The sequence below is a fragment of the Anolis carolinensis genome, chromosome 5 (genome assembly GCF_035594765.1).
Source record: "Anolis carolinensis isolate JA03-04 chromosome 5, rAnoCar3.1.pri, whole genome shotgun sequence".
NCBI classification, from domain to species: domain Eukaryota; kingdom Metazoa; phylum Chordata; class Lepidosauria; order Squamata; family Dactyloidae; genus Anolis; species Anolis carolinensis.
Window position 1 is genome coordinate 24,326,622 of NC_085845.1, and position 51,952 is coordinate 24,378,573.

The following is a 51,952-nucleotide window of genomic DNA, read 5'->3' on the forward strand; positions in this document are numbered from 1 at the left end:
ACTTCTGGGCTTGATTATTCAAGTTGAGAAAACTGCCTCTGAGTTCTACCCCTGGGGAGAGACATAATATACATTAAAATAAATATAATTCTTTGAACAATAAAAGCAGATTTTTTATTTTTTTATTTTTTTGCTGCTTACATGCGACACCAATCCTATCCATCTGGTCTCTTGCATCAGAGAGAATTAAAAATTATCCAAAACTTGGATGGTAAAATCAATATTTGCCTAGTTAGTGCTAAGTTCTGTTGTTTATGTGACTGCAACCTTTTTTCAACTAGGAGTCTCTACTTTGTTCTCTTTGATCTGCTGCTGGAACTATCTGTACTATTTAACATTTTATTCAACATTGTGTACCCAGAAGTGTCAGTTCCTGCCTGCGATGAGGTCTTATAATCTTATTTAAACAGGGCAGTAATTAAGAGGAGTGACGTGGATTGGTAGCTGAAAGCCACAGAGACAATAAGGTTGTGCTGAATCAGGAAAAATTTACTGGAACCTGGGAAGATTTGAAGATAACTGTTAGTTAATATGAGCCATTAACATTCAGTAACATTTTTGTTCAGCACACTATTCTGTCAGTCAAGAGGATGACTACAGGCCCTTGTAGACTGCCATATAATCAAGATTATCAAAGCAGATAATCCACATTATCTGCTTTGAACTGGATTATCTGAATCTACACTGCCATATAATCCAGTTCAAAGCAGATAATCTGGATTTTATATGGCAGTATAGAAGGGGCCTACATCAGACTAAAGACCGGTCTCAGGCTGGATCTAGAATGCCATATAATCCAGATTATAAAAGCAAACAATCCAGATCTGCTTTGGACTGGATTATTTGAGTCTACAGTGCCATATAATCCAGTTCAAAGCAGATACTCTGGATTTTATATGGCAGTGCAGATGGGGTCTCAATGATGGGGATTATGTGGCCTCCATGCATTGTTAGACTTCACCTACCAACAGCCACTGGAGAAAAGATATGATATAAATGATCCAATAGTATCTCTTGGCCTTTTTTGCATCCCAAAAGTCTGCCCGCTATTAATCAAAATTATTTAACTGTACAAGGAGGTAGTGACTTCTGATAATGGACTTGTGTCCAACTGTGACAAACTGCAGTCTGAACTTCAATTTTTATGTACATCAGAAAAGATGTCAGACTCAGTATCCACTTACTGGGCATTTGTGCGGTCCAAACGTTACACAGGGCTAATCTGGATTGACACTTTGCAACTGCCATTTAGGACTTCTGTTACTTCTGTTCATTCTTGCAGTTCTGTAGCGGTACCTTTGACCTTTCCCACACTTTTAGTAACCCAATAGCAATACCACTATAGTGAGTTGGAAACCAAATTGGCATTTCACTATATTTTATAATGAGATCCACCAAGCCAAGCTTCAGATTTTGGGGGAAGGGGGAGCTGGAAAGTGTGACTTTTGTAGGAGTTTTGCAATGCCAGTCAAATTCTTCTTCCAGGGCTCTTTCCTACTTCATATCTGGCCACAGTCAGATAAGGAGCATCCCATTCTTGAGATTTCAAGTCCAAAACTTGAGAGCTAGAGATGCCCCTACTGATGTCATTAATCACAAGTCAGTTAAGCATGGACCACAGTTGCTCACAGCACGCAATTCAAGTCACAAGGTCTAGCAAACTGGAAAATATTTAACTGGTTGAAAATTAAATATTCCAACCCTTGAACTGAACTGGAAAACACACGCTTTTCCCAGCTCTGTTTTTAACACCTTTGCAAGTGTGGCTTTTACGAACACTTGGATGTTATCCCCTATTTATTTATTTATTTATTTACAGTATTTATATTCCGCCCTTCTCACCCCGAAGGGGACTCAGGGCGGATCACATTATAACACACAAAGGGAAAACATTCAATGCCCATAAACACATCAAACAGAGACTGAGAGACACATACAGAGGCAAGTTAACGTTCTTCTGAGGGGATGTTCGATTCTGGCCACAGGGGGGAGCAGCTGCTTCATCATCCACACTGACGGCACTTCCTCATTCCAGGTCGTAAATTAGTTAATCTTGCCTCCCCACTTTAGTGGTACCTTATCTCCTACTTGATAGATGCAACTATCTTTCGGGTTGCTAGGTCAGCAACGAGCAGGGGCTATTTTTTATTTTTAATTGACGGGTGCTCACCCCGCCACGGGCTGGCCTCGAACTCATGACCTCATGGTCAGAGTGATTTAAGGCAGCTGCTCAACAGCTGCGCCACAGCCCGGCCCCAACCAAATAAAGTTTTCCAGGATCTAGTGAACAATTTACAGGAGATGCTGTAAAGTAGCCTGTAACCACAAAGAGGAAAAACATACAGAAGCATGCCGTTTTCAAGGCAATTTTCTCACATTGAGATGCCCACACACACTCTGAAGACCAGGAAAAGTGATCTGGGCTCTCAGGTTTGGAGCAATGCTGTTGGGATACAGTAACAAAGGAAAATGTGCTGGCATTAACACTGACCTAATTCTCTTATGGTTCAAACCACACAAAAAGTGCAAGGTGTCTATGTAGAATGATTTGTGCTCCTTCTGTTTCAAAAGGATCTCCTTTCTTGAGCCCCAGGTCGCCTCTTTTCTCTACATGAGAGAGCATGAGCAAATCCCATAACATTTTTTTCCACTATAAAACAGCTGTAAGCTACAGCATGGAAACATCTGGTGGTAGTTTCCATGAACAGACAGTTGAAATTGCCCTTGAAGACTTCTGCAAAATGCTGGAAACGAACAACATGATGGCTGTGTTATGGTATGTATGTATGTGCTCCCAAGATTAGTCTTCCTAACAGATCTAACTGGGGTAAACAAAGGCTGCAATGTATAAACGACTAATTCAAGATTAGTTCTACTTGAAGTTCTGCATGTCTACAGAGTGACCAGATGTAAGAAGGACATGGTTCTATTAGCTCTCACAATTATGTGATAATACTGTATAAAACATTAATACTTATTACGATCTCACTCACCAGATCATGGAATGATAAGAGATCCAGCACTGTAAATGATACTTCTCTGGAGAGTTTATTCTGAAAAATCCAGTTTTTCTTTGGAATAATTGAAGGCTTATGGTATTTTTGCTATCTATTTACATGTGTGTAAGTGATGGCCGTTCACAGTAATAACACTCCAGTAAGTACTCTTTCCCTGTTAAATTCCTAAAGAAGGTTTCTGGGCTCCAGCTCAACTTTCTGACTAACACATCTGATTATTTTTCTAAATGTAAAGATTGAAAAACTACTTGAATTTTACACAGGCATGTGTTAAGATGAGAGAAAAGGGGAGAGGGAAGCATTCCTTCAAATGTTTACCAACCATTTGCCTAATGTTATGGAGAACTATATTTGTTCAGTCAGTTTTTGACCTCTTACTAAGGAGTCCCCAGTGGTGCAATGGGTTAAATTCTTGTGCCGGCAGGACTGCTGACCAAGAGGTTAGCGGTTCAAATCCAGGGAGCGGGGTGAGCTTCTGTCTGTCAGCTCCAGCTTCCCGTGCGGGGACATGAGAGAAGCCTCCCACAGGATGGTAAAACATCTGAGCATCCCCTGGGTAAAGTCCTTGCAGATGGCCAATTCTTTCACACCAGAAGCAACTTGCTGTTTCTGAAGTCGCTCCTGACACACACAAAAATCCTCTCACTATTCTCGAATCTTCTACACCTCCTTGAAAATGATGGAAACTGTATGGCTCCACAAGATGTTGGACTACAAGTTCCAGTAGCCCTATGGTAAATCATTTTCTGGGTTCTATGGGCCAACTTTTTTTATTATTATTATTATTATTATTATTATTATTATTATTATTATTATTATTATTATTACAGATTAAGTCCCAGTATATTTTAGCAACAATACAAAACATTGAATATTAAATATGGCTCATATGAACTGTCACAAAAGTTTAATGCATCCAATAAGGTGCCAGTGTTGGGCTATCTTGAAAAAGTCTTCATAGTATTGCAATGTTTAGATGCAACCTTAAGTCCTAAATAATTTTTTTAAAGATGCAAATAGAATTTCCACTACAAAGAATTAAATCTGTTTTTGTTCATTCCTAAATACATAACTGGAATTACCACTGCTTCATTCAAAGTAAAAAGGGCCTATTCCTTACCTATAGAACTCCACCTCCTATTGTTCTATTATTTTTTGGAAGAAAATTAAAAAATGCCCAAAGATATTTCCCAACAGCTTGTAAACAATTTTGCCCCATTGTCTCCCTCGTTTTTGCCATTTTAGAAACAGCAGAAGCTGTTTTCCATTAGGAAGTAGTTGCCAAGAAGTCATTCTAATCAATGTACTCTGTTTAAAATCTGTTCATACTAACATGGGATCTTAATGCAGAAATTTCAGAAGCTGAAGCTGAGATTCCCATTACATTGCCTGGACAGAAAAGAGACACCTGAATTAAGTTCAAAACTTTTTATGCTAGCAAATTTGGGGGGGGGGGGCAGAAAGGAGGAGGAAACGGGAGTGAATATTCTTCAAAGACAAATGTAACTGTGCTAGAAAACGTTCTCAGTGTAAGTTTCTTAGTGGGAGAAAATCAAGCTCTTCATGTAGTTCTCCAGGAAACCATTTTAAAAGGATGGTTGCAGGATGATGGAGTTCTATCATCTTGCAAAAATGGCTCAGTAAAGGAATCACCTGCTTTATTGTTTCTTATATTGAAAATATTGTTTTTGAGATATGTTACTGTCTTTTCCGCTTAGATCATGAAACACTTGCATTGTATAACATAGATGGCAAAACTGCTATTGCAAGTGATAAAATGGACCAGAGTGTACCTCTGCTTGTTAATTCATTCATTTTGGAAATATACTTGTAATAGAGACAATTCTTGTGAGTCTGGTTGCACCTATCACAATGCTTGGAGATGTTGGTATCTGTTCCCTAAAACTGCAACTCACCAAAATCTATATGGGCCCCTGAAGAAGGCCATTGAAGTACGACCCTATTGTCGATGGATTTGATATCTGCAGTTTAATTTACTCCTGCTTGAAAAAAGAATCCCTTGAAAATGTTTGTGGGCCTTCATATGTCCTCTGGTTCGATTCTATGGTATGCTTCCAGCCTGGGCATAATTAAAATGTAGGGTTTATTATTCTCCACAGTTTCAGACATCCACAGGAGGTCTTGGAACATATCCCCTGCAGATATGGGGATACTATATGTACGGGCAAAACACAATTCCCCAAAACAAAACAGCCATCTTTTGAGCACTTGGAGCTGTGACTCTTCTTTCCTGTGGATTCTGTTGGGTACTCTCTAGTTTATGTCACTTCTCATTTGGATGACATGCCAACAGGCCCTTTGTGTTTTGGTCTCCAACAGCAAATGAGAGCCCATCTATGCTGTCCAATTGTCACTACTCTGGCCTTTTAGGGCAAAAAGGGCGGCCAGGCTCAGCTCCACTATGTCTGAATCCCTGCGGTTGGCAAGAGCCTCCCCCCTCCATTCCAATACCATTATTGCCACCTCTGAGTGGGAAGGACAACAACCAGGTACTGCAGAACTCAATTCCCACTTCCATCCTTTTTCATAATGTGATGTCGTGGTTTGAACATTGACTATGGCTCTGGAAAGAAGGGTTTGAATTCCCTTCTCAGCCATGGAAATCTACTGGGGAATCTTGTGGAAGTCATACAGTCTCTCATCCTCAGAGAAGGCAATGGCAAATGCCCCTCTGAACAAGTCGGCCAAGAAAACCCCATGATAGATCAACTTAGAGTTGCCATACAACCTGAAGACATACAATAACCTGAAGTTATACAACAATAGCAACCCATTTTCCTCATGTGTGATACCTCATTTAGACTGTAAGTCTATGGGCAGGGAACTGTCAAACCAACTACTGTGTTTCCCCGAATATAAGACAGTGTCTTATATTAATTTTTGCTCCCAAAGATGTGCTAGGTCTTATTTTCATGGGATGTCTTAAAGCCGACAAGAGCTTTAAGATTGACTGGGGAGGCCCTGCTCTCAGTCCCACCCTCTTCACAAGTGCGACTGGTGGAGACGAGAGACAGTGCCTTCTCAATGGTGGCCTCTTGGCTGTGGAACTCCCTCCTTAATGACATCAGGCAGGCCCCATCCCTCCTAGTCTTTAGAAAAAAGCTTAAGACCTAGTTTTGCACGCAGACATTTGATAAATAAGATATTACGGAATTAGACTTCTACAGCCTAAATAATGACTTTGGATTTTGGAAAATGACTATGGATAAGTATGAGACCAATGAGACCAAGACTCTGCACTTTATATGGTTTATATTGTTTTAATCTGTTTTATTGTTATGTGTTTTAATTGCTCATATGTTAATTGCTCATTGCTTTAAACATTTGATGGGGTGTTTTATTGTTATGTCCATGCGCCATTTAATTTTGCCAAAGTTTGTAAGCCATCTTGAATCCCCTGTGGGGTGAGAAAAGCGAGGAAAAAATGAAAAAATAAAAATTTCATAATAAAAAATGTGAAAAGCACTGAATAAATACTCTAAAGTCTAAACAAACCAATCACGGCTTGAAAATATTTTTTAAGATTCTAAAAAGCAAGCCTTGATTTCTCAATTTTCTATAAAGAATGTCATTTTGGCCTTTGGTATCTATGGGTTCCTGGACAAAACTCTGGCACAGGGAGTTCTCAAACTTTTTCAGCTGCAGAGCCCTTTTTGAAGCAAAGGTTTCTCGTGGATCCCCAAGAAATGTTTATGTATTATATTATATCATGCAGGAAAAGCATAATCAAAGCACCCCCAATAGATAGCCACCCAGCCTTTGTAATAATAATAGTAGTATTTATTTATTTATTTATTACATGCATTTATACCCCGCCCTTCTCCCCGAGGGGACTCAGAGCGGCTTACATTCTGCCACGAGGGCCAGCAACAAATATACTATAAAAACATGATAAAAACATGATAAAAAGTATACAAAAATTAAAATGCTGCAAAGCAGCGATATTGCACCATCCTCAGTCATTCACTACTGCTACAATTACAGATTTGCGACCCGATTATAACAGCCAATGAGCTTATTCGCTGAATGCCTGGGCGCAGAGCCAAGTTTTTAGTTTTCTTCTAAATCCCAGGAGGGATGGGGTTTGCCGGATATCGCTGGGGAGGGAGTTCCACAGCCGAGGAGCCACCACCGAGAAGGCCCTGTCCCTCGTCCCCACCAGCCGCGCCTGCGAGGCAGGTGGGATCGAGAGCAGGGCCTCCCTGGAAGATCTTAAGGTTCTAACGGGCTCATAGGAGGAGATACGTTCGGATAGATAGGTAGGACCAGAACCGTTTAGGGCTTTGTAGGTCAAAACCAGCACTTTGAATTGGGCTCGGTAGCATATCGGCAGCCAGTGGAGCTGGCTTAGCAGGGGGGTTGTACGCTCCCTGTAAGCCGCTCCCGTTATTAACCTGGCTGTCGCCCGCTGCACCAGCTGGAGCTTCCGGGCCGTCTTCACTAGTAGTAGTGGTGGTGGTGGTGGTGGTGGTAGTAGTAGTGGTAATAGCAGCAACCTTAAAGGCCATCCAGGTCAACCTCCCTTCTGCCATGCAGGAAAAGCACAATCAAAGCACACCCAACAGATAACCTTTGTGATGATGACAATAATAATAAGAACAGCAGAAATCCCAGGGGCCAGCCTGTTCAACCCCCTTCTATCATGCAGGAAATACACAATCAAAGCATCCCTTGAATGGAGGGAAGCAAATAGGGTTTTGGAAGCAAGGAAGGCAAGAGGAAAAGGCTTTTGGGGGCGGGTGGAGGGGGAGAAACAGGAAAGGGGAGGAAAAGCTTGGAGGAGGAGGAGGAGGAGGGAACCGTGGAGCCTCTCAGTATGTGTCACGGAGCCCCAAGGGCTCTACGGAGCATACTTTGCGAACCCCTGCCCTAGCAGATACTAAAGGACCGCTATATCAGTTTTAGTTTTATACTATGTATTCCCTTTATTCTTTCCTGTTCTTCTTTTTGTAGTTTCCTTCTCCAGTAACAGGCTTCTCCTTTTAAAAAAAACCCAAAAAACCGAAACTATCACCAAATTAGCCTTATCCACCATTTCTATAGAGAAGAATTCTGGGCAAAAGCTGTCTCTGAGAGGTATAACAAGACTCAACTTCTCTTTAGCAATAGATTGCCACAAAAGGCAAAAGGACAAAGCATATTAAACAATGTAAAGGCCATTGCCTCATGGTCAGAACCATGACCTGTCTCTCAACTTTGACCTCCAGAAATACAGGTTCAATAAGTTGGAACTTAATAGAACATTGATTTCCAAAGCCTGTTTTCAGAGACAAATCAGGGGTATTAAAAGAGAGCTACAGGAAAGATTAACTGAATTATCCCTGTAGACATAGTCTTTGTGAGTAGGAGAACTGTGATTCTTGTAATGAAAAGGTGGAGGGTATCATTGCACCATAAATGCAAATTGTTTTACAACTTTCAAAAACTTTTGGTTCTATTGTAATAGTTTCAAAAATTTCACTGAGTTAGGAATTCTGACAATTAAAGGCGAGATTGCTCTTTCCTCTTCCATCACAAAACTATATAGGTTGAGCATCCTTTATCTGGAGTTCCAAAATATTCCAAAATTGACCACCTGAAAGGCTGGGATAGTAATATAGCTGCTTTCTGGTGGTTCAATGTACATAAAGTAGAGCCCTGGTTGCGCAGTGGGTTAAATCCTGATGACTTGAAAGCTGGGTTGCTGACCTGAAGGTTGCTGGTTCGAATCCAACCAGGGGAGAGCGTGGATGAGCTCTCTCAATCAACTCCAGCTCCATGTGGGAACATAAGAGAAGCCTCTCACACGGATGGTAAAAACATCAAAACATCTGGACGTCCCCTGGGCAATGTTCTTGCAGACAACCAATTCTCTCACACCAGAAGCAACTTGCAGTTTCTCAAGCCGCTCATTACACACACACAAATTGTACAGAAACCTTATTTTGTGCACAAAATTAGTTAAAAATCTCTATATAAATGTAATGTAAGTTCCAAAGAACTGACATACTGCAATTGTGAATACATAGCATGGAGTAAACAACAAAACCACTGAACCAAATCACACCCAATTTGGCCACAAAAGACATAGTCATCCAGTCTATGTCTTTCAAACAAAAAAACTTAGAAAAATAAATACCAAATTAGAGGATGAGAAAGAGCTGTTTTCCCCCTTTAGAAATGGCTTAGAAAGGTAGGCCCCGCCCCCTTTAGGCCCCACCCACTTCGTATCCTAGCAATTCCCTCAGCCAATATAATCCAGTTCTAAGCAGATAATAGAAGATTATAAATATAATATATAATAATTACTGTGGTATAATAATACAGAACAATATAATCTCTAAAATCAGGACAGTAAATAAAGAACAACACTGAAAACAGGGAAATTCCAGACAGGAAAAAACCAGGACCAGCTTAACACCTCCCAACAAAGGATTCCCCTAGGCAGGAAGTATCCAGGCTTTGAAGCTACAAGGCCATTAAATGCTAATCAAGGTGACTAATTGCAGCATTCATACTTGCCGCACTGAGACTTTAATTGCCATTCAACCTGGGCAACCAAGAATTCCACAAGGTAGAAAGCAGCCAGGCTTGCAAGCAGCAAGACTATTCAGTGCAATTCTAGCTGGCCAAACAATGATTCCCCTACAAAGCAAGTAGCCAGGCTTCAAAACAGTTCTTTGATTGAGGGTGCTACTCCAGCTTGCAAAGCAAGAATTCCCCTAGCTATAACACAGCCAGGCATTGAAGCTGCAAGGCTATTCAGTGCAATTCAACCAGACCAACAAAGGATTAACCTTGGTAGAAAGTGGCCAGGCTTTGAAGCAGCGATACTATTCTGTACTATTGAAGTTGACCAACCAAATATTCCCTCAGGTAGCAAGCAGCCAGGCTTTGAAGCAGCAAGGCTATTCATTGCAATTTTAGCAGCCCAAAAAACCATTATCCTAGAACACAAGTACCCAGCCTCCCAAGCAGCCAGCCTATTCCATTGTATTCCAGCTCACCAAACAAAGATTCCCATAAGAATTTGAGGCTGCAAGGCTATTGAGGCTGCAGGCTTTGAGGCTGCAAGGCTATTCACTGCTATTCTACCTGGTCAACAAATGATTCCCATAAGCCACAGCAACACGTGCCCGGGCACAGCTAGTATTATATAAAACTACCTCAAGTTATGTATATAAGATCTTTATGAGATATAAATGAATGCCATATTTAGACTTGAGTCCCATCTCCAAGATATTTCATTATGTACATATAAATAAATATAGTTATTCAAATATCTGAAATCTAAACACTTCTCCTCCTGAGCATTTCATGTAAGTGATCTTCACCCTTACAGTACCAAAGATATCTGGAATTATTACTAACATTTTAATCTAATGTATGCATTGAGTTAAATGGGACTTCCTTTCAGATAAGGGGTATGTGTAACGTAATTGCTACCTGGACCCGTTTATATTGTGAGATATAGATGACCCAGAATATTACCTCATCGGAGCATAACATCTCACACCTTACACAGCAAAGGATTTTGCTAAACTTTGTGGTGATTAATTCCAGATGACAGAATAATGAAACTAACATATAATGGAAGCAAACATCTACACTCAAGGGGTTCATAGTATGAACATGTTGAAGTAAAATGAACCAGTTGCCTGTGAGCGTTGTGGTGATGACATGCTCTGTTGAAGAATTTCTGAGATAATCATCTTTAAAATATACATTTCTTATATCCCAGGAGGCACATTTCAACTTTTAGATGTCATACACATGCCCATTTTTTGGATCATTGCCCAATAATATCTGATTGATTTGTCAAAACAGTCAAGTATTCAGAACTTTAAAATTCAGTTTTCCTTAGCAAAGCTGCAATAGCTGGAACAGACTTGCATCTTGCCAGCCAAACAGGCAAAATTAGTGCGCTAACTCTACAATTATGTTATGTGATTACAGCTTCCGCAAGGATTCAGAGTCTGGCGTGTCTAGGTACCTAGAAGGTCGAATGAGACACAGACGGGTTGAAGGCAAAATCAAAGACTTTTATTCTCAGTGGCCAGAGAGACGTCAGCGGAGAAAAGATTCTAAAGAACGGATATACTGCAATTGTGAATACATAGCATATTTAGTGTGTTTTACAGCTATTCAAGAAAACTGTACTGGTTCTTGATTGGCTTAAAAAGTGTCCAACTAAGATCTACTCTCTGAGTGGGTTCAGGGCTCTGTCTGATGTCATTGCTGATTGGTTATCGCCACGGTGGGAAACATTAAAAAATGGTCCTTAGACTATTTTGAAGAGTATATCCCGTTATTGATTTGTGATAAAAAAAAGAATGTGGTGGAGCACCAATAATGGGTAAAAATGAGTCTTAATATTTCATCTCCGGTTGGTACAATGGTGTTAGTCCAGATAAACAAAGGGAGCTAAAGGTGATGGCCATACCAATGGGTGTCACAAGGATGGGTCTGGTTTGGAGGCATAGAAGAGAAAGCATTCCCAGAGATAATCCCAATCATATCAGATAAAACAGGAAAAGGACCAGGGACTCTTTTGCGCATTGTGTGCTCCCCTTAATCACCTGGTACATTATGAAAGAATTATGATAGTCTGGGGAATCATTTCCTGAAGTCCAAGATGTGGTAAGGCAACATTCCAAGGAAATTCATGAGAGGCTATTACAGAGCAAAATGGAAAAGGCAATATGGACATGGCGCCGTGTCTCATAATTAATAATTTTGGGGTCTAATTTTCAATAACAATTAGATACAGATTACTCTGTGTGTGTGTGTGTGTGTGTGTGTGTGTGTGTAGCCCATGAGCATAATTACAAATAAGAAGTGTTTCTTGATTAGGTGTCAGGTATGAAAGAAAACAGTTTGATTTGAAGTGAGGTGGGAAGGGGAGGGGGAAGGAAGCAATTCTGACCATGAAGGAGCAGCTGGACTCAGCTGGAAAAGGAGAAACAAGGGTGTGCTCATGAGTGTAGTGCAGGCTTTTTTCCTTCCTCCAGAAAACCGGAGCAGCTGTTTCTTCATGGTCTGCATGCCTTCTTACTTTCCTATGAGTAGGAAGGAAATGACAACCCTTCCCACGATTTGATAGCTGCCTGCGGGAGAAATTTGGGCACCCAGTGCAAATTCAACCTTCTGCACCCTATCCAAAAACAGGATGCCATCTATCAGCTTCTACCATGTCCCCATAGCCACATATCAGAAGAGCTTTGGATCCTTGCTGCAGCAGAAATCTTGTCCCTGGTAGGCTTTTTTTTTTCTGTCAGCCCTGATGTTGGTGTACTGACACTAAGTAGATCAGCACCATGCAAGTTTTTGACCATCATTACTGTGGCCCTTATCCAAGGTCTTTAAAAAAGAATCATGACAAGGACTTGCATGAGTATATATCCTCCACATCAAACTCAGATCTCTTTCTCTAAATGTAGATCTCTCTTTACATCCCTGGAGATGGAGATTAGAACAACCCCATGACCTCTGAGTGACTTTCATGGATCCATAAACTTGCATGGTAAGCATTTTAATAATGGCCTACAGTGGCTAGCATCATGTTAGTGCCTTGTGGACTAACCTGTTCTTTTTTGTATAGACTGTCCTTGCGCTCCAACCAAAAACTTCCCTCCACTCAGCAGCTATCAAGCCCTGGGAGGGGATGGTACTCTTCCTTCTTACTAGTGGGAAATTGAAAGAAAGGCAATGTGATTCCAGTCATGAATATCTGGGTTCCTGGGGGAAGAAAAGTGGGCACATTACATTTGGGGTGTACCCCAAGGTCTCTCCTGAGTGGCCAGCTAGTTTTCTTTGTTATGAATGACCTTCTGCTTCCTCCACGGGCAGGATTTAGCAGCAGAGGCTGCTCTTCGGACATGTGTGGACCTATGTGCAAAGGTAAGATCTCAGCCAATATGAGACCACAAAAAGCCCCATAATCATTTCAATTTGGCAGCTATCCTGTCACATGGTGTTTGTGACGATTTGCATCCCCACAGGTTCTTTGGCCCTTAAATTGCTTTTAAAAGAATTGCTTTCTATCCCACATTCTGCCCAAAGATCCAAATGAGTTCCAGAGTTTTTCATGTGGCTCTCCCCAGCGGGCAGCTTTGCATTGGAGCTGGAGAAGGAATTAGCAGGTCACATAATTATTCCCTTCAGGGAGTGGGCTTAGTCATGGCCCAATTTTAAATTCACCAATATTTTTCCAAAGGAATATGTATGCAGATAACTGCAAGTCAATATACATATATCAGCATTAGTGCACCTTTGTATAATCGGATAGCTAAGACAGAAATACGAATATTTGCATGCATGACAGGAAGGGAAAAAAGCAACAGGGCCAGTGCCATCTGGCCACCAATAATACAAATGAGAAGAGTTTTTCACAAACAAATGTATATAAGGGAGATAGCACCTAGGGAACATATGTGGCCTCTTAAGATGCTAACAGGGAAAATGTGAACTTCATATGGAAAATATGGGGCAAATAAGTTATTTTTCACGTGTAAATAGGCCTGGTGTGAGACATATTTTATGTTAAAATGGACCATGGGGGAAGTGAAATCCTCTAATGATTTTTCAGCTGGAACAAGTCATTTTCCTTAAAATAATATTAGCATATCTCCAAAGATATATAATGGGTAAAAAGAGGTTTGACTGTAGTGTGACTGGACAATGAAAAAGGAAATGAAGTGAAAAAAACAAAGAAACGGATACCTTTTAAAGCCAAAAGTGTTTTCCATTCACTCAGCAGTACTACGTAAGCTTTACTAATGAATAATTTCTTAGTGCCCAAAGTTATGATGGTTCATAATATTTAATATTTTATCTTTAATAAACAGGATGATTTGAATGACAGGCAACACTGTGAACCATGAATTACTGAAGCTGTCCAACTCCCTGCTGTTATGCCCCTCTGTCAGCCTGTATGCCTGGCATCAAAAAGCTTCCTGCCAGCCAGCAACACCAGGTCTGCCAATGCTCTTTGCAATGCGTGACAGTGGGACAATTGCTTCTGAAATCTTGATCTCCTAGGAATGTCCAGCTTGCTGGCCTTATTTGTATCACTTCTACACTGTGCACTTGAGCCTTTCACTCTTAATTTCCTGCCCTTATTGTATTAAATCACACAGGAACAGAGATGTGCCAACAGCATGTACAGCAGCCACATCCTTTGGAAACGGAAGCTTGAATTGATTTCTACGTAATCTTTAAATTGGATATTTGGCTAAACTAAATGAAATTACATACTCGAAGTAAACTACATACATGGAATTGTATAAAATACAGGGTGCAAATAACGGATAACTGAAATACATGACTACTTCTCACATAACTATGACATTTTGGCAATGGGAAAGGGAGGGGAGAAAGTAGCTTTTGAGGGGCAACAGTATGTAACCAAGAAGACCGTGGCACAGATTTGTGAAATGGAGCTGGTTCCATTCTTGGCTGCCTCCAGATAGAGTTTGTAAAAGCCCTGGATGTCATGGGTATTATATTTCCAGTTTTACTTTGGCGATCCACGTGGCATTTACTTAATCCCAAAGTTTTTCCTTGGAGCTCCCAGCACCCCTAAGGACTTTTCATTCCTACATATTAACCCAGGGTTGCCTTTTCCAAAACAATGAGTGTTATCACTCCAGATAAGAAGACATGTTGCAATATACATGGATTCAGATGTGAAAACCTATAGGCTGATTCAATTTGCTAATTCAATGGAAAAGGGACTTCACTTTCATCCTGCCCTGGGACAAAATTGAGAAGATTTTTTTTATAGGAACACAGAAATGAACAAAGTGTTTCGGAGGATGTTTTCCTTTTCTCTTATTGAAGTAGTTTGGATTAAAAGCATTCACTCTTGCACATGCATGAAGGACAAAGATACGGAAAGCTTTCCTGCCTGGGGAAATGGAGGAGGGCAAGCAACTTCCTTTCTCCACTGTATCTGTTTGTGCCTTCAAGTCACTTGTCAACTGAAACCCCATACATTTTATAGAGTTTTCATGGACAAGGAATGCTATGATGCGTTTTGCCACTACCTTCTTCTAAAAAAACCTACAGCACGTGGTATTGCTTGGTAGCCTCCATCTGAGTACTGATTGGATCTGGCTATATTTACATCCCACTTGAATTACTGTAAGGCCTTCTACATGGTGCTGCCTTTAAAAACTGCTCAGAAATTTCCATTGGTCCAAATAATGGCAGCCAGCTTATTAAATGGAGTTGGCTACAGAAGGTATAATAGTCTCCTGTTGCAACAGCTCTGTTGGCTAGCAACTTGTTTCAAGGCACAATTCAAGGTGCTGATTTTGATCTAAAATGTCCTATATGGCTTATTTGAAGGTATGTGTCTCTCTTACACACACCTGGAGATGGCTTTCTCTCTGTCCTGCTACCCTCTCAAACTTGATCATTGGGAACAAGAGTAGAGGACTTTCTCAATGGCTGATCCCAGGCTCTAGAACTCCTTCTCTCAAGAGACCAGGATGATCCCCATCCCTGTGTTTCTTTCAGAGGCAGGTGAAAGTATTCCTCAGCCATCCAGTATTGATGGACTGATGAGAGGTGGGCTTTGAGGGTGGTGTGATTGGGATTTTGGGGTGGGTGGGTGTAAAGTTTTATAATGTTTAATTGTTTTAATGATTAAAATGGGTTTTTTTGAATGTCTATATATGACAATGTATTTACGTTGTTTTAATTTGTCCTGTTTATATTTATCGTTAGCTATCTTGAGTCCCTACATTGAAAGAAAGGCAGAAAAAATAAAGTTAATAAATAAATAAAATAACTAGACCTGTTGGGATCTGTTGCCTTCAGAGTAAATACTCACTCGCTCACTCAGCCTTTCTTCCTCCTTTATCCTTTTAAAGATAAAGAGTGGGTTAATTTAAAACAAAGATAAATTGTGCACTCCCAGCAACTTTTCATCATCACTTCCCCACTTCCTAGCCCTTCTTTTTGGCATTGCCCCCCTCCTCCCAATGTGCAATGGGAAGTTGCTGCTAAGGTTGAACACTGTGAAAGTCATCCACTGCATGGCTATCAGCCTCCTCCCAGTAGACTTAAATCAAGGAAAAGCTTCATGAGAACCACCACTCCTCTTAATGTTCCCCCAGCAACAGCAAGAGTGTCTCTCTGGGCAGCTAAACCAGGAAATCCCAATTGGATGGCCCCCTCGAGGGTCTGTCTCCAGGTATAGAATCATAGAATCATAGAATAGTAGAGTTGGAAGAGACCTCTTGGGCCATCCAGTCCAACCCCCTGCTAAGAAGCAGGAAATCGCATTCAACCAAGAATGGGCAACTTGGAAGTCCCTGAACAGACTCAAATATGGAGTGGGCAGATCAAAAAACAACCTGGCAAAATGGCATAACCTAGAAGAATCCTCCACCTTGTGCGACTGTGGAGCAGAACAAACAACTCACCATCTGTATGCTTGTCCACAATGCCCTGCCACATTCACCGAGGAAGAATTGTTTAAAGCTACAGACAATGTGGTCGCTATTGCCCGTTTTGGTCTAAAATTATTTTGCTGCTTGTGCTCCCTCTATTTTATCAGTTTTATACTTATTTATGTAACGCTTTTGACACTGATTAAATAAAAAAGCCCTTCTTTTGCAGCCCCTACTGAGTCAACACCACATCAAGGAAAGAAGTAGAGAAACTCTATTCTGCTTTGATAAGACTTTGGATTCCAAGTATATTCCATGTTCAGTTCTCAGCACCACATTTCAGGGAAGCTACAAAATGTTCAGAAAGGGACCATGAAAGATCTGGAAACTGAGAGGGAGAAAGTGAGAGCAATCTTTCTGTAACATCTTGCATGCATGACTGTATCCTTTTCTTTGGCCTAATAAAGGCATCACTTTAATACAAATTTCATGACAAAATGGTTATTTTTCAAGGAATCTGGTATTTGTTGCTGCTTATACTCCAGAAGCAATTCTTTAGAATCATGGCTATTCTATGTGTTTTCAATCCTGAAAAATATTAAATAGACGTTCTTCCAGCATTCAGGGAAGAAGCAGAAATAGCTGCCTGGCTTTTGTGTTTAGTTTCAAAAACATTTGTTGGTGGTTGGTACAGGACAACAACTCTGCAGTTCACATGAACTTTGCAATAAAAGAATCCCGTTGTCCCACTTCCAAACTGAGGTTTGTGGGCATGTGTTGAATATAAAGCTATCTGAGAACTGGAATTCACCAAAAGATTCATTTGTGGACTTGTAAGAAGGGAAAACACTGGCAAGACTTGTACCTTTTCCTGTCCAGATTCTACCACTTCCTATCAACAATGCCAAAGTTTCCAATAATCTAAATTCTGTAAGAGCAATGGAATAAAAGCATACTTTAAATGACGAGAAAGAGATATGGTTCAAACTATAGTGGTAGAATTCTGAGACCGAATAATATGCACCTTATTCTACAAAGTTTAGTAGAATCTAATCAGTCAAAAACAGAAATACAGGCTATCCAGAACTCAGGAATCCAAAATATTCCAAAATCTACAAATATCTACATGGGTGGCTGAGATAGTGACAACTTTACTTCTTGATTGTTCAGTGTACATATGTTCTGCTTCATGCACAAACTTATTTAAAATGTTGTACATATTTACTGTGCAAAAAGTGCATATGAAACATACACACAAGTATATATACAAGTATTCCATAATTTAAAAAATCCAAAATTCAAAACACTCCTGGTCCTAAGCATTTTGGATAAAGGATATTCAACCTGTACTGTGGAAAAAAACAAGAAACATTTTAGCCACCTAGTGGCATAAAGTGCTAACTACTAAGCTATTCATTATTTTTCCTTCTGTAGAAGAAAATGAAGCAGATGGACAGATTATTTCTTGGGTTGTTGTGAGTTTTTCAGATTGTATGTTCCAGAAGCATTCTCTCCAGATATTTCACTCACATATATGGTAGGTATCCGCAAAGGTTGTGAGGTCTGTTGGAAACTAGGCAAGGGGGGTTTATATATCTGTGGAAAGTCCAAGTTGGGAGAAAGAACTCTTGTCTGTTTGAGGCAAGTGTGAATGTTGCAATTGGCCAGCTTGTTTAGCATTGAATTCAGCAATGCCATCAGCCAACAAAAAAACAACAAAGCCAGCGGACCTGATGGGATTCCTGCTGAAATCTTCAAAGAGGGTGGACCTGAGCTGATACAACAACTCCACCAGCTCATTGAAAAGGTGTGGATGACCGAGAAAATCCCAGCAGACTTCAAGGATGCCACCATCATCACCCTTTTCAAGAAAGGGGACAGAACAGACTGCGGGAACTATCGTGGTATCTCCCTTCTAACCTCCGCCGGGAAAATCCTCGCAAGAATCCTTGCAAACCGCCTTCTCCCTGTCTCAGAAGACACCCTCCCAGAATCCCAGAATGGCTTCCGTCCCTCCAGAGGAACAGTGGACATGATCTTCACTGCACGACAGCTCCAAGAAAAATGCAGGGAACAAAACCAACCTCTGTACATGGCATTCATTGACCTTGAAAAGGCATTTGACACAGTGAATCGCAGCGCTCTCTGGACCATCCTCCAAAAAATCGGGTGCCCTGACAAATTTGTGAACATCCTGCGGCTCCTCCATGATGACATGATGGCAACAGTCTTGGACAGCAACGGCTCCCAAAGTGACCCATTTAAGGTGGAATCAGGCGTCAAGCAGGGATGTGTTATTGCCCCCACCTTATTTTCCATCTTCATCGCTATGATACTTCACCTTGTTGATGGGAAGCTTCCCACCGGAGTGGAAATCATCTATCGAACAGATGGCAAGCTATTTAACCTCAGCAGACTGAGAGCCAAAACCAAGGTCACCACAACATCTGTTATAGAACTCCAATATGCTGATGACAACGTAGTCTGTGCGCATTCAGAAGAAGACCTACAAGCCACTCTAAACACCTTCGCAGAAGCATACGAGAAGCTCGGCCTCTCACTGAACATCGAGAAAACCAAAGTGCTCTTCCAACAGGCACCAGCTAATCCCTCTGCAAAGCCAGGAATACAGCTTAACGGTGTAACATTAGAAAATGTTGACCATTTCCGCTACCTTGGCAGCCACCTCTCCACAAAAGTCAACATCGACACTGAAATACAACACCGCCTGAGCTCTGCGAGTGCAGCATTTTTCCGTATGAAGCAAAGAGTGTTTGATGACCGGGACATCCGTAGAGATACCAAGGTGCTTGTTTATAAAGCCATTGTCCTCCCAACCCTGCTCTACGCCTGCGAAACGTGGACTGTCTACAGACGTCACACCAAACTCCTGGAGCGTTTCCATCAGCGTTGCCTCAGGAAAATCCTGCAAATCTCTTGGGAAGACAGGTGGACAAATGTCAACGTGCTTGAGGAAGCAAAGACCACCAGCATTGAAGCGATGCTCCTACGCCATCAACTCCGCTGGACTGGCCACGTTGTCCGAATGCGCGATCACCGTCTCCCAAAGCAGCTCCTCTACTCCGAACTCAAGAATGGGAAACGGAATGTTGGTGGGCAGGAAAAGAGATTTAAAGATGGGCTCAAAGCCAACCTTAAAAACTGTGGCATAGACACTGAGAACTGGGAAGCCCTGGCCCTTGAGCGCTCTAATTGGAGGTCAGCTGTAACCAGCAGTGCTGCGGAGTTTGAAGAGGCACGAACGGAGGGCTTAAGGGAGAAACGTGCCAAGAGGAAGGAGCGTCAAGCTAACCCCGACCGGGACCGCCTTCCACCTGGAAACCGATGTCCTCACTGCGGGAGAATATGCGGGTCAAGAATCGGTCTCTTCAGCCACCTAAGAACACACACCCAAGATACCAAGGTTGGAAGACTATCATCCTCGAACGACGAGGGATCGCCTAAGTAAGTAAGTAGTTAGCATTGAATTGCCTTGTAGCTTCAAAGCCTAGTGGTTTCCTGCCTGGGGGAATCCTTTGTTGGGAGGTGTTAGCTATTCCTGATTGTTTTCTGCTTGGAATTCCCCTGTTTTCTGAGTGTTGTTCTTTATTTGCTGTCCTGATTTTAGAGTTTTTAAATACTGGTAGCCACATTTTGTTCATTTTCATGGTTTCCTCCTTTCTGTTGAAATTGTCCACATGTTTGTAGATTTCAATGGCTTTTCTGTGTAGTCTGACAAGGATTCGCCCATGCAGTAAATTTGTGGAAGCTGAAAAAAGACAAAAGCTAACAGGAAGATAATCATCTGAAAAGTGGTTCTGGAGGAGATTTCTATGGGTTACCAAAAAGCTAAATCAATGGGTCTGAGACCAAATCAAGCCTGAACTTTTCCTAGAAGCCTTATCATGAGATGACGTGACTCAATAAAAGTGATAAGGTAAAGGTTTTCCCCTGACATTAAGGCTAATCGTATCCAACTCTGGGGGTTGGTGTTCACCTCAATTTCTAAGCTGAAGAGCTGGTGTTGTCCGTAGACACCTCCAAGGTCATATGGCTGACATGACTGCATGGAGTGCCGTTACCTTCCCGCCAGAGCGGTACCTATTGATCTACTCACATTGGCATGTTTTTGAAGCTGGGGCTAACAGCAGGAGATCACTCTGCTCCCCAGATTTGAACTGCCGACCTTTTGGTGATAAGTACTCAATAAAGTAGAAATCAGTAAGAAAAAGGAAGACTGTATTACAATTAGATAGATCCAATTAAGGTCTTGAGTCTGAAAGATCTCCATAAGACTTTCACTAATAGGGTGTATATTGCAGTCTTTCATTCATACGATTGCCATAAATTGAAGCCAACTTGATGGCACAATAGGACAGCAAGACTGTGAGATAAAGGATAACCTGCTCTAGACTAGAGCCACTATTTATGGCTATGAGTGCTTATAGCTATCAAATCCACTCCTCACATTTGTGTTATCCAGTTTGGGTTGTTCTGCATATAGGATTGGTTTATTTTTTTACCTTTGTCACCATATAGAAATTTCCCTCATACAGAAATTAATAGAGATAAAGGATAATCCACATGAGCTCTGCATGCAGGGCACAGATTGTACCCTTACTAGAATAAGAAATAAGTACAACTTCAGGGAATAAATAAAACTCAGTGGGAATAGTAGCACCATTCAGTTTTCTCTAACTTGTATTGGGTTCTTGTCTCCCTTGGACCTCAGAACTTAGAGTGCCTACTTCAGGACATGAAATGAGCAGGGTTTTAAGGAAAAAATGCACTAGAATGGACACTGCATGGGAAGAAATTTTGAAAACCAGCCTGGTGAGCAGCCTGCTGCAATAAATCACTCTGACCATGAGGTCATGAGTTCGAAGCCAGCCCGTGGTGCGGTGAGCACCCATCAATTAAAAAATAAAATAAAAAATAGCCCCTGTTCGTTGCTGACCTAGCAACCCGGAAGATAGTTGCATCTATCAAATAGGAAATAAGGTACCACTTATAAAGTGGGTAGGCAAATTAAACTGTTGGAATGAGGAAGTGCCGTCATAGTGGATGATGAAGCAGCTGCTCCCCCCTGTGGCCAGAATCGAACATCCCCTCAGAAGAAGGTTAAATTGCCTCTGCATCTGTCTCTGTCTCGGTTCTATTTGTATATGGGCATTGAATGTTTGCCCTATATGTATATAATGTGATCCGCCCTGAGTCCCCTTCAGGGTGAGAATGGCGGGATATAAATACTGTAAATAAATAAATAAATAAATAAAACTTGGAGAAGCCACGTGTACATAGAATTGTAGTTTGTCCATGCTGCCTGGGGAATTCGGCAAGTTGTCCAAAAAGACAATTCATCCAATTCTCACACATATAGTGAATCTAATAACACCGACACATTTTCAACATCTACTGAGAGCCTGAATCACAGGGAATTATCCATAACACTGTTATTTTGAAATAATATGGTGCCAAAGGTTTTGTGTGTGATAATTATAGCCATAGCAGTGTTTGGGAAAACAAGCTGCCACTCTCTTCCCCTTCTAATCATGTTTCTACTTGATCCACACCATGATCCTGCCTTATATTGTCATGTAGCTGAAACCTATTGGTAATGGAGAAGAAATATAGCTCTTTCTCGCTTGAGGTGACCCCAATTAACATGCCCAGTCAGAGTTTCAAAACAGAGATTATTCTATTGGACTCTGATGCAGTGGAACCTTTGACCTAAAGAAGTGTTGAACTTCTGGAGCACTCCACAAGCAAAGTTTTGTACATGAAAAAGCTTTGTAAAATGAATTGGCCACAGACACATTATGGTTCTTTTTACAGTTGCACCAGCAGGGTAGTAATCTCTTTATTATGATGAATTAAAGTGGACCCTTGAACCAATGAATCATACATTGGGTTTATATGGCTTGGGGATCCCTTATCCAAAATATTTGGAACTTGAAGTGTTCTGTATTTCACTTTTTTTAAACTTTGGAATACTTCCAGAAATATAATGGAGATTTTTTTTCATGTCAGAAGCTCATTGAGGCAAGTCGCATCTGGTGTGAGAGAATCAGCCATCTTCAAAGATGTTGCTCAGGGGACACCCAGATGTGTTACCATCTTGTGGGGGGGCTTCTCCCATGTCCCTGCATGGGAAGCTAGGGCTGGCAGACAGGAGCTCATCTCGTCTCGCAGATTTGAACCGCCAACCTTCAAGTCAGCAGTTCAGCCGGCACAAAGGTTTAACCCATTGCTCCACCGCGGTGATGGGACTCAAGTATAAACACAAATTTATTTAGGTTGCATATACACCTAATACACATAGCCTAAACTTTAAATTACACAACATTGTGCATTAAACAAAGTTTGTGTACATTGAACTATCACAAAATACAGATGTCCTTTTGGATTTTAGAGCATTTTGGACATCAGAATTTTGGGTAAGGGCTGCTCAATTTCTACAATAGATATTGCTGGACCCTATGTTACACATTACTTTTCTAGTAAGTATCATAGAACTGAATTATCAGATGCAAAAAAAAAAAAAGGCAACCAACATCATACAAAATTTGCACATAATGGTAAGCCATGGTTTCACATAGCCATGGTATGTTGTTAGACAAACAATTTCTTAGCAGATGACAAAACAATTCCCCCTATATCTCTTTTGTTTCTTCCTTACTGCTTTTGTTAATTTTTATTTCAGAATGGACAGTTGTGGAAGCAAGCTGGGCACAAGCCATTTTTGTGGTCTTTTAGAAGCCATAGTTGAAATACCCAGAAAATTAACAATAGTCCATAGCTTCTAGTTATGGTTTGCACTATGTTAACAAACCATGGTGTGATGTAGGGAAAATGTTTAACCACAACCAAATGCTAGGCTTCAACTAATCAAAATGTGACTTACATTTATTTTTAAAAACCTATTGTTTGGTTCTACATTCTAGGTGATGAAGTTCAGAATAATCAAGGGTGCACCGACACTGTAGAATTAATAGAGTTTGGCACCACCAAGGCTCAACATTATGGATTCATGGGAGATTTGTCTTACAAGGTCTTTAGCCTTCTCTGCCAAAGAGTGCTAGGATTCCGCAGCATTGAGCTATGGCAGATAAAGTGGTATCAAGCTGCATTAATTCTACAGTATAAAGGCACTCTTTGTCCTAGGGAATTCTGATTCGGTGTGGCTGGGAAATGGTTAGGTCAGTGTAGAAGGGACCTCAATCAGGATAAAAGTTTTTTCATTGAATACCACTCTTAAAACTAGGAAGTTTGTGTCAATTCTAATTCTTGTCCTTATGGAACCAGGGCCGGCCGGAGATATTTCTTAATGGGAAGCGGGGGTGCTGAAAAGCGCCCCCGCCACCGGCCCCGCCTCCCGCGCCCTGGCCCCGCCTCCCACGCTGCGTGGGAGGCGGGGCCAGGGCGATTAGTGAGGGGGGCGGGGCCACAGTTGGCCCCGCCCCCGCCCAGCGTGCCCTGGCCCCGCCTCCCACGCTGCATGGGAGGCGGGGCCAGGGCACGCTGGGCGGGGGGGCGGGGCCAGAGTTGGCCCCGCCTCCCACGCTACTCCCGCTTGCCCGTCTGGCCTTTTCTAGCAGGCCAGAAAGCATCGGAGGTCCCTCCAGGCCGCAATCGCGGCCTGGAGGGACCTCCGCTGCTTTCTGGCCTGCTAGGAAAGGCCAGACGGGCGAGCGGGAGTAGCGGAGGCGGAGCCAGCTCTGACGCCGCTCCCCCCCCTGCCCAGCGTGCCTTGGCCCCGCCTCCCACGCTGCGTGGGAGGCGGGGCCAGGGCGATTAGTGAGGGGGGCGGGGCCACAGTTGGCCCCGCCCCCCGCCCAGCGTGCCCTGGCCCCGCCTCCCACGCTGCATGGGAGGCGGGGCCAGGGCACGCTGGGCGGGGGGGCGGGGCCAGAGTTGGTCCCGCCTCCCACGCTACTCCCGCTTGCCCGTCTGGCCTTTTCTAGCAGGCCAGAAAGCGTGGGAGGCGGGGCCAGCTCTGGCGCCGCCCCCCCGCCCAGCGTGCCCTGGCCCCGCCTCCCACGCTGCGTGGGAGGCAGGGCCAAGGCACGCTGGGCGGGGGGGGGGAGCGGCGTCAGAGCTGGCTCCGCCTCCGCTACTCCCGCTCGCCCGTCTGGCCTTTCCTACCAGGCCAGAAAGCAGCGGAGGTCCCTCCAGGCCGCAATCGCGGCCTGGAGGGACCTCCGCTGCTTTCTGGCCTGCTAGGAAGGCCAGACGGGCGAGCGGGAGTAGCGTGGGAGGCGGAGCCAGCTCTGACGCCGCTCCCCCCCCCCGCCCAGCGTGCCTTGGCCCTGCCTCCCACGCAGCGTGGGAGGCGGGGCCAGGGCACGCTGGGCGGGGGGGGCGGCGCCAGAGCTGGCCCCGCCTCCCACGCTACTCCCGCTCGCCCGTCTGGCCTTTTCTAGCTGGCCAGACTGCAGCGGAGGTCCCTGTAGGCCGCGATTGCGGCCTGCAGGGACCTCCGCTGCATTCTGGCCAGCTAGAAAAGGCCAGACGGGCCAGGGCGCACTGGGCGGGAGGCGGGGCACCGTCAGGGCGGTGCCCCGCCTCCCGCCCAGCCTGACGGCGCCCCCCCGGGCCTGCGCCCGAGGCGGCGGCGTCAGGGGCCTCAATAGTGGGGCCGGCCCTGTATGGAACAATAGTCTCAGAATGTTGGTGAATAGATAGTATCTTCCAAACAGTGAGATGGAGGAAAGAGGAATCATACATTCCAGGGAAATCGATTAAGTTGTCATTTAGAGCTATCTTCCTTTTCCAGAACACTGTAGAAAACTGGTACACCAAGTAAAAGGTATTAAGGAAACAAAGACAGGAAGGCTACTAATTATGGACAATCTGCTAATTATAGACTATGACGCCAGGCATGAAGTAGAAACACACACAAACATAAATTCCTTATGAGCTCTACATAGGAAGCAAAGAGTGTACAATTATTTCTATTACATCAGAGGTGGCACATATTGCTAGCAGCCATCACTGCATTAAATGGAAGGAAACTGTACTGGATAGCCCTTACATGAATCACCTCTTTAATCGGTACATGCAGCTCGCATCTTTTTCATTCCTGAGTCCAGGCTCAGCGTTTTCAGATGAATGGGAAGAGCCTTGACTCAGCTGCTTTCGGCATAGGATTATTATTATGAATGCTAGGTGATGGTTTCCCTAATTTCCTCACAGGAAATTAATATTTGTGTTCTAGTGGCTGTTCAGATTCTTTGCTTTTACTGTAGATCTAATCTAAGCACATACTTCCACAGTGTCAGTTGGTGGCTTTGATGTGGCTGCAGCAACGAATCTACTTTAGTTTTAGTTTGACACTGAATGAAGCTGAGCCCTACCCTCCATATGCAACTCAGAATCTTGCATAGTCCCTGTAAAGTTCAGACTGAAACCCAAATCAGAATCATCACTTCATTGATATTGGAGCTTCCATCCATCATTACACTTTTCCTTCAATTGCCTTCTTATTTATGCATTTGTAGAATTCCTTCATAATTCCATTTAAAATTTTGGGCCATTACTCTCAAAAAATGGAGAAATTATGTTGATAGTCTACAACTCTCAGAATCCCCCAGACCTAGCTTTACCATTATCTTTAGGGAAGGTTGTCAAGTAAAGGTACATCCATTTGCTTCATTTTTTCTGATTGTATTTTTGTTGCCAGGGACTGTCTAGGGATGAGAATCTTTCCACAAAGGGAGGTGTTGAATTGCTCCTTCTGCAATAACCCAAAATAGATGTTCATGTTGTTCATGAACAGGATGTTAGCCTTTGTGTAAATGCTACAATTTTGGGCAACATTTTTTGCTCTATAAAGCTTTGGCTAAGGAGTGAGATGGAGGATGAATTAGTAATAGATATGGTGCAATTTAGCAGGGACTGATCTGTGGCAACTGAATCATTGCTTCGCCTTCCATCAGCAGGCTCTTACATGTCTCTGTTCTTTAAAAAAAACCTGTGGTTTTTCTTGCCATTAACCTTCCCACAGCTCCTTGAATGTGCATACTGCAAAATGTAGGTAAGGAGTTCTGTTACAGCTGCTAACCACCCCCACCATGTTTCCAAAAATAAATGCAGGATTTTGTAATTGCTATGCTACTCACGCACTAAACACCATCCCTCCATATATAATCAGCCCATTCCTTCTAAAATTAACATGTTGAATACAACGCTCTTGTGTATGTTTACTCAAGAATAGGCTCTATTAAGTTAAGTGAACTGATGTCCTTTTTGCAATGCAGTCCTTTGCATGACTACACAGAAATAACTCCCACTCCTATATGATTTATTCTTTAGTAAAGTACATTTACTTTACTCTTCATGGCGCATGGTTTGCCAAAGTTTGATTCCCTGCTCAGTAATGAAAACCCACTGGGCGACCTTGGATGAGTCACACACTTTCAGCTCCAGAAACCCTGTTGAAGAGTCACTTTAGGGTTGCCATGTCAGAAACAACTTGAGAGCACATCAGAACAAAAAGTACATTTAGAATAATATCTAAAGTATGATGAAGTTCATACTCATGCCATCCAAACCAATGTTTACGAAGAAATATGCTTAACTGAGTGCAATAGGGCTTATCCCAAATAACAGTTTAGGAATGATCAAATAGTGTTGTGTCAATGTTGAAATTGTCCATGAAATAATGAATGTGGTGATCCTCTCTCCTCCTATTGATCCCTATGAAATTCCACTGAGCAGATTTAATGTCTGTAGAGAAGACTACAAAAAGAAATGAGAAGGAAGTCTTCTCATATCAGCAACCGAGGTTCAGTTTGCTCTTGGATTGAAGACTGTTAGTTATTCTGTGGCATCATGTTAGTTTTAAGATATGGAAACTCTGTGAACAAGAGTTCCTTGAACTTGGGTCATCAACAACCTTGTTTAAGCCTTCAAAACAGGCACATATTTTGGTGCATAAAATTAATTTTGTATACATTGAACCACCAAAAAGCAAAGATGTCACCGTCTCAAGGACCCTTGTGGAGAACGTGGTTTTTGGAGTATTTCAGAATTCACATAAGGGACATTCAATGTATGTTCATAAAAAATATAAAGCTAAGGCATGTATTTAGATTTGTGTGAAAAATAGGAGGGTACACCTTAAAAATGAGAGACTACTATAGACACATAAGTTAAGCAGGAAACAAAGGCTTATTAATGTTCTGTTATGTAGAAGCTGAACAATGGCAATACAGTATATTCCAAATACTCACTGTCCTTCAATTGTAGTTAATGAAAATTTGCTGGTTAATGCAAATTGAATATTTGCTGGTTAATGCAAATTGAATAATTTATACAACTTCATGAAGATGCAAAAAGTCTCACATACCCTAAGCATAGCCCAGTTTTAGTACATACAGTTGAGTCTCACTTATCCAATATTCGCTTATCCAACATTCTGGATTATTCAACGCAGCCTGCCTTTTATTAGTCCATGTTTTTGTAGTCAATGTTTTCAATACATTGTGATGTTTTGGTGCTAAATTTGTAAATATAGTAATTACTACATAGCATTACCGCGCATTGAACTGGTTTTTCTGTCTAATTTGTTGTAAAACATGATGTTTTGGTGCTTAATTTGTAAAATCATAATGTAATTTGATGTTTAATAGGCTTTTCCTTAATCACTCCTTATTATCCAACATATTCACTTATCCAACGTTCTGTTGGCCCATTTATGTTGGATAAGTGAGACTCTACTGTAGTTGTTTTCCACAAAGATATCTCTAGATTGGGAGTCTGAGAACTCATGGCTGTTGGCCTAAGCATCCAAAAAGAGAAATGATTTACAACATGGACATTTTAAGGCTTTGCATTTCCCCAGATATTTTGGAATCTTCTGACAACAGGTGATTTTCCTGCTTTATATTCTAAAAGCAAATAGGTGAGTATAAAATATCCTTTGCATTGCTTGCTCATCAATCAGGTTTTGCTAAGTACTTTTCTGTTGATTCTCCTGGGAAGACACCAAGGTAGAGCAATCCAGACTATTCTCGCAAGGGGTGTATCTAGAGAATGAGGCATTTATCTCACAATAATAATTCTAACCTCACAATTAATTCTTTTCTTCAGTTTCTCCAAACTTCTACAATTGCAGTAGGTCCCAATCAGGGCCGTAGCCAGAAAAAAAATTCGGGAGGGGTTTTGAAAATTTCGGGGGGGGGGGGGGGTTGAACCCCTAGCACACACCTCTCCCCGCTACAAACCTGTCAATATCTGCTTGAACTAGTGCCTGGAGGGACTCTTAATGTTTTGCGTCTCATAGACTTAGCATGGAGATTTGGTTAACCAGTTAAAATTCATGAGTAAACCAGATATTTTTTATAACCTGAAAAATTTCGGGGGGGGGGGGGGTTGAACCCCTAAAACCGCCCCCTCGCTAGAGGCCTGGTCCCAATACCCCTCCCTCTTTTACTGAGGCAGTACTTAGATACAAGGCTCATGTTACAATCCAAAGGTACAATTGATTTAAAATAATTAGAAAAAGAAACAAGTAAAATAACGAACCATAACAAGAAGCAATGGATCTAAGAGTATGGTAGGTTCAATAGAAAAGGCAACTTGGTTTTATTTTGTTATTGGCTTTGGTGCCAGGGTGACAGTAATGCTGCTATCTTTTCTTTGCAGATTAAGAATACAGACCAAGTCAAAGCAATACACCTGTATGTAAATGATAGTTGTCCCAGTGCCTTAGAATGACCAGCCTAGTTCTGGCAAATGTTATCTGTGCTCTGCAGATGGACTCTGCCATTCACTTTGGCCTTTGTGTTGTCCAAGAAAATATTATCTCCACAAAACACTCGTTTTTATCCAGTCCATCGTCAGTGCAGTATATTAAAACTTCACCTGAGCATTTAGAAATAGTTTATTTATGCATCCAAAAAAAGGAGCAGGCAAAACTACTAATAAAATGCCAACACAGAAAATATTGAGTTTTAGGTGTGCTTTTCAGTGTCTTACTCTCTGGGGTGCCATAAATTTGGAGATTTGAGAGGGAAACTCATGGAGGCGAGGGTCAGATTATTGTGGGGCACTGACCTCATTTTGGTTTCACAAATGTTTATAGAATACACACATAACACCCACACAGTGTACAGTGGGCCATTTATACCGAGGTTTTTCTCCAGAATCACCCATAGACACCAATTTCCATGGATGCTCAAGACCCATTGTATACAATGGTGTAATAAAATAGTGTCTCTTATATGAAATAGCAAAAACAAGGTTTGCTTATGAGATTTAAAAAAATATTTTGAAGACTGGAAGGCTGATTCTGCTGATATGGAGGGCCAATTATATACACACAATGAGTGCATGCTCTCTCTCTCTCTCCAGATATATGATGGCCAATCTATTTATATGGCTTTTTCTTTTAACACACATACTCTGGCACGATCAAACATTTCTGTTCAAGAACCCCACCATAACTTAAACATCTGCTGGCCTGACTCACTCCCAGCAACAGCTGCAGAAGAAAGGAGGGGTCTCTTTGCCAGGAAAATGCCAGTTGCAAACTGCTGTGCAGCTGATGGCATTTTGACAAGTTCCCCTGGACTTTGTCCACATCCAGCTTCAGCTGCCAAAAGTTTTCCCAATCATCTTCACAACTCCATTACTTTCCCCCTTTTTTTTTGCAACACAAATTTGACTTGCTGATGGCAGCTTTACAAGTAGGTTGTTAGCCTGACTTTAAACACCAGCCATCAGGCCATATGTGTAGCATTATCTATCATAGTATTGTTTTAGTAAGATTTATTCAGAGGTGGTTTGCTATGGCCATTCCCAAATACTCATAGTGTTACTTATCCAAGGTTACTCAGTGGATAAACGGGAATTGAAATTCTGGCCTCCGAGTCCTACTGCAATATTAAAACCATTACAACACACTGATGACTCCAGGCAAAATCCAAAAGCACAAGTTAAAGTACGGGCTAAGTTAAGCTTTCCAGATATTGGACTGTAGTTCCCACCATTGACTGTGCTACACAGTAGTTAGAGGTTGCCATACTTTATCCATCTGTCTTATTTGAGTGTCTGCAAAGTCATCTCATTCTTTCTGGAAACTGATCTGAGGCAGAGATCACAACTTTGTCCAACTTTCCAGTTCTTCCTCTTCCCTCATCTCCTTTGTGACATCTTGCTCATATTTGCACCCTTTGGGTTACCCTAATGATAGTATATCATCAGAATTTTAAGGAATGAATTACTGGAGACTGCTCTTCAGTAGATCTTGTTCCCAAGAACAATTTTGCAGCTTTACTGGCAAAACGAAAGCTATGCATGAAGTCTGACGGAATCTGCCTCTTCCATCCCCATTTCAAAGTTTTGTAGGAGCTAAGAGGGGATATTAACCTCCCTCTAGTAATTTCCTTCAGCCAATATATCCTTCCAAGCTATTACTAGACCAAGAGCAGGAGAGAGAAAAAAGACCAGCTGCAAATACTTAGGCCTTTTGATTGCTGCATGGCTTACAGAAGCTTTAAAGGAGAAATTTAGAGCCTGTACATGACATAGCAGGGAAAATGTTAAATCAGCCATCTTCTACTGTTACTGCATCACTCAGAACAGTTCTTACAGCTAGACAAAATGAGACTGGATGATAGACCTGAAGTAGATTTGTTGCAGCCCTTGACATGACTTTCAAAATAATAACATGCTTTCAGCTTGAGTCACGTAGCTGAAAAATACAGTGGTATCTCCTTCTGTGCAAGCATTCTGATAAGAGAGATCTTGTATCACACATGGAAAACATGCATTCAGAGCCATAGTTTCCCGTTTGGCGGACAGGATGTTCACTATTGGTAATTCCTTGCTTGCCCCATTACACTCATCTGGCACCAGTATTCTTCCCCACCCCCAGGTTTAAGTATTTGCCACACATCTGAGAAACTCATTGGGTGCAAAGGAGAAAGATGATACCTCCAGGACAAAATAACGCCGAACTATGTAATTAAGAATCTTGGGATTTATAATGTTTCAGAAGTCTACTTACATGATCCCTGCAGTGGCCTTTATGCCTTGTTGTGACACTTCAGGAGGATATTCGGTTTCAATGAGGCTTTTTGCTTGTATGCAGTATTGAAAGTGCAACATTTCTGCTTTGTGTGCTTTATAAAAATCATTTTATTTAACTGTACACACCTAAAACACCTGATTTAAGTCAATGTTTCATTATAACGTAGCTTAGAAGAGCCATAATTAAAAATACAATTTTAAAAAATATTAGTATTCATGTTACACTAAGCTTTTCATGACAACCATTATGAATACTGTACAAGCAGTCCCCAAGTTACGAACTATGTCCTGTAGGTTTCTTCCTAAAATGAATTTATTTGTAAGTCAGAACAGGTACATTTTTAAGTGTAAGTCCAGCTAAAAATATGGATTTTAAAGCTTTGGATAGCACAGGGAAGGGTGTGGCGTTTGTTTTGTTGTCTGTGCCCGTTCAGCAGATTTCACCATACTTTCTGCCCCTGTGAGATTTAAATTTTGAAAAATTTGGCTTGTTGTGGAAACAAGGATTAGAGATAAAGCTTTAGTAATGACATCTTTTCCCCATAATAACCCTTTCAGGAGTGAGTTTCCCTTTCTACAGGTAGATTTCTCTCACTTGTTATCTCACCCCCGTCTGTAACTATGAATTGTTTGTAAGTTGGATGTTAGTAACTCAGGGACTGCCTGTAGTTCTAATTGTAAAAACACTCATCTTTCTATTTTATAGCACCATTAGATTATTGTAGACACAGCATTTATTTTAAAATGTGATTTTAATCAGCTACCTCTGAACCTTTTTCTCCTCAAACATGTCTTTCGAGGAACTGCTAAGAACAAAAAAACAAACAAACATAAAAATACGCTTTTCCATTTCTTCCCAACATTTCACTATATTGTCTGAACACTGTCTGATCATCCTTTTGATGCAGGAAAATAATTTTCTTGACGTTCTTAATCAACCTTGTTAGGATGATAAGGAGCTTATAGCCTGCTTTTCCTTCACAGGGGTGATACTGACAAGAGCAAATATTTTGTTGGAAAATATATGCTCTATTGCCAGCCTAGGCAATAGCAAGTGCAACAGCATGTAAACGCACTTATTTCCCAAAGATTTTCTAATTTTTCATCACAATAGCTGTTTCTATTTTTCTATGAGGCCTGCCTTTTTCAATAGAAATATACTAGGAAAGCACAAGAAATTAATGTATCAACATCCCAATGACAAGGCTACATTTGGCTATTATCTACTCCTCTCACTTTCATGTACAATGCTGCCCTACTCGTGAAACAGATTTGCCAGAATGATGGTGAATGTTTCACATAGGCACCTCAAGAGTTTCATAATTGTTAAAGATGTTAGCTTGAAATGGATATGGGTAGGAAGTGCATACAATAAGCAATCCTGACCAAGCAACTCAATGATGCAATTTTTAACCTTATCCCAATGGGAACTGTCTTGCAAGGTGATATAAAACACCTGTGCCAACTCTTGAGAGTTAAGAAAATCAAGCAGATTGGTACTATAATGGAAGGGGCCTGTAAGTGTGCCACCCTTGCAGTCCAATCCAAATTAGAAACAACTGCTAATCAACATTGCATACCTCTCTCTAATACTGTTTATAGATATTTCTACACTCTGTATCACGTTTACTAGCAATGACAGTAGTCAACTTACTAAGAAAGCTCTACAATGATTTATGAAGCATTCTGAAGTAACAAAATATGGAAGTAAAACATATTAATACAAACATTTACAGCAGTGAATACATCCATATTTCTACATTTGTACCAATACTTTGGAAGTCTAAGTGAAAGGTGAAACAATCTCCAACTAGGTTCTATAATATACAAAAACTGTGTCAAAAGACAGCATAAAGACAATAGCAAGCCATGGCTGTCACCTCTTTTTTATCACTCAACCAAAATCCGGTAGGCACAATATTTCAATGCTTAATTAAACATATTACACTGGTCATTTGCAAGACTATGAATTCAAAATGGTTTTGCATAAACCAGAATAAAGAAAAATATCAGTTTTGACAGAGCAATGTCAGATAAGATCTCATTGATCAGTTATTTTGATGTCTTCAACTGAATTAGAAGTACTACAGACTGCATTCACCTTAATACAAGGACTATTCCATTTATTGTTGAGGGAGGGGGGAATTTACTGTAAAAATATAGTTTCAGTGTTCATATAAAAAGCTATTTGGGTTCATGCTCTATAGCCTGCAGGAACCAAAGTATAAAGCTAACAATCTGGCCAAAACCTTTTACTGAGACATTTAATGTTGATGTAAAAGGGTGTGTGGAGGGTTCTACAAGTGAACAGAAGTACGCTCTTCTTGGTGGCAACTTTCAAAACCAAACTTTCAGATTCAGGCCATCTTAAAATCTCTTCTGGGATTAATTGGATTCTACCATTCAACTGAATTAGGGCCACTCTGTCCAGTTATATCATTGTAGTGTGCCTTCAAAGTTGTTTCTGACTTTTGGCGATCCTAATGCAAGCCTATCACGGGATTTTCTTGGCAAGATTTGCTCAAAGAGGGTTTGCTATTACCCTCCTCTAAGAAAATGTGACTTGCCCAAAGATGAGCAGGGATTTGAACCCTGCTTCTTGTAGTCCAGCGCTCAAAGCACTACACAACACTGGCTTTTAACCCACATACTTTGGCTTTGGACATGCTAATTTTCCAGGAGACTGCCTTTAAATGGCTACTTAAATTAACCTGCTAGAATCCGGGCAAAAATTTACAAGGACAGAAAGTCTGTGATTCTGCAAGCTAAATGCACAACCAACTCATTTTCTTCACATACAAATTTCAGTAGTTCTAAATTTGATAACGTAATGGTAGGCCAGTTTCTAATTATGCCATTCAATTTCTTAATAGTCTGACCAGGCAACAATAAGACACACTGAACATTTAAGTGAACATATTAATTTAAGATATAATCACAGTAATGAGATTCCATTTGAAGATAATGCTATCTAAGATTTATTAAAATTAGCACAGCCTGAATTCATCTGTAGATTAAGACTTAACTGCTTCTGGAAGATACACTACAACAGAAGCCACAACAGAGACTTTCTTGTCAGGAGTAGTACAAAACACATCAGTGTAATGAAATAAAAGGACAAAATCTACTTGTCTAAAAGACAATTCACTGTACACATTTTATTTACAGTTTTGTACACTGTCTTAATATGAATGGGACTGCTTTTCTATTTGAGCCGCTCTTAAACCAAAGCAAAATATAACCTAAGGAATACAAAGTGTTAAAATACAGCATAAGATACAAAAAACAGGAATACTATTTCTAGTAAGGAATGTAATTATGGTGTTACATTTTTTAAAAATCCACAATTATCTTCAGGAAATCACACAAACATATCACTGATTTGACTTGAAATGCATGAAACTTGTAGCAAAGCTTTGATGTTACAAAATAATTACCAAAGAATGCACAAAATTAATGTTTATTAAATCTTTTGTCATATTCCCAGATCCTTCACCAATGTTACATGAGCAAGAACTGAAATCAGAATATCACTAATGTTATCAGAAAGGGAAACAAATAAATTAAATCTAGCAGCCATCAGCATTCCGTTACAGCAATGACAATGCTGTATAAAGAAAGATTTGCTAGAAAAATGTATGCATCATACTTTTCTTCCAAACCAACAAAACATGTTATTGCATACAATGCAAAGATGAAAAAAAAAGTAGCAGTTTATTCCCCTGTAGAAATGGCACTGTTTTCAGGTATTCTTTCCATATAATAATTACTCTCCTAAGAAGCATCACAGAGTGGGCTGGGAGACCTTTCATAGATTCAGGGGGCAAATGTTGTACTGAAATTCTCTGATTGATGAATAAAAGTTACTTCAGCCAAAAAAATGGGAAGAGAGAAAAAAAAAACAGACGTACAAGACAAAAGCAAATAAGACTCACAAATTTAGCAACATTTAGATGGAAATCAGAATTAAATGCAGTCCACTCTGCTTTTATAGAGGCTTTGGTTCAGCTCCCAAATCTCGATTGCTTGACGCAGTCTCCTATGAAATACTCTGAAGGTGTCTTCTTAAACAACAAACCTATTTTTAGTGGTGGAACCGCTTTTAGTAGCTGTGTCAGCATGGGACTGATAACCAATCACTATCTTTGGAGGAAGTCCTAACCTTTCCTTGTATACTCTCCTGGGGGCGAAAAACACACAAAAAAACCCATTAATTTAAGCAGCATTTTTCTGAGGAAAACAGTAGCACACTATGTTCATAAACAGGCATTCATATACATTTTAAAAATATTATCGTTACTGATACAACCTAATCTAAATAACCAACATCACATGCTGAATTACATCATCTTATTTTTTAGCCTATTATCAATCCTTTCCTGTCATATATAATAGATACAGGCAAAAAAATCTTATTTGCTTGGATGCAATCCTAAAATTCTGTACTGCAAAAACCTACACTTCAAATTAGAGATTTCTGAACACAGGAACTTGTTTAATATATCACAAGTAAATAGAAATCCTAGTCATTCCACACAAAAGCCACAGTCCTGGATATCTAAGGACGAACTAGGAAGTTGTTCTCTTGCTAATAAACAGCCAAAAGTCAGAAATCCTTCCTGATCTCACAGAAATCAGTCAGTGCCCACCAGATCAGACCTAACTTTGGCTCTCCCTTGCTTTATAAAAATCATAACGATACATGGTCCATAAAATACTCATATCCAAACTAAAAACACAAACTCTTAATATAATTTTATATTTTGGCTAGGGTATTTAACAAGAAAGGCAGGAAGTATTTGTTGGCAAAAAGAGGATAGAATACCGCCCCTTGAACAGTTATGTAAAAGGGAAAATATTTAGTGAGCAGAGGTATTTAGACAGGTTTGGGAAAAAAAACCTCATTTTTTGCAGACCTATCAGCATATCATCTTCTCTGCTCTCGTCCTTCTTATATATTTTGTATATGTAGGTTTAATGTGAGTCCAAAAAATTAAAGACGGCTGCCTTTGGCAATGTATGCTTGTTCAATAGACAAACCACAGCTATAACACAGCACTGTACTAAATACTTAATTTTTAACAGGGTTTCGGGAAGTAGACACTGAAAAATGTGTTACAGTAAAAACATCAAGTTTCTGGTCAACTGTTTTCACAATAGGATTTTTAAAATACTGCTTTTACAATGGGATTTTAAAAGGAAAAGTTAGCAGTATGCTTAAAATAGCATGCAGCTCCAAGCCTAACAGTGCAATACTATATACAAAACTATCAGCAAGAGGTTCCACTGTGTTCAGCAAGAAATTCTACTTGCGTTTCAGATAAGCATTCTTGGACTTGTAGCCAAATAGTATCTGATTCCTGACAACTATGATATTTAGCTTAGAGTTTATTAGTGAATCAAACATTTCATTTCAGCATAATGAAGACAGTTTAATGGCTTGACAACTGTTTATCATACACTTTCCATGAAAATAATGACAGCTAATGTACAAGTCCAGAAGTGGACCATTACTGTATGCAAGGCAAATTAATTTCTTTATAGTTCTGAATAGCATCCCTAGAAAAAATATTATTCTAAAATCAATTGGAATGTAAGATTATGGTGTGGGAATTGAATGAAATAGCTTGTGGCTAATTTTTTAAAAAACTTTATGTCATGGCTGTTTTTGGGGGGGGGGATACAAACCCAAGACTTGCTGCAGTTTGTTCCCATCATGATTTATTATGACATCAGAACTAATTGTGTGAAGGTCGCACTAAAGGCCACAATATGGAATACCAGGTGCTATAAGCTATATTATGAAAAAGGCAATGGCAAACGACCTCTATATGTTCTATGCCTAAGAAAACTCTGTGAAACTAAAGAGCTGATAGATGGCCTGAAGAGACATACTTTTACTGTGTAACTAATTAATATGACTTACCCTATATGTGTAACAGCATCCCTGTTTTCACATTCAGTAGTCCATATTGCTATTTTATCGCCCTTAGCTCTAACATTAACAACAGCGCCACATACATCATCACTGTAGTCATCAAAGGACTCTCCAATAAGGCACAGCAGCTATAAAAGTGGGGAAAAAAGTAAACAAGTGAAATTAAGCAAGCAGAAGCAAGTTATTACTACGTAATGGAGAGGCTTAACTCTGCTTTTTCGGTTACTATTTCTTATCCACTACAAAAAGTTCCTGCTTCTAATAGCTGCTTCCTTAACTACTTAGAACGACCAATCTAAAGCAAGGATTCAGTACCAAATTACAAACCTCTCAGGGGCTTGTATGTGACAAAGCTTTCTTCCACAAAACGTTTGACCCCAGTAAGTACAGATCAAAATTAACACCATGAATTGGTCTCATGGAGGATTGTAAGTTTAGGAGGAAGGTGTGTCAATTCAGGTAGTACTTTACTCATGTATACTGTTTGGTTACTCATGTATACTGTCTACGGTGAGAGCTGTACATACATTACTTGGGCTGGGCTGGGAAATTGCATAATTAGAGTCTCTGCGTGATTGATCTTTGTATAGGGTTCACACAAATTGAAACCGTTTTATAGTTACCCCTTTAAAATTCCTTTATCTCAACCAAAGTCCCATAATTTGTAAATACATTCTCTAAACTGTGACAGAGGACAAATAATGTTTCTCCAACTGGAGGGGTAGAAGAGATTTTTGTCTGGAAGACCGAGTATCACCATTGCTCTTTCTGCCTCATTGTGAGAGGCGAAGGTAAAGCAAATACATCAAACACAAGGAAGGGGGTAATATTGTTTTAAATACGTATGTGTCTTCCTGTCAAAATATTTTAACAGAATCCTGCAGAATGAATTACAAATATTTAAAAATGGGTCATACAAAATTCCACAAACAAACATGTCAATTTGGATGGTACCGAGAAATCACTAAAAACCATTATGGCTTTGAACCGGATCAGAGGCTGTTCCATAAACTTGGGGCAATTGGTAGGTTCTTCCCCTTTTCCTTTCCTCTCCTAGTCTTGGAGACACCTAAACAGTGTCTGCCCCACATAACATAAAGAGCAGTGTTTATAAACCAATATCAAAGCTTTGCACAAGCCTTGCCCTTTCCTCTCGTATCTGAACATGCCCACTTTTTCCAGCACAGGTTGTGATGTTAATTGCTGTATTTTATGATGTTTTACTTTCTGGTTTTTTAACTGTTTTAATTATATTGTTTTATTTGTTATATGTTTTTAATTATGTAACTTTGAAATTCTTGTGTATTGCTGGGCTTGGTCCCCATGTAAGCTGCCCTGAGTCCCTTCTGGGAGATGGTGGCGGGTTTTAAGAATAAAGTTGTTGTTGTTGTTATTATCTTTTTTCATATACTCGGAAATGCACTCAGCGGTCATAAAAAACTTGAAAAGGAATGATCCATACAGTGGGACCTCAGCATCTGCTAAGGTTAGATGCAGAATAACAAAATCTGTGGATGCACAAATCCCATGATATATAATTGTGTAGCAAAATGGGTGTCCATTGTATAAAACGTGGAACAATTCAAATTATTGCTAGAGAGAGCCTCAGGCAAAATGGTTGGGAAGGCTACAGATGGGTATGCCTACATACAAGTGTAGTGCACAGTGCATGGCAAAATCAAGGTTTGCCTTTTGGGAATATCTTTACGTCATGGTTTATTGAATCTTTGTATGCTGAACTCATGGATACAGAAGACCTGAATTTGAATCTGGATGTCAATCGGAAGTCAGCATAATTGTCACAGGAAGAGGCTACTGGTATGTCCCTGGACAGTAGGATTCTGGACTAGCTGAAAATTTCAAGCCACCATTTAACAATCCCTGTAAGCCACATTGTATATGCATATATCTGATACATGGGCCAGGTTTAAATCCGTTTGCTCCAGCAAGAACGATAAACTGCATAAGAAATTGTTAAATCGGTTTCCAGGTCACAGCTGGCACCACGAAAAGAACCAAATGGAAACCAGAAGCATCTCTTATCTCCTAACCTGATCAGAATGGGAGATTCCCACTCTCATCAATCACCTGAACACATTCTACTCTAGAGGACCTGCATTATTTCCTTCTTGCCTTGGAGCAAATTCTGTTTCACCACAGCGTCCAACCACTGTATTAGAAATGAGACAGCTCTGGAATTTTTAAGGAACCAATGTCATTCAAATCCAAACTTCCAATGTTCAGATATTCAAAAGCAAATGTTACAAACCTAGTTGAATGGAGTATTATATTGTCAATATGGAAAGGGCTGAGCCAGCACAGTGATCCATTGCCCCATGGCCTAAAATGTCAGCTGAAATGCTCAAGGCTTCTGGAGTACAAGTAGCCATTTTCAAGGTTAAAAACCATCCCTTATTTAGGCCATTCACACACTCCAATGCCATCCAGCTAAAGACAGCAAGTACTCTATATAATTAGTTATTAAGATATAGGATTTTTTTTCCTAACAAAGTAAACAGAAAAAAATGTGAGCATATAACTTTCTTTACAGCCATTGTCTCTTACAACAGTCCTCAGATCCTTGGCTGTGCTCTAAAATATTGATGTATTTTGAGAAACAGATGAGACCACCTGATAACCATATAAGGTTTCCAAATCTTCACAACGCTTGAATGTTGCTGAGAAGAGGCTCCTCCCACATCCCTTTGTTGGGAATACCATTAGAAAGAAACCCTACTCAGCTGGATCCCAAATCAACAAAGGATCCATATATGGGCAAGCCAAGCAAAGGACAGTATTAACCGCAAGTGATAAAATTTACTATGGCTAAAGTAATCACTGTAGGCAGTGAAAATGGGTGGATTTAAGTGAATATATAGAGGTGTGTGAATAAAAACGTATAAAGAATTTTAACTCAGTCATTTCTGGGAATTGGTCCTGTGCACTGCTTACACATAACCCCTAAGGATTATTTTGCCTTCCAGTATTGCTGAACAACAACCTAAAGAATTTCTCCCTCTTGGCTATGTTCGGTAAATCACAGAGTTGAGCCCAACAGTAACTGGAGAATTGTCCTGTGCCCATCTCTTGACCATGAGAGAATCCCATCTCTATTCTATAATATGCTCATTCAGATGCAGTGTATTATGCCCTTAAGTTGTCTCCCTATTTCTTAATTGCAGTTCCTCTACCCATATCCAGAAGTGTGAGATACAGAATCAACCTTTCCTACTCAAGAACATTCCAGAATCAAATAAGCTTTAAAAGTCTCAAAGGTTTGCTGCATCAATGGATCGCCACTCCTTTTGACATACTAAGCAAGCTTTCATCAATAAATGGTACAGTTATTATGTTCACCCATTAGAATTACAGAAGAAAAACAACTCCTTTCTCACATTTGACTACTAGACAAACACCACAAAATACTCACTGTCTCTAGCCAGAAGCGATCAAGGTCACTTCGTCTCTGCTGTTTGTTTAGTGTAATAAGCCATCGTCCTCCTCGTTTATTTTTCTCATCTTCCCACATGGGCTCAATACCATCCTAAAAAAAATGAAATCTGAATATGTAACAATCTGTATGTTGAAAAATCAAGCACAGCTTAATTTAAAGTATCAGTTAGAAGTCTAATAATCCTCATAATTTCAATATATTACTCATATACATATTCAGTCCCCAAGTTACAAACATCTGACCTACAAATGACTAATAGTTAAGAATGGGGGTGAGACAACAGGAAGTGAGGAAAATCTACCCCAGGAAGGGAAATTCACCCCTGAAAGAGTTATCATGGGGAAAATGTGTCTCCACTAAAGCTTTATCACCAATCCTTGTTTCCACAAGAAAAACAGAAAGTGAGGTGAAATGTTCTGAACTGATGCACAGACAGCAAAACACCACTCTTCAATGATATCCAAAGCTAAATATATATGTACATTTAGATGGAGTTACACTTAAAAATGTACCTGTTCCAACCTACAGATTCAACTTAAGAACAAACCTACAGAACCTATCTTGTTCGTAACTTGAGGGATGGATATACCACAAAGAACTATTCTCTTCTGAATATTAGTTTATGAGCCACGGTATTGAAAAATCTTTCCAAACGTTCTGGAAGTTTGGAGACTGACTAGATTAAATAATTTCATTTAGAGAATGAAAAAGTGACACTGAGTAACAAGACGAGGCATTTAAGGTAATTGTCATACTAATTCCAAATAGCAACCTTAGTTAATCTGTGTTTAGTGTAAGTTGTCATTTAAATTTCGTATCTGTTTCAGAATTAAAGAGCTATGCTTCGGACAGGGAAGGCAACTCTGTCCAAAGCAATAGGTCAACAGTTTGCACCATGCTGTAATTTAGATACCAATTTCAGGTACTTTCTTCTGGAGTGACTGTCCCTCCCCTCCATTCCTAAACTCTGAAATGGTAAAACCCAACCAGCCAACATTCTTTACCTACCTTAAAGAGTGAATAGTCACAACCAGGCATTAAGTTACTAGAAAGCTGGATATGGTTATACAACCTGTTTGGAAAGACACAAAATACTCTTAAGGAAGTGAATTGCCGTAAACTCTATAAAGTAAAGAGATATGGAAAAAATCTAAAACAGAAGATATATGATATCATCTTAACTACTTTCTGAATATAAACACATCCCTATATTTAAAAAACTATGCTACTAAAAAAAAGGGGGGGGGGGGCTAGCCAAATCAAAAGATAGAACAGGGTGCTCCCTGGACCTGCAGCCTTTAGAGCTGCAATTTCCACAGACTACAGATCATTGCGCACAATATTACTAAATAGCAGCAATAGGGATATGAACACTGATGTGTGCATATTTACGGTTGCAATTTAATACTGAGGCATGATCCCCTGCATTTCTTCGTATCCACAAGGACCCTAAATTAAACTTTATATATTAACTTTAAAAACTGAAGTGCCAGCCCAGTTGTTTTCTCTGTTTCTCGGGGAAACCTTTTCATTCAACTTATTTAGTTCCCTCCCGTTTCCTTAAATCATTCTGAATGATGAACAGAAAAGGAGAAAAAAAAATCAAACTTCAATTTAGTTTTTAAAAATGTAATGTGAAACTTTCCACATGGTCTCCGAAACTGGTGTATATAGTTTTTTAAACAGTGATTTTAAAATGCTGCACAGTAATACACTATAAGGCAAAATATGACCTTTAGCAACTAATAATAGTGGCACTTACGCCCAAAAATCTTCAACAGTATCAAACTTTGAGATCAGACGAAGATTTGCTTGCCAGGTTTTACTTTTGTCATTTTTAAAGAACCAGAGCGCCCACCTGAAAAAAAAAATCAGTTAGGTATAGTGCAGTACCGTACAACCAATTATATATTTAAAGATGAAGACTTAAAGGCACAGAGCACTGAAGTAATCTGAAAAGGGAAAAGAAAAATCAAGGAAAGCCCCCAACTTAATTTTCAGATCTCCCAATGTGCTACTGAAATTGTATATGCCAGCACTGACAACTAGAGGAAGAAACATGACTGTCAACCTATATTTATATTTAGACATAATGACTAAGGCAAAATAGGAGAAAAGATTATAAATACCGATTCAATCTCCTTTGAGGGAGATGTTTGAAACATAGAATCTCAACATGTACTTAACAAAACATCTCTGCCACAGCTGATTTAGTGGCAAGACATGTAGGAGGTAAACTTCCATGCCTACCAATATAGATGCTGTATTGCAAATTAGCATCCCTGAGTCAAAATCAAGTGCTGCAGATACAGAGCCTGTGAGAATAGTAAAGCACTCCAGTGGGGGTGATGGATTCAAGGTGCATCTGCACTAATGAAGTATGCCAACAATTTAACTTCTATGGTTCGATGCTATCGAACCAAGGGAGCTGTAGTTTTACAAGGTCTTCTCTGCCAAAGAGAGCTGGCACTTTACCAAACTACAACATCCAGAATTTCATAGCACTGGGACATAACAGTTAAAGTGATATTAAACTGCAGTGTAGATGAGCCTCAGTCATCACCACTCCTTCCAACTAAAGAGCTGGCCTGGCTACAGATTTTAAAATGAAAGGCTTGGCATACATGGCGGCTATGGATGTGCTCCTTTGAATGAGGATACTGCTTTAGGGAAACCTTCACAGGATGCACTTAAACAAAAACATCCTACTGTGTCATGGTATCAAATAACATTATACAAATTATACACTTTCTTAAGGCATTCCTTATTACACTAATAAAACTGTATTTCTATCATTCTAAGACAACACTTTTTCCTCCCATACAAAACTCTAAAAATGGGGTGTGTCTTAGAATTACAGGTACTCTCTCTCATCTCTCTCTATATATATCTTTTTCCTGTTGGTGGTACTTAAATTAGTGTGCATCTTAAAATTGATGGCTTCTTAGGATGGAAGAAATATGGTATATATTACTTTAAGATACTCTTGGAAATGCAATACAGCACTATACGTAACACATAAACCAGCCAAATGTTAAAATAACCATGAATAATATTTATCTATGCCGGTGGTGAGGAACTGTAAGATCCATAGACTATTTTTTTTCCAAATTCGTATTATCCAGTTTCATGTCAGAAGGGACTGGAAGTCAGGACCACCCCTCTCCCCAAACTACAGGTCTAGGTGAAGAACATTTTTCTATTAAAGAAATTTCTCAGGGCATGGGCAGGTTGTGAACTTCAATAACAGCCTTGGGGACTGTAGTCTGTAGAGTTTAGCATTTTTCCATTTGAGGTAATGCTGATCTGAGTACAGAAAGGAGATCTAACTAAAAACAAGTCTGTTGGAGCCATTTTGTTAAATGACACGCACATCTTTAGTTATTTCCAGATACAACCTATCATATCTATTCAAGTCTAAAAATCTTAGTCAAAAATCAACTTTAAAAATCCTGGGTTGACTGAGTACGGTACTGTACCTTAATTTTTATCAAAAAAAAAAAAAAAAAAAGGAACCACACACTTTCCTGAGAATGGTAAAAGACAAGACCATAATAAATCTTGTCAAAATCTTAAAAGGATCACAAGTACCCTCTACTCTCTCTGTCATGGCACAGCTTCTGGCCATTCTGAATGACTAGGTAGGGAAATAAAGTGGCTAGGGGTGGCTGGCTTCAAGATGGCTTTGGTGCTTTCCCTTCTCCATAAAATGATCCATGACTTATCCACAAGTCATAATCCCTCCCCCCAAAAAACCTTGTTGACTTAACAATGAGTTAAATTTTTACATATACAGTATCTCAAAAATGTCAGTTAATTTCAACAATGCAAAAGAAGGAAGTGGTAAAAGCAAGACAGAAAATTGAATTGATGTAAGAAAAACTAAAAAGCAACATATGTTTAGTAGTTTTTTTTAACACAAACGCAAATACCATTTGTTTTCCCTTTTTCATGTATTTCAAGGGTGAGCAAGGCAGTTGCTCAAATGTAGCTGGTTTTGGTTTCTTTTGTCCCCCACTCGCTTCCTACCCTGATGTTACAAGTGTCACAATCCTGATAAATGTTGAATTCAATAAAAATTATTTTTTTTAAAAAAAGAATCATAACATCTGGGCCACATGTTCTTCATCTTGTCACTTCCCCCCCAAAATTGGGAGGTGAACATTCTAAAATATAGAATTACTGCACAATTGTGTTCTAATTCTCAAAAAGACAATTGCCAGTGCCATGCCATGCCATATTGATAATTGATAAATTCATATAAATGGCTGGGTCCATATTTAGGGCTGTGGAGGTGAACTCATGAAACCAGACTTCTCTGCTCCCTCCTATCTATGGTATACCCTCAAGGCCATCTGAACATGTTACATAGAGTTGTAAGATTCTGCTAAAGGGTGTGATGCTGACAAAAATCAAAAACTGGGTGAAAACAATTTGCAGGACTGGAACACTGATTACAAAATGTAGCTATCCCAATTTCTCAGGATACAATTTCTCCAGCATCACATCTCTTATACTAACATTGGGAGGTAAGGGGAACTAGAGGGACCATCTCTGGGGAAAGTGAATGAGGAGTATATTTCTACCAACTAATTTCCACACACTTAAATGTGGAATGGACTTAATATTCAAAGGCATCTGAGGAAGTTAAACATGGGGAGATGGATGGCTACCCATATGCTCTGCTTTTTGATAACATTTGACAAAGTACTACTGGATATTGTGCAAACTATTATCTTGCTATGATATTCAAAGAGTCAAATGGAAAACAAAGCACCTGAAGGAAAGGTTATGCATGGAATAAAATACTGAGTAAGAATTTTCCCTTATTTCTTACTAATTTGATTATGCATTAGGTTTAAAAGAATAGTATGGTAGTTAACATTTATTTGGAACTTTGCTTGATTGGTTTGAAATCTATAGTTCTCACTATAGAGATGATTTTAGCTAGTTATTTTAACCCATTTTTGTGCATGCGCACACACATATACACTAAAGGAAAAGTATTTTATTTCTTTATCTGGCGGTGGGGTACAAATAAAGTTTAAATATTTAAAAGCAATAAGCAACAGCCAGCTTGATAAAGAGATAAAGAACATTTAAAGATTTTAGTAACATTCAGGATTAAATGCTGGTGCAGAAGCCTACATAAAAAACTCCCTGGAAAGGAACCAATCTAGTACTATTTGCAAAATGGAGGATTGTTATTCAGCAGATAACTTCTTTAAAAGGAAATATTCATCAATCACAATATTGCACTTCAGAGGTTAACAATGATGCCTAACAAGCTCACAATATGAAATGAAAGGTGGGTATATTATTTACTATATTAACACAAAAATGTAGATTTGTGAGACAAGTTGAGCATCCTTTATCTGGAATTCCAAAATATGCCAAACTGTCCAATGAGATAGGGACACCTTTGCTTTCTGATGGTTCAATTATACAAATTTTGTTTCATACACCAAATCTTTAAAATTCTATCTATAAAATGACTTTCAGATTATGTGTATAAGGTGTATACGGAACATAAATGAATTTCATATTTAGACATTTGTCCCATCTCCAAGATATCTTGTTATACAGGCATTCCAAAACAGTTCTAGTTCTAAGCATTTTGGATAAGGAATGCGTAACTTGCAAATCAAATTTGCATGAAGCACAAACAATCTATGAGTGTTTTCAATTTTATAACATGCCATTATACTATTCAAGAGGACACATGCCTCACCTGTTTTGTAATGGATGCTTAATATATGGTTCAGGACTGACTACCTCCTGACTTGCTGGTGTTTCAGTTTTCTCTTCTTCTGAAGTTTGAGGATTAGAAGTGGTTTCCTACATAAATAAAATAAGTGATTATTCATAACTGTGCAAATACAACTTATTTACAACATGCTGAAAAAAATTCTCCTCGCAAAAGGAACTAACATTTCCAAATCTTTATAGCATATATAGTACTTGTTATGATTATGATCTTGTGTCAGCAGAAAGAATTCATGTGAAGGGTCAGATGATCCATACACAATCACAGATAGACAGAAAAGAGATCAAAGGATTTCAGGTGAATTTAAATAAAAATTCAGAATTCAAACTCTTTTATTAGGAATCAGGGATTTGTCTAGGTCTCTTCACATTGCTTTGGGAAGGAAGCAGCAATGTAGCATTTTCTTGTCTCTCAAGCAGACTAAAGTTGAAAATTCTGTTCCAAGTACTTGGTAATAAAATTTAAATCATCAATTTTAAAATTCTCTGAGTTAGATTACCTAGCAACTCAGTTTTATTACGTGCATCATTATTTGTAGTTACAAGATTTAATCACACTGTTCTTTAAGTAAATGATGTGTCAATGATCCACATTAAAATAATCACACCTTCAACTATGAATCCAAGCAGCAATGAAATTAGTGTTGACACATCCTTGTTAGATACCACAAGCTGAAGTCAACATTTCGTACTTACCCTATGTGTCAAGGAAATAATCAGAACAAATGTTTATATAGTCTTAAAAATAAGGCCTTTTTTATATGACTTACAGTAGAGTCTCACTTATCCAACATAAACAGGCCGGCAGAACGTTGGATAAGCGAATATGTTGGATAATAAGGAGGGATCAAGGAAAAGTCTATTAAACATCAATTTAGGTTATGATTTTACAAATAAAACACCAAAACATGTTATACAACAAATTTGACAGAAAAAGTAGTTCAATATACAGTAATGCTATGTAGTAATTATGGTATTTACGAATTTAGCACCAAAATATCACGATGTATTGAAAACATTGACTACAAAAATGCGTTGGATGTTCCAGAACGTTGGATAAGCGAGTGTTGGATAAGTGAGACTCTACTGTATTTTTCAAGAAGACATCATGGTAGTATCAGTTTCAAACTTTTAAAATACTTTATTTTTTTAATTCTAAGACACACTTTTTCCTTCATAAACATCTCTCAAAATGGGGTGGGTCTTACAATTGTAGATGTATCATCTATTTTTATTGGTTAAGGTGGTACTGAAATTACAATCAATGGTATCTTACAATTGAAGAAATACAGTAATATACCTTTGGAACAGTGAAACAATTCCTCTGAAAAAGTTAGTATAGCTGTATAGTACTGAAATTTTAAGCACTTTAGAAAATGTATTTGGTTGTTATTAGATGATCTGATGCTTTAAACTATCATTTCATGGTATAGCACAGCATGATTACATTTCTGTATCTTTCTTCTGTATAAGCATTAATGCAAATCAACAAATTACCACACTTTAAATGAAAGAAATTACAACAGGGCATTACAGAGCTAATACTTACCATTACTACATTAAATAGCCCAGAATATTTTTTAATCATGATGAGTAATAGATTATAAATTTAGTATTTTGAGGCAAGAGTCTTGTATCCACCCACACTTGCTTTATAAATTGACAAAACTGACAAAATGTGGAGTTGGTTAACACGGGGAGTACTGGAAAGCTTTAAGACTATAACTAGCAGTAATTAATCAATCCATACACTTTCTTTTATCCTTATGAAAATCCCTATGTATTCAGAAACATATGCAAACCAAGGAAAACTACGTTTTAAAACTATGCCTACTCTGCAAAATTATGATTGAAATAGAATGTGACATTTTCCTAAAGAATGTGGCAGGAAGCCATAATGAACACATGCTACAACCCAGCAACCCTCAGTGTCTATATGAATGAAACATTGCTATTTAACGCTAAAATAGCTGAAAATTCTCAGAACCCCAGCCTCCAGTTGTATATTAGGATACTTCACAGGAAAAAGAAAATGTTTTATAAGTAATAATTTAAATGACCCTTGGTTCACAAGAATGGGGCACAGCTGGAGGGTACAGCATATCTACTAAGTCTAAAATGACAGCATGCAGGCAGCTTTGGTAAAGGCCAATCTTTTTGTCAACTGTGGAAACTGGGCAGATCCAAGATACTATTCAAAAAACAGAATTTAGATTAGATCAGGAAAATCTGAATGGTCGTTTTTCACCTCAGATCCCAAAGAGTGCCCCATGGTCACAAGTATTTTACTGGAGACTGAAGGAAAAGCAAGAAGAAACCAAAATAACTGATGATGCTAAAAAAGGTGTGTGTGTGTGGGGGGGGGGGGAAGCAAGTTGATTTTTAAGATAAGGAAAAACTATCACAATCCAGGTGATGAATAGGTTTACTTAGACCACACTGAAAAGTTGGGGAAAAGACGGGAAAAATAAGAAAAGGAAGATAATGTCTCTGGATACTCTTGTACCTGGCAAGCAGAAGAAAAAGGATGTGGGGGCAAAACAACATGAAAGGACATGGAAACCCCAAAAGAAGATCTTCTTGGCCTGTAATGATGTGTTCCAATATCAATTTTATAATATATAGCGAATGGACTGGCCAGCCTTCAAACTACTGAGCATCTTAAAGTAGAAGAAAACAAATGAGAAAAGACCAGACAATCCCTAGAGGAAGTTCCCCTTTGCCAATAAGGATGTGGATTTAATATATATAGGGTGGTGAATGGTTGCCCTTCAAACAACTAGGCGTCATAAGTGGAAGAGATAGATGGTTCCTCTTTTGCATATAATAATGTGGACCACTGATATATATGTGTGTAAGAATTGTGACGGGTCGTTCCTCAAACTACTTGGTCTTTTAAGTAGAAGAAATGAGTAAAAGCCAGACAAGCCCCAGAGCAGGCTCTCCTCAGCCTATATGGATGTGGGGCTAATATCTATATCTTTATACTATAATATATGCTATATTATACTATAATATCTATATCTTTGGTTGTCCCTCAAACTATTGGGTCTTCTAAGCAGAAGAAATGAGCAAAAGCTAGACAAACACTAGGGCAGGCTCCCTACAGCCTATACCGATGTGAGGTTAATACCTTTATCTTTATACTGAACTAATGGTGAGTGGTTGGCCCTCAAACTATTTGGTCTTTTAGGCAGAAGAAACGAGCAAAAGCCAGACAAGCTCCAGAGTAGGCTGTCTTCAGCCTGTATTGATGTGGGACTAATATCTATATCTTTATACTGAAGTAATGGTGAGTGGTCATCCCTCCAACTATTGGGTATTTTATGCAGATCCCCCAACCTGTATGGATGAGGGGCTAATATCTAATCTTTATACTGAATAAATCGTGAGTGGCCGTTCCTCAAACTATTGGGTCTTCTAAGCAGAAGAACAGAAATGAACAAAAACCAGACAAGCCCCAAAGCAGGCTCCCCTCAGCCTATATGGCTATGGGGTTAATACCTTTATACTGAAGTAATGCTGAGTGGTGGCCCTTCAAACTAGCGGGCCTCTTAAATAGAAGAAAAGGGATGAGAGGTGGGAGATAGAAAAGCAAAGACATGCACTAGAGGAGACTACAGCAACATGGGCTTGTGTTAACTAATATCTGTAATATGAATGTTAAGTAGTCCCCCCTCAAAAGTAGAAATAAGGAGAAAGGCGAAGGCCTGAGAAGCTCCCTCGGCTCCAATGGAGAATGATGAGTGGTGTGGGCCTCAAAAACAAAAGGAAAGGGGGATTAGGAGGGGCAGAGATGGGCCTGGGTCGCACAGCTCCCCAATGTTAATTGATATCTAGAGCTATACTATACTTATAAGCATGGGAAGGGGTCGGCTCTCAAAGTAGGCGAGAGAAGAGATGGGCCAATCTATAGAAAGGCCATAGCGAGTGGCCTGTGAGGCCTGCCTCTCTCCTCCCCGCTCTCGCCACGCGACCCCTCCCCTCGCCGCCCCCGCCCAGGTTGTGACGCCACAATCCCTCGCGCGCTCCGATAATAAAAACCCACCCGGCCTCCTCCTCCTCACCCCCTCCCCTCCCTATTCCTTCCCGCGAAGCGCCTCGCCCCTCGCGCACGCCGGCCCCTTTCGCTTGCCGTACATGCGCGCGCCACACACTCACTCGCTCTCTCTCCTCAGGATCCTTCCCCCCTCCCACCGCCTTTCATCATTACGAGGCATGTCAAGATTTCTTTAAAGGACCCAAAACGGGTTGGGAGGGTAAAAAGTGAAAGGGGGGGAAAGCGAAGCAAAGCAACGCGGGCGAGAACACTCACCGGTTCCACCGTCGCCATCTTAGATCGCTCTGCTCGCCCAAGCGCGGAGGGGAGGGGGGAAGGAGTCAGGTTCGAAGCTGATTGGCTGCCCTGGCGTCACGTGGAGGCGGCGGCCGTTTGGGCAGTTCGGAGCGTGCGCGAGGAAGGGCCGGAAGAGAGGGCGGGAGGAGATGAGAGCGGCGCCTTCTGGGAATGGTAGTCCCGGATGGGGCTTTTTTTTTCTTCCAAAGGAACCAACCTCGCCCTCCCAACCTCCACAGGTCACGTGGGAGAGGCAGGCGGGGGCATGTCAGGCTGAGGCGGCGAGAAAGGAAGGAGGGAGGGAGGGAGGAGGCCGATGCGGCAGGGCAAGGCGGGGCCCTCTTCCGTCACGGCACCGGGGTGTCAGCATGTGTGATGCAAGGCCTGCCCCGTCCCCCAAGAGACCACCAAGCAGCGCCTCGCTCGCCCCCAATGCATCGGAGGCCGCACCTGCACCAGGCCTCGGCACACTTCCGCCCTCCCTCCAGGTGTTTTGGACTTCAACTCCCACAATTCCTAACACAGTATTGAAGTAGCAGCCAATAATAAAAGGACCAAGACAGTGGCTTCTCCGTCCCATCCTCTGTTCGGATATCAGCAGCACATCGACGCTTTAAATGAAGAAATAGTTTTCTAAGTTCTACAGAGATACTTGCAGGAACACCTCAGCAAGCGAGAGTCCAAAAGTGGCAGGCTAAAACCCAGAACCTCAAGCCATGGGTGGTAACAAATGAGAGACCCCCCCCCCCCCCCACTTGGAAGACGGTGAACAGGCTGCGCTCTGGGATCACTAGATGCAGAGCAAATCTTAAGAAATGGGGCCACAAAGTGGAGTCCATGACATATGAGTATGAAGGAGAACAAACCACAGAACACTTAATACAATGCAGTCTGAGCCCTGCCACATGCACAATGGAGGACCTTATAGCAACACCAGAGGCGCTCCAAGTGGCCAGCTACTGGTCAAAGGACATTTAGTATAATGCCGAGTTTTTAACTTTGTGT

At 40.3% G+C, this 51,952-nt stretch overlaps 1 protein-coding gene across 2 annotated transcripts; it reads right to left on the reverse strand.

Moving 5' to 3' along the window:
* Positions 1-34,407: 34,407 nt before the first annotated feature.
* On the reverse strand, positions 34,408-51,081 carry eif4e (eukaryotic translation initiation factor 4E). 2 transcript variants are annotated; one of them, XM_003225527.3, is made up of 7 exons: positions 50,927-51,081; positions 46,577-46,683; positions 42,608-42,703; positions 41,854-41,917; positions 40,822-40,935; positions 37,380-37,519; positions 34,408-35,633 (listed from the first exon to the last, which is right to left on the reverse strand). In XM_003225527.3, the coding sequence occupies exons 1-7, from the start codon at positions 50,942-50,944 to the stop codon at positions 35,519-35,521; spliced, it is 654 nt and encodes a 217-aa protein (XP_003225575.1). In that variant the 5' UTR covers positions 50,945-51,081; the 3' UTR covers positions 34,408-35,518. The 2 variants fall into 2 exon arrangements, with proteins under 2 accessions (XP_003225575.1, XP_062838354.1); XM_062982284.1 differs by lacking the exon at positions 50,927-51,081 and adding an exon at positions 48,161-48,945.
* Positions 51,082-51,952: the final 871 nt, after the last annotated feature.

Excerpts from the sequence above, each read along its gene's own strand:
- eif4e (XM_062982284.1), bottom strand. The coding sequence starts at position 48,199 with ATGATTAAAAAATATTCTGGGCTATTTAATGTAGTAATG. Across the intron at positions 46,684-48,160 it reads GGCTATTTAATGTAGTAATG|GAAACCACTTCTAATCCTCA; the intron begins GTAAGTATTAGC and ends TTATTTATGTAG. Across the intron at positions 37,520-40,821 it reads ATCGCTTCTGGCTAGAGACA|CTGCTGTGCCTTATTGGAGA; the intron begins GTGAGTATTTTG and ends CCACTTTTATAG.